The sequence below is a fragment of the Lathyrus oleraceus genome, chromosome 4 (genome assembly GCF_024323335.1).
Source record: "Lathyrus oleraceus cultivar Zhongwan6 chromosome 4, CAAS_Psat_ZW6_1.0, whole genome shotgun sequence".
NCBI classification, from domain to species: Eukaryota; Viridiplantae; Streptophyta; class Magnoliopsida; order Fabales; family Fabaceae; genus Lathyrus; species Lathyrus oleraceus.
This window is the reverse complement of record NC_066582.1, coordinates 60,622,998-60,695,086: the sequence shown is the minus strand read 5'-3', so window position 1 is coordinate 60,695,086 and position 72,089 is coordinate 60,622,998. Positions and strand designations below refer to the sequence as shown.

General features: G+C 37.2%; 1 protein-coding gene, 1 non-coding gene and 1 pseudogene across 2 annotated transcripts; 2 read left to right on the top strand and 1 right to left on the bottom strand.

Annotated features, from left to right (window-relative positions):
* The first annotated feature begins 15,465 nt into the window (after window positions 1–15,465).
* LOC127077721 (uncharacterized) lies at window positions 15,466–15,566 on the top strand (annotated as a pseudogene).
* Window positions 15,567–31,154: 15,588 nt separating this feature from the next.
* On the top strand, window positions 31,155–31,261 carry LOC127077099 (small nucleolar RNA R71). The gene has a single exon (XR_007787083.1). It is a non-coding gene; the product is annotated as a small nucleolar RNA R71 (small nucleolar RNA).
* A 36,914-nt stretch (window positions 31,262–68,175) lies between these two features.
* On the bottom strand, window positions 68,176–72,059 carry LOC127073332 (zinc finger CCCH domain-containing protein 34). The gene is made up of 7 exons (XM_051014486.1): window positions 71,716–72,059; window positions 71,468–71,598; window positions 71,112–71,174; window positions 70,484–70,603; window positions 70,051–70,368; window positions 69,651–69,965; window positions 68,176–69,315 (listed from the first exon to the last, which is right to left on the bottom strand). Exons 1-7 carry the CDS (start codon window positions 71,801–71,803, stop codon window positions 68,914–68,916), a joined length of 1,437 nt encoding a protein of 478 aa, XP_050870443.1. The 5' UTR covers window positions 71,804–72,059; the 3' UTR covers window positions 68,176–68,913.
* Window positions 72,060–72,089: the final 30 nt, after the last annotated feature.

The window sequence follows — 72,089 nt, the reverse complement described above, 5'->3', positions numbered from 1 at the left end:
CAATATGACTGTCCCGCACTACTCCTTTGCAAGAAACCACCGTTCTTCAAAGTGTTCACTCGATCGGATCCAAATTGAGTAATCTTGTCCAAATCCTTTAAATCCCTAACCCATCTTGAAGGAAAACCCCAACTCAAATTTCTTATTTGAAACCATCAAAGTTCTCAACCCAATTTACAATACAATCAACCTAAATTGGACTTTATCAATACTAATCTAGATGACACTCAATCAAAAAATGATTATGTGTAGTTTTATTGTGTGTATGCATAGAATGGGGGTGAAGATGATGAGAATGCTTTGGAATCCTAGTTTCGTATAGGTTTTACTCTCTAAAAACCTTACTGTAAAATGATTCATGTATGATTGATGCGTGTTTTTCGCAAGTATATGAACGCGTCAAAGTAATATAAAAGATTGTCGAATCCACAGAGACCATATTTCAATCTATCGTTATCTATTGTTACGGTGTTTATCTAAGGTGATCGAAACAGGGTTTTTAAGAGTGCACAATGAAAAAAATAAAGTATTAAATTAAATTCAAATAATAAAGACATGTTCGAATGTAATTCACATAATCAATTAATAATCCAAGTACTTGCTAATAGAATTACTTATGGGCAGTGTTTCCTACTTTGAAAAGAACCAATTTAACGGGAACTGTCGCTTTCGCGTATTCAGAACCGAGTTATACTCCCTAATCAAACCCTCTTATTGTCACTTATAATAAGGCGCGCATTGCGTTAGAGTAGTAAACCTATTTTTAAGAAATATAGTGTCTTGACTAAGTTGAAAATTATTTTGACCTGGGTTTCTTAACCAAAAGAGGTTCTCACGAACCAGACTCTAAACTTATAAACGCGTCCGAAAATAGTTTTAAAATCACTTTTCTTTTTAAGTTAAAAACTCCTAATGAACTAAACAAAGTGCTTTCGCTGTATTTGAAATATTAAAAACAACTAAGTTTAAATAGACGTCGGACGGCTTTCGATCTTACCCAACGGAAACTAAGTGCGGGAAAACTTAGGTTGAAAGTCAAAATAGCCCTTAAGTGTTTCTACGAACAATTGTACGAATTATCGGTTCAATTACGATCCTTACATTCTCGCCTTTATAGGTTTAGCCAGACATGACAAAGTAAAAATGCATTTTAATTTTTATCATAAAAACGGATAAATAAAAGACTTTAAAGGTAATAAGTGCGAGTGCATGAAAGTAAATAAAAGTAGTGCGAGTGCGGAAAATAAGTTAAAGTAGTGCGGGTGCAGGAAAGTAAATAAAAGTAGTGTGGTGCAAGAAATAAAGGAAAGTAGTGCAGTGCAAGAAATAAACAAAGTAAAGTGCGAGTGTGGGAAAGTAAACAAAATAAAGGCAGTGCGGGAAAGTAAACAAAATAAAGGCAGTGCGGGAAAGTAAAGTAGACAAAGGTAAAGCAATAAAACCTGCTCACATCGGATGGTCGAATAAAGTGCGTAACAGAAGTGAAAATGGCGGCAGGATTAAACTTCCTTCAAAAGTGCTCCAAACTCGATTACAGACTCGATTACACAGTGTGGCAAAACTCCGATGTGAAGCGATTACCACTTTTACACAATACTGATATATGCCTAGTTGTAACTAAGTTTGGATGATCAAACAAATGAAATCAAGGTTCTATTTATAGGCAAGAAAAGAACATGGAGATTACAAGGATGCCCTTAAGTTTGAAAATGGGCGGGAACCATTTTGTTCTTGTGGAGCCCGCCACAACATCATGGCGCCCGCCACAGGAGGAAATTTCAGCGCCCAAGTGGAGATCGTGGGAGGCGTGGCAGTTGAGGAGAGGTTGAGACTGGGACACGTCATGGCTGGATCCATGGCGTCCGCCACAGTGGGAGCCATATGTGTAAAATGCTGATTTTATGGCTTTTTAGCTCACTTTCGCTCCTTTTCTCGATCGGGGCTCCGATTAGATTGAAAACCTGAAAACAAAGAAAAACATAGTAATAACATAACAAAATAACAATAAAACAACTAAAATGCATGCGAAATCGGGTTCGAAAATATGGTGAATTTCAGTGTCATCAAATTCTCCCACACTTAAACCCTTGCTTGTCCTCAAGCAAAACACTTAAAAGCTCAAAGAAGAAAAACCGGTGTCGACGAGTGATTCGGGCTAAAAAGGCTTCTAAGTTCAAGTCGGGATACAGTGATAGGTACTAATTGAGTGAACCAAGGATATCGTGATGACACTTATCCGCAGACACAGACATAAACTCCATTCATATATTAACCAACCCATATCATCCCACAATACCTAGACCTACCTCTTCATCTCTTTTTGGGTCCTTTCCAATCAGGCGCAATCACATTAAGCCCGTTATTCATACATGTTTCAAAGTAGAGTGACCGATTAGTGATTTTGATCCTAAACATGGGGTTTCTGGCACATAAATCTGTGTAAACCTTTTTATTTGACCCAAATGCAGTTGTGGGGGATCGGACGTAATCCGCCCTACCGAGTTCAGCGCCAGATACCTCTGAACCAACTAACAGTGGGTGAGTTTTTTTTCTTTTTCTTTTACAGCAAATTTTTACAACTTTTTGGTTTAAATGACCTTGTGAGGGTCACCTATCCCGGAGTTACCTTTTCTTTATTTATTGCACTGGATCATTCACTTATGTTCATCGGTCCCCTACGTAGAGCATGCTTAGGTCGGAGCTGACTGCTAGAATAAACTACTGAGGACTATATGTAAGACCCTAATTTTGACCCTAAGATCCCTCATGGCATCATATCATTGCTCATTGCATTGCCTCAAGGATCATAGAATCTTTGCTCATTTCCCCTAGGGGTTGGGACTTGTGTAAGTGGTTTGAGACCACCAAGCATACTTGAATTGTATATTATTGCTTTTCCTATTTTGTTTACTAACCAAAAGCATAAAAATATGTCACTAACTTGTTTTGTTTTGAAGGTTAAGCAGTCATGTGATCCAAGGCTCCTAGGAGGCTCCTATGCTCATTGATGTGGCTAGATGAAGATGAAAGCAAGCATGACAATGGTTCCCAAAGCTCTCAATCATCATATATGCCTCCCAAGTATCTCAATCTGCCAATTTGATCAAGATAAACCAAAGGGCTTGAGGATTGTTTCCCAAGGAAACCCTAATTCAACTGTGCATTAATTGTGCCTTGCTCATGAAGCAACCTCAACCTATGATCAAATACAATCAAAGGAAGTTCTATAATTCATCATTTTATTCATATATGATCCTATGTGAGTATCCTCAATCATTCATTCATCAATATTTAAAGTTTGGACTTGAGAAGTTGATCAGTCAATTCATCTAACTATTTTGAAATCCACAGAGACCTAACTTTTGATGTGTTTGTCAAATGATGATGACCCCAAGAGAAACATTGTTCTTAAGAACAGTATGAACAACTTTCATGTTCATGAAAAATTCATTTGAAACTTTGAAGGTCATCATTCATTTCAAAACATTATAGGTCATTTTGACTGAAACCCTAATTTTAGGTCAACTTCCCAAGGACCTAACTCCTTCATTTTTATGATTTTGAGGTGAGACAAATTGCATTGGAAAGTTTAAGATGTATACTTAAATTTTTATGTTGGACAAAATTTCATAATCCTAAAATAAGTACATGTGATAATACAAAACATTATAGGTCACTTTGGACCAAAGCCATTGAATCTTGAAAAAGTTCAACTTCAAGTGCCCATAACTTTCTCATTAAAAATCCAAATGATGCAAAATTTAAGGTCCAAATTGATTTTCTTGAAAATATCTACAACTTTGATGTTGAAGGTTTTTCCATTTGAGGCTTGCATCATTGAAATAGAAGGGCTTGAAGTAGGTCATTTTTGGCAAAATTTTCAAATGCATGTTTTGTACCTTGAACTTCATGGCCAGTTTTCAATATTTTCCAAACTCCAAATGAATTTTTGTTCAACATAACATTTGTTCCTTATCTCAAGACCTTTCCAACCATTTCCCACATGCCTATGTTTTAATTTTCCAATTGGGATTTTCGAAGAGGTGAATATTTGTGGTCATTTATGGAAACCAAGTAAAAATTTCATGCACAAGCTAATGCCTTGCAATCTGCATGTCCATTTCATTTTGGTTGATGTTTAGCACTCATTTGCAATGGATTTTGGGCCTCACATGCGCCTGTACAGGCCCATGCATGGAGGACCCAACTTCATGCACACGAGTTTGATCACCCTTGCCTTGCATTTCCATCTATAAATAGAAGCACCATTTCATTCAATTGGCAATCTGAAGGCGCCTGAACCTCTGCTGAATTGCTTCCCTAACCTCTTACCAAAGGAATTTGCATTTTCACTTTTCATTTTCAAGTGTGATTTTCAACAATATCAGTTGATTATCATCACTAATTCCTAAGCCTAGCTCTCATACCAAGCATCCAAATCAAGCTGCAAGCAAAGGATTGGTTGAATTGTGCTCTTGAAAGCTGCCCTACAAAGGTTTATTCTCCAACTGTTTTCCTTCGAATCTCCTTATATATTGTGCATTGCTTGTGTTGGTTTGCATTTCTAAAGTCCTCATTTGAGAGGCAAGCCAATGGTGGCTTTGATTTTGTGAATTGGTTAACTTCATATTGGACACCTTGTTTTTCAACCTCAGATTTCTTCTTCCATAAGAGTCTTGAGCAAAAACTAAGGTCACAAGGGTGATGTACATCACCCCAGCTTTCAAATGGTATATGGATCGCGTGTTTTAGTTGAGGTTTCAAAACCTGCAACTGGTGGCCGGAATGGGCCTTCTCACCGGAGAAGACGGTGGTTTCCACCACCGTCCCCACGCGTCCAAACCCTGGCCATTGGATGATGAGTCTCAGATCTAATCCTGGCCTTGGAATGTTATCACTTTATTTAATACATGGTGCCACAATGTTGACTAATGTGTACCATACACGCGCGCTTCCTAGCCATGTGATCAGCCACGTCAATTAATGAGGTTGGATCTGATGCCTCTGGATTTTTCTAATTTCTAAATTTCTGATTTAATTTCTTCTATTCCATTTATTTTCAAAAATTCATAACTTCTTTATTTGGAATCACAAAAATATGGGATCAATTGCAAAAAAATTCTCTTAAATTCTAGTTTCATAAAATGATTTTTAATTATTTTTGTGATTCCATTTAATATTTTTTGTAAATTATTTCATTTCTGATTGTTTTTAATTCATTTAAAATACCATTTGATATTCAAAAATGCCAAAAATATTTTCTTAACATCTTTGGATGATGATGAATCTATGAAAAATATTCTCATCAATTTCTTAATTGATTTGAGATTTATTTGAGATTTTAGTCCAATTATGTTATTTTTCTTCATTTTTAATTGTTTAAAATTAGTTTCTGTTTTCAAAAAATGTTGAGAAATTTTGTCAAACCTTGTTTGACCATGTTAGACTTATGATGATCCAATTGGACTTATCCAAGTTGATTTGAATTGGATTTGAAGTTTGACCTTTATTTGTTCATTTTATTTTATGCATTATTTTAATTCCAAAAAATACCAAAAATATGCTTGACCTTTCTTGACATTTAAGCTTCATTTCACTTCTGTTTACCATTGATTGATGTTGATTCCATTCATGTTTGATCAATGTATTTTGGGTATGTCATTTGAACTTTCATTTTGTACATTCCATTTCTATCTTCATCTCCTTTCTTCTTCTTTTTCTTTTGACCAATGAGTTAATGATTTATGGTTAGCCTTGACATATGAGAGGCTTAACCTTCTTTGATCCAAATCAAATTCATCTTGATCAAAGATCAAGTGAATTGCTTTGTGTCCAAGATAGGTTGCTTCTTGGTCAAGCAAAGAACCTGAAATCCATACAAGGTCATTCTTCTTTTCTTTTGGCATGGCAAGTTGTAGAAGCTGGGCTTACTAGTCATGGTCTCTAACTTGTTTTTAATTGCCTATAGTTTTATTGACCGGCCTCAGATAGGTGTGACTACTACATTAGTCCACTTACGATTGCTTAACATGGCGCTAAATTGCCTTATGGAACCCTAACACTAACTACTAATTACTAACTTTTAATTCAAGCATTTAATTCTTGCAATTTAATTTCTTGCTCATTTATTCATATTGTCTTTGCCTTTTGCTCACTTGAGCTTATATTTATGTTTATGCCATTTGCCTTTTGCTCACTTGAGCACATTATTGTGTATATACTATTGCCTTGTGTTTGTTTTGTATTGTTTGTGTGAATCCAATGCAAAAAGGAGAAAGGACTTAGAATTAGAACCTTACCTATGCTTAATGGAGTTTCAAGAGCAACTAGGCCTCATGCCTTTAGAATGCTAAATATGTTGAAGAGCAACTAGGCCTCATGCCTTTAGAATGCTTAATCCTGAAGTTGAATTGAAAGGACCCCTAATCTAAACTCTCTCTTTGTCCATTCCTCTTATTGCATTGTGAATTTTTTGATTGTTTGTTCTTGTGTGGTATGGATCCCAAACTTGAGCTAATTAGAAGGACCATTGTCATGAACATCCAAGATAAGAAAGACAAATCCAAATTGGAAGATCCCAGGAGCTTGATTGAATATTTGCTTGATTGCTTGAGTTAATTGCTTATTATTTGCTAAGTCCAAAGGAAAGGAGCGACTTGGATCATCTTTATGATCTCAAGAAGGGAACTCCGAGGGTTTTATTTCTCTTCTCTCATCTTTGCATGTTTAAGACCTAGCCCTTCTCTTCTTCTCTCCACTCTAACCCAAGCCAAACTTATTTTGTGCAAACATTGACATTGCTTTCAAAAATTAGAAACCTAGGCATTATGCTTTTGATTTTTCAAACTCTTTTCATAACACTTATTTTGAATTAAACCTTAAGTCAACTTTGACTTCCTTTTGTGAATACTTCTAATTGGTAAATCCAACTCACTTCAAATTCTTTTGTGGTTCCAATGGCCACCTTTGCCAAAGCTTTTCATAAACATTAGCTATTAGGTTTGAGTTATCATAGTGGTTGATGTAAACCTCATCTTATCCTTAGTGATTGGACTATAAGTCTTCCATACTTATTATAGGGTGGATCCCTCACTAGTATGTTGAAGCTCTCCTCACATGGTAGATTATAGGTTTAGGTTGAGTTTTCTCCCTTTGATAACAAAAGACCTTAAGGCTTTTGTCAAATAAATTCACCAACTTATTTTGAGATTTTTTACCCCGAACTACGAGGTTTTGATCCTACCTTTGTGATGGTACGTAGGCAATGGGTTTATCCATTCAAACAACAAAATTGTAAATAATTTGTATATTCTTTTCTCATCTCCCCAATCATGCTTGCACAAATATTTTCACAAATACCAACCTACCATACAACTTTGCAAAAAGGGCTCCCTTAGAGTACTAAGGATGTTTTGGGTGCTCAAAACCTTCCCATTGCATAACCAAGCCTCTTACCCAGATCTCTGACATTTTTATTAGTTTTTGATTTGATAAAACTTCTCGGTTTTTGTTCGCTTTCTAACATTTCCTTTGGATAAACAGAAGTGCGGTGGCGACTCGAATTGTATGATTTACTTTTGATTTAGTCAATAAATCTAAAGGTAATGAATACCCCGCTACACTATACTGAAATGATAATTAAGGCCATGGTATATGGGGTTTCGGGAGTGATTCCTATATTCATGAAGTTTATGGTGCTAAAACGATACTGATGTTTCAAAAAGTTCTCCCAAGTCACCACATCCTAACTCAAACCTGTCTTAAAGCCCAAAAACTTTCAGAACAACACCGTTTTCTTTTGCAAAAAAAAATTGGTAGGCCTAAAGGAATAGGGAGATGAGGATGTACTAAAGATACACTATACTGGTGACTCGTCAGACACATGTATTTTCTAAAACACACTAACTAAAAATAAAACAAAGTAAACAACTAAAAAGCAATAAAAATAAACAATCTAACTAAAAACAGCAAAGGGAAATAGAAAGCGACAAAATCTCCTCCAACACTTAAATCGAACATTGTCCCCGATGTTTCGAAATAAGATAAAGGGAGAGTAACCTGTCACACTACTGCTGACCACTGGTCCCTTCGCGATCCTGAGGTGGACGACGGGATCTACTATGACGACGGTCTCTCTGGTCCAGCCTGGCCGATAAGGCAGCTTGAGTAGTCCTCACCTCTCGAAGGTTGCCTAAAATGGAACCCTGAGTGGCCTTTATCAACGCAAAATGCTCACGGTGGTAGTTCCGCTGACGGGATTGCTCATTTGTGATCGCAAGCAGGGTCTATGAAACAGTCGCATAGGATCGATCTGCCCTCCGCTGCGATTCTTGCATGAAGCTCATGTTTTCCGCCAATTATTGTTGAATGGTAGAGAGTAGGCCATCACGCCTTTGTTCTCTAGCCATGTGGTCGCGCCACATCTCCTCAGTAATATAGAATCCAGGAGCAGAACCTGCAAAAGAAGAAGATGGCGTGGTGTGTGATGGTGAAGGGTGATGGGGAACACATGAGGTACGGGAGATTTCTCTCTCCGATCAAACTCTTCATCAGTGTCGTGTCCCTCCTCATCAGGAACATTAGGAGGAAGTAGACCTAAAATAGGTGGAGCATCTAAAACATAGGTCTAGTTCCTTTTAATACGTACATCGGTACGTCTAGTGCACGGTAAGGCAACAGATGGGATAGCTACACCATAAATCATAAGCTCATAACCTCCCTCTCTTCTCACTCGGCACAATTTCATATCTTTTAAAAATGTAAGGTTGATTGTGCGAGAAGCTAAGGGAACTAAGGTAGCTATCTCATTGTTTAGGTTAAGAGCCTGATCAATAGACGTGATGAGTCCTCCAAAAACAATAGGTCCCGCTTTATTAAGAGTTAAAGCCATATAAGCAATCATAAATGGGACCGAATTAATCCTTCTATTTGTGAGGCTTCCTTGTAAAAGTAGAAGCTCCCGAGCATTAACCTTATTTGGATTCTCCTGGCCAAAAATAGTACATGCCAACAGATATCTAAAAACTCTGATGGTCGGGTTATAGATGGTTGAGGCAAGAATTCCTTCAAAAGAATTTATTGAAGTATTAGACAATCTCTGCCAAAAGGAAAACACCTCAACCGACCAGTTTGATCCAAATGGGCCTCACAAATAGCACATTCCCCGTGAGGAATTCCTAACAGACCTGCTAGTTCGTTGGTACTAAACCCATACGCAACAGCAAACATTCGAAATTTAACAGTACCAACTGTACTAGCAGTGTTAAGACTGACAGTATAAATTAAAGAACTTAAAAACTCGATTGTCAGTCGCTCAAAGGTAGGCTCTTTGTTTACAAAAATAGTGTGCAAGCCTAAAAAATCTAACAAATGAAAAATATTGTGGTAGATACCCAAAGTATACAGACAGTTACCGTCACGTACCTCGTCGGGAGAATTTCCCGATTTTGCAACCTTTCAATAATCTTTCTCTGCCTATCCCCAGGTTTCCCTTCGCGAAGAATATATCCGTTGAACTCCATTGTTTTGCTCTTTGAATATGTTGAAGAAGATGAAAATGGGTTTATATATATAGGGTGGTAAAGGTGGGATTTTTATGGATATTGATGGATGAAAATTAAAATGGAAGTTGGAAAGGTAAACTGTATGGTGGGAAGATGATAAATGTATGAGCTTTTATGGGGTTCGAGGGAGTTTTTGGAAGAGGAAAAAATGGGTTTTTGAAGTTTGAAGGACCAAAAATGGTGAATTATGTGAATCTGCCCCGCATATACCAGACGCCGTGGCGGGCGCCACAGGGTCTATGGCGGACGCCACAAGAGCAAAACTGAGTTGGGCCAAAATTTGGAGATTTTGGTATGGGCTTCTCCATGCTCTTTTTGGTCTGGGGGTCCGGATAGCATTTTCATTGTTTTTCCTGATAGAATAAAGCTTGCACAATTTATGAAAATAAAATTTAAACATTAAAAAAATAAATAAATACTATTAGATTATAATATGAATATAAAGGAAATAAACACATACACAAAATATATATATATATATATATATATATATATATATATATATATATATATATATATATATATATATATATATATATATATATATATATATATATATATATATATATGGAAATATCAAAGTGCTAACATAATTTGAAAATGTACCAAATGCGATAATATAAAATAAGTCTGGGAAATGCGAAAAATAATATAAGCATAAATAAGAAAAGGTAAACGAGATTGTAAGCTCAAACAGCAGGGGGCTCTTCTGCTTGACTGGATCCTCGAAGTACGGCTATCTCCTGACGAAGCTCTGCTATCTCTTGGTACAAAAATCAGCCTCAGTAGCATGTGTAAGATCGGATACCCCAATCTGTAAAGTAAGGTCAGCCACCTCCTGCCTAAACTTGGCAGTCTCTCTGCGACACTCGGCAATCTGCGTGCGGACATCTGGGGGCTGCAAAGATAAATTATTAGAGAGCACAGTAATCCTGGGTGAAAGCGGCGTAGGAGTATAACCAGCAACAAGAGGGGATCTAGGCTCCTCAACAGTCTCTCCATGACCTTCCAAAGCATAACTCCAATTAGTTGGGTCATGAACACTGGTCATCATCGGGTCTGGCAGTGTAAAGTAGTGTATCGTCTCGCTATCAATCAACAATCTGAACTGTCTGGGATTGAAAGAGACTCTCCTCATCAATCCTTTGTCCAAGCAGAAATTAACATCCATAGTAGTGTAGCCATAGAAAGTCCCGAGATGGAGCAGCTTGCTGGACAGACCTAAGGCAGTGGCAATCTGCGTGACAATCCCTCCTACATGAATAATTCCCTCGGATGATCCGGTAAAACTGCTAAGACCATACAGCAGAAAGTTCCCACATGCCACAGGGCGTGACTGAGATGCACAGAATAACAAAAATATATCCTCTTCACTCAGCAGAGTCTCAGCATCTGGTCTTCCAAGAAAAGAGTGTGCCAGTATCATCTGGAAATACCTCATAGCAAGGTTGTGGATAACCTGGGACAACTGAGTGGAAGGATCCTGACTCCCTCCACCAGAGATATCGCTCCAAAATTTCTCCACTTCTCTACTCAGAAAGTATCCCATCAGCATCTCAGGGATAGCGTCAGGGGTTGTCTGAAAACCTAACAAGTCATCGAACTCCTTCTAGCTAAAAGAGTAATCAGTCTCGAATAACCTGAAAACAGCATGTCCATCTGGTCCGAAGTAAGGATCATAAGCAAGCGAGCTAAGGAACTCCAAAGTCAGGTTCCTGTAGGTGTTGTTCAAGTTATCAGCGAATTCATCCCATTGGAGTTGGTGGCACAGGAATCTGATGCTCGACTCAATGCCTAGGGCGTCCATGCAATCCTGGTTCGGATAGCGTGTAGGTCCCATAAGGCGCTGGTAGAGAACTATGTAACGCTCCCTCTGGGCGTCATCTCTGATAACCACGTGCATGTCATCAAAGTTCTGCATCCTACAAAGGTTAGAGAAAAGGATCCTGAAAACACAAACATTGCAAATGATATTTAGTCCTGACGAGAATAGGATTAAAAATAAAATAAAGTAAATAAATGCAGAAAAAGTAAAATAAGATAAGAGTTCTACTTCTTGAATGTTTCTTAGAGGCATTTCGTCATGTCTTGAAATATTTCCCGTGCATTGGCATCTATCACATTTGACAATGCAAGCATGGACATCGCCTCACATGGTAGGCCAGAACAGGCCAGCTTGAAGAATCTTGGCGTATGTCTTAGAGGTGCTCGCATGTCCACCATAGGGTGCAGAGTGACAATGCTCAATTATACTTTTAACCTCCTCATCTGGAACGCAACGGCGAAAAATGTCGTCTTTACCCCTTTTGAAAATGAGCGGTTCGTCCCAATAAAAGTTTCTTACATTGTTAAAGAACTTCTTCTTTCGGTGGTAGTCAAGATCAGGGGGTATGATATCAGCAGCTAGATAATTAACAAAGTCTGCATACCATGGCACGTTACTTACAGCTAAGGATTTTTGGAAGTGCTCATGAGGGCCTAGGCTATCGTCTTCAATGGCTTCTAGTTTAGCTACCAGACTATCATAGGCAAAGTCATCATTTATGGGTACGAAGTCTGGTTTCAGGTGTTCTAGCCTAGAAAGGTGATCAGCTACTACATTTTTAGTGCCTTTTTTATCTCGGATATCTAAATCAAACTCTTGTAGTAACAGAATCCATCTGAGTAACTTGGGCTTGGCATCTTTTTTACTTAATAGGTAACGAATGGCAGCAAGATCGGTGTAAACTATAAATTTGGCACCTAATAGATAAGATCTGAATTTGTCTATAGCAAAAACTACAGCTAGTAGTTCCTTTTCAGTTGTTGCATAGTTAAGTTGGGCGGCGTCTAGGGTTCTACTGGAATAATAAATCACATGTAATTTTTTATCTTTCCTTTGTCCTAGAATGGCTCCAACGGCATAATCTTTAGCGTCACACATTATCTCAAAAGGTTCTGACCAATCAGGGGGTTGCATAATGGGTGCTGAAATCAACGCTTGCTTTAAAAGATTAAATGCTTCATTACATTTTTCATCGAAAATGAATTCAGCATCTTTCATTAAAAGGTCAGTTAAAGGTTTAGTTATTTTAGAGAAGTCTTTGATAAAGCGCTGGCAAAATCCAGCATGTCCAAGGAAACTTCGGACTTCTCTGATAGTTTTGGGTGGTTTTAAATTCTCTATGACTTCTATCTTAGCTCTATCTACCTCAATACCTTTTTCAGAAACTATATGTCCTAAAACAATCCCTTTGGTGACCATGAAATGACACTTTTCCCAGTTTAGCACAAGGTTCACCTCCACGCATCTCTCCAGGATTTTCTCAAGGTTAGCAAGACAATTTTGGAAATCAAACCCGCAAACCGAGAAATCATCCATAAATACTTCCATGATACTATCTAGGTAATCTGCAAAGATTGACATCATGCAGCGTTGGAAAGTAGCTAGGGCATTACAGAGTCCGAATGGCATTCGTCTGTAGGCGAAAGTTCCATAAGGGCATGTAAAGGTAGTTTTCTCTTGATCTTCGGGGTGGATAGGTATTTGGAAGAATCCAGAGTATCCATCTAGATAGCAAAAGTAACAGTGTCTGGCTAGACGCTCCAACATCTGGTCTATAAATGGTAAAGGGAAATGATCCTTCCTGGTTGCTTTATTTAACTTTCTGTAGTCTATGCACATCCGTCATCCTCCTTCTATCCGTTTTGCTATATGTTCGCCTTTATTATTTCGCACTACTGTGATGCCTCCCTTTTAGGTACTACATGCATAGGGCTCACCCACTTACTATCCGAGATTTGATAGATTATACCTGCCTCAAGTAACTTAAGAACTTATCTTTTAACAACATCACTCATTATAGGGTTTATTCTTCTCTGATGTTCTCTGGAGGGCTTTGAATCTTCTTCGAGCAAAATCCGATGCATGCATACGGATGGGCTTATACCTTTTAGATCAGAGATATTATATCCTAAGGCTGAGGGATATCTTCGTAAAACATCTAAGAGTTTGTTTGTTTCCTCTTGGCTCAAGGTAGCACTGACTATAACTGGGCGGTTCATCTCTTCATCAAGAAACTCATATCTCAGGTTCTTAGGTAGTTCCTTAAGTTCTAAGGTTGGTTTCTTAGGGCATGGCATAGGATCTGGGGTAAGGGATAAACATTCGTAAAGGTTATCATCGATGTAGGGCTTCCTAAAGTTGTCGTCTTCCAGTATGAGAGTTGATGGCAACTTAATTGTTTTTATGATTTCTTCTTGTTCTATTTCCCTAACGCATTCATCAATGATATCTATGGCATAACATGCGTCTCCCATCACAGGTGCCATAAGAAATTTTGAAAGTATAAATTCTATCTTCTCGTCACCTACCTCAAAGGTCAACTTTCCTCTCTTGACATATATTATGGCTCCTGCAATTGATAAGAATGGTCTACCTAGAAGGATTGGTATATCATCATCCTCTTTAATGTCCATGACAACAAAATCAGTAGGGATAAATAACTGACCTATCCTAACAGGGACATCTTCTAATATGCCTATCGGATACTTAACAGATCTATCGGCTAATTGAAGTGACATCTTAGTAGGTTGTAATTCTCCTAAGTTTAACCTCTCATAAACTGCTAAAGGCATTAAGCTCACACTAGCTTCTAAGTCTAGAAAATCTTTTTCAATGACATGACTTCCCAAAACACAAGGAATGGAGAAATTTCCAGGATCTTTATCTTTTTTGGCTAACTTATTCTCGGAAATAGAATTGCATTCCAAGGGCTTCGGATCGTCGAGTCTACGTTTGTTGGTAAGGATGTCTTTGAGAAACTTGGCATAAGAAGGTATTTGGGTGATGGCTTCTATGAAAGGGATTTCTACGTGAAGCTTTTCTATAACCTTAATGAATTTCTGATACTGGTTATTGATCTGGGCCTGTTTGAGTCTTTGCGGATATGGTATCGGTGGTTTGTATGGCGGGGGTGGTACATAAGTTTTGTCTTTAGGTTCTTTTCCCTTTTCTTGACTTTCATGTTTTTCATATTCCTCTGGTTCCTTCACTTCGTCCGTGGGTTCGGTATATTCCTTAGAAGTTTTGGGTTCACTCAATCTTGGGTTAAATGGCTCATCATAAGCGGTCCCACTTCGTAGGGTAATGGCATTGGCTTATCCTCTCGGATTCTGTTGAGGTTGTCCAGGGAACTATCCTCCAGGTGTAGTCTGGGTTTCAAGCATCTTATTGTGAGTAACTATTTGGTCAACCTTGGTTCCTAACTGGGTAATCAGTTCGTTAACGTGAATGTTTTGGTTCATGAACTCTTTGTTTTGTTGGGTTTGAGCAGTGATAAAAATTTCCACAATTTTCTCAAGGCTCGACTTTGGTGGCACAGGTTGCATAGGTTGATTTGGTCTTGGGGCTTGGTAACCTGGTTGTCTCGGAGGTGCAGTATTTTGGATAGGGTTATTGTTCTTATAGGAGAAGTTCGGGTGATTCCTCCATCCAGGGTTGTAGGTATTCGAATATGGGTTCCCTTGGGCGTAGTTCACTTGCTCAGAGTTGGTTTCGTTTAAGAGACTGCATTCTACAAATTGGTGTCCTTTGGTTCCACATATCTCACAATCCAACGAAACTGCAGCTACAGTATTTGAGTTTATACACATATGCTCAACCTTGAGGGCCAGCGCGTCCATTTTAGCTTGCATCATGTCTATAGAGCTTAACTCATGTACTCCTCCTTGGGTTTCCTTCTTCTCAACTGTCGCTCGTTCAACTCCCCATGATTGATAATTTTGAGCCATATCTTCGATGAGGGCATTAGCTTCAGGATAAGGTTTGTTCATCAGTGCGCCGCCTGCGGCAGCATCGATGGTCATCTTAGTATTATAGTGAAGTCCATTATAGAAGGTCTGAATGATTAACCAATTTTCTAAACCATGATGTGGGCATGCTCTTAACAACTCTTTATATCTCTCCCAAGCTTCGAATAGCGATTCTCCTTGATTCTGGGTAAATCTGGTTATTTTTGGTTTCAAAGAACGGCGGTCTTACTTGGGGGAAAGTATCTAGCAAGAAATACTTTTCTAAGGTTTTCCCAAGTTGTTATAGAATTGGGTGGAAGGGAAACTAACCATGATAGGGCTTTATCTCTGAGGGAGAAAGGGAATAATCTTAAACGGATCGCCTCAGGAGAGGCTCCATTGGTTTTAAAAGTTTCTGCTAATTGGAGAAAGATTTTTAAATGTTGGTTTGGGTTCTCAGTAGCAAGACCTGTGAATTGTCTCTGTTGCACTAATTGCAACAGGGAGGGTTTAAGTTCGAAATTATTAGCTGGGATGGTTGGGTTTACTATACTAGAGCTAGGTTCTTCGTTGGATGATTGGGCGAAATCCTTAAGAGGTCTTTGATTTTGATCTTCGGCCATAGCTCTCCTAATTCTATGGAAAAATAAACATGCGCGAGCGTAACATTCAGGTTCCGCCAGAGGATCTACTAAGCTTCCGGTGTTGCGAGTCCTTCGCATTGACCGGCAGGTAACAACCTAAGTCTAAACGATATAACAACAGGGTATGAAATTTGACGAAATTGGTCCCCGGCAACGGCGCCAAAAACTTGATGCGTGTTTTTCGCAAGTATACAAACGCGTCAGAGTAATATAAAAGATTGTCGAATCCACAGAGACCAAATGTCAATCTATCGTTATTTATTGTTACGGTGTTTATCTAAGGTGATCGAAACAGGTTTTTTAAGAGTGCACAATGAAAAAAATAAAGTATTAAATTAAATTCAATTAATAAAGACAGGTTCGAATGTAATTCACATAATCAATTAATAATCCAAGTACTTGCTAATAGAATTACTTATGGGCAGTGTTTCCTACTTTGAAAAGAACCAATTTAACGGGAACTGTCGCTTTCGCGTATTCAGAACCGAGTTGTACTCCCTAATCAAACCCTCTTATTGTCACTTATAAAAAGGCGTGCATTACGTTAGAGTAGTAAACCTATTTTTAAGAAATATAGTGTCTTGACTAAGTTGAAAATTATTTTGACCTGGGTTTCTTAACCAAAAGAGGTTCTCACGAACCAGACTCTAAAGTTATAAACGCGTCCGAAAATAGTTTTAAAATCACTTTTCTTTTTAAGTTAAAAAACTCCTAATGAACTAAACAAAGTGCTTTCGCTGTATTTGAAATAGTTAAAAACAACTAAGTTTAAACAGACGTCAGACGGCTTTCGATCTTACCCAACAGAAATTAAGTGCGGGAAAACTTAGGTTGAAAGTCAAAATAGCCCTTAAGTGTTTCTACGAACAATTGTACGGATTATCGGTTCAATTACGATCCTTACATTCTAACCTTTATAGGTTTAGTCAGACATGATAAAGTAAAAATGCATTTTAATTTTTATCATAAAAACAGATAAATAAAAGACTTTAAAGGTAATAAGTGCGAGTGCAGGAAAGTAAATAAAAGTAGTGCGAGTGCGAAAAATAAGTTAAAGTAGTGCGGGTGCAGGAAAGTAAATAAAAGTAGTGTGGTGCCAGAAATAAAGGAAAGTAGTGCAGTGCAAGAAATAAACAAAGTAAAGTGCGAGTACGGGAAAGTAAACAAAATAAAGGCAGTGCGGGAAAGTAATGTAGACAAAGGTAAAGCAATAAAACCTGCTCCAATCGAAGGGTCGAATAAAGTGCGTAACATAAATGAAAATGGCGGCAGGATTAAACTTCCTTCCAAAGTGCTCCAAACTCGATTACAGACTCGATTACACAGTGTGGCAACACTCCGATGTGAAGCGATTACCACTTTTACACAATACTGATATATGCCTAGTTGTAACTAAGTTTGGATGATCAAACAAATGAAATCAAGGTTCTATTTATAGGCAAGAAAAGAACATGGAGATTACAAGGATGCCCTTAAGTTTGAAAATGGGCGGGAACCATTTTGTTCTTGTGGCGCCCACCACAACATCATGGCGCCCGCCACAGGAGGAAATTTCAGCGCCCAAGTGGAGATCGTGGGAGGCGTGGCAGTTGAGGAGAGGTTGAGACTGGGACACGTCATGGTTGGATCCATGGCTCCCGCCACAGTGGGAGCCACGAGTGTAAAATGCTAATTTTATGGCTTTTTAGCTCATTTTCGCTCCTTTTCTCGATCGGGGCTCCAATCAGATTGAAAACCTGAAAACAAAGACAAACATAGTAATAACATAACAAAATAACAATAAAACAACTAAAATGCATGCGAAATCGGGGTCGAAAATACGGTGAATTTCAGTGTCATCAATGATGTTTTTATATGCATGCATGTATGGAGGAAAAAGGATTGCAAAAGATTTGAAATAATTGTGAATTTTGGAAAAATTTGTTGCATAGGTCGACCTATGAAAGCCATGTGTCGACATGTTCGATGCATGTGCAGACCTATACAGGTCATGCATCGACCTATAAAGGTCATGTGATGCATATGTGCCAACCTGTAAATGTGGCACATCTAACAGAGCCTACAAGCTTAAATAATGAAGTAAATGAGTCGACCTATGAAGTGGAAGTGTCGACACATAGAAAAAAATTGCTTCTATGTGTCGACCTGAAATAAGCATGTGTCGACCTATAGGTTGAATTTTCACAAAAGTTGTTTTTGATGCATTTTTTATGCATGCAACCTTTTCAAACTTGTTTCAAAATGCTTTTATGATTCCTAATTCTAAGATACATATTAATAATTAGATGATACATTCCAATATACATAAAAACTAAAGTATCCTAGTTTTGACATCGTGCAAAATACATCTAACGAAAAGTTGCACTCAGAATCTTGTGGACGATTAACATATTCAAATGAAATAAACTATCAGAAGAATCATTGCATAAAGGAAAAATTTTCATTAATCAAATTAGAAGAAGTACAATATTTATGGGATTACATAAGTTTGTCTAGTTCAGAACAATAACCCCTAGCTGCTACAGAATCCTCCTAGTCAGGCACAAACTCCTCACTCCCTTCATCGGATTCATAGAAGAACATCCTTCTTGGAAATTTTTTCTTATTATTATTATTCCTCTTCTTATTCTTCTTATTATTGGGCTTCCTTACTCTCAGGACATCACTAATAGCAACTGACCCAGATGGTTGGGCCTCCTCAGTGGAATGTTGAAGGTGTTGTTCCTAAGTAACGGGTTTTTCCTCAGCATCGAGCTATGTTGGGATAATGCTCTTAGATTTCTATGGTGGAGAACTCATGTTGATATGAAGATGAGAATGGGTTGGGTGAAAAGATGCGAAGCATGTCCATGAAGGTATGCTTTTATAGAGGAGGTTGAGTGACTTGTACATTGTAATTGTAAGATGGAACCTTTATTGATTTAACACATGCAATGATTACTTTTGATGGTTGATATTCTTGAATAACATGTGGTTGTCTTGAGAAACGCAGAAATATTTCAACCATTATAGTTGTTTCTATTTATTGGGAATATCAAAGGTTGTTAGAATTCAATTTTTCCCAAATATTTTTTTATTCCTTCATTTTTCTCACTTTTTATTGATGACAAAAGGGGGAGAAATTTATGGGAATATTTAAGAATATTAAAATTATTTTCTAAATGCTTTTAATTTACCTGAACCCTAATTATTTTGATATTGTTTTGATATGAACATGGGGCTTACAAACCTCAGGCTCTGATGTTATCAAGTTAGTTAAACTGACAAACCATTATTCTTAATTACATTTGTTTATCATTATCAAAAAGGGGGAGATTGTTGGAACAAGATTTTTCAGATCCCTTGGGCTTTGATGATAACAAAGTATTTAGAGAACAAATGGGTATTCTAACATATGTTCAAGTGTGTAAGATCACAAGCATATAATTAATCCTAATTGAAAGCACATGTGGAGAAGCAATATAACTCTGATTTTGATTGATCATAATTTGATGACTCTAAATGTGTTCATCAGCCTCTGAAGTTTTAGACTCTGGTCACATGTCTCAGCTTCTAGTGACAGCTCATGCTCTGAATGTGTGAAGAGCTTCTAATCTGTACATTATGCTAAAGCATGCTAGTCTTGTCAAATCCCCAAAAATTTACATAAAGTCAACTAGGGTTTCATTTTGCAAGGCTCAACGAATGGTGATGTGACCTCTTTAGTATGTTCTACCTTTTGGTAGATACCTAGTACTTCAAAAGGTGTTGTGAACAATGTCATTATTCAGCGAAAAATGCTTTTAACCATATACATTCTCGAACGTCTCTCTTGGCATGCTTCTTCACTAAGTTTGCTCTTGTGTTCAAACCCTCAAACGACTCTTTCTCTACCTCTATAAAAGGAAGATGAAAATTTGAAGGAAGGTGTACAATAACACAATACAATATCTTGAGCATAACTCTAAGCTTTCATTTGTAATTGTTATTTCATAAGATCTTAATATTTCTTATCTTTGCATATCTTAGAAATATTAGAGGTTAAGAACCTTTGTGCTTGTTGCATAATTGTTATACTTATGATTGTATATCTAAGTGATCGCGACTTTATGAGTCGAATTGGGGTACTAACTGCAAGTGCACAGTTCTATCGCGTAGTTTTAAAAGATATCGATCCCACAGGGACTTATGAATCGATATACCGTTTTCTAAGGTTACTTCGTAAAGCTAAGGCGGATGATACTTTGATTGTTTGGGGGAAAAGTAAAACTAAAACTAGATCTAAATTAAATATCAATTAAGCGGATATCGGTATGTAGTTCGTCGTAATTAGGGAATCAAATCTTCGTTGGTTTCTTGGTTTTAAAATAAATCTTTTCAGTAGACACTATTGATTAAAAGTCTTTTCTCAAACTCTCGCTCTGTTGAATAGACCATGACTTTATATTAACGTAGCTGTCACTTATTAGTTAAGTCCAAAATCACTTTTTGAAAGCAATAGAATCTATAGAAACTCTTTTTATTAAAATAATAACCGTTTAAACACCCTCGTCTCAAACTCTCGCTCTGTTGACTTAGATTATATAATTAAACTTAAATGCTTAACTCTCGTCCTCACATTTAACCTTTAAAAATACTTTTTGAAAAAGATTAGAATTTAATTAACTCTAAAAATTGCTTTCGCCCTGATTTAGAATTAATGTCCAATTTACACTGTCCAGTTAAAAACTCAAACTTTCGCTCTATTGCTTTTAACTTCTTTATGTCTTTTACTCTCGTACAAAAACTTTGGGATTAACCCTGTAAATTGAGGCCATAAAAAGAGTGACTTTATTTTTAAATGAAATTAAACCAACTTAGTTTCGATTCCTTCATTCCGCTTACTTTACATACCGATATCTAAATTAATTAGCCGGACATGCTAAACAGGTCTAAACAATCATCATGCTTAAATAAAACCATATCAGGCAAACAATATAAATAAACAGTAATGCAGGGCATATATAAATTAAAACAATAAATTAAAGAACCTGAATAATTAATAGCAATCTTGAACACTCCACCACAGACCGGTTGGATTTGTTCTTGAATTCTTCAATCGGACAGGAAAATAAAAACGAAGGAATAAAATTCTAGGATCTAACGTAAGGTTAGATCCAGTAAAAGATACACAATAGTTTCCGGTGTAGAAACTATTGTGTGAAAAATTAATTTAGTGCTTAAAAGATTGACTGGAAAAGAAAATAAAAATTGCAAATAAAGTAGAAAGCTGTAGAAAAGTAATGCTGTAAAATATGCTTGCACGGTGGAAAGAGACGGGGAGCTTCAGGGTTGGCTAAAAGCAACTATTTATATTAGTCTACTTTGTAACGGTTTCCAAAAGTCCTTTCCGTAAAATGGTCTTCACGTTCCAAGGGTCAAGCGTAAGAATAGGCTTCAACGTGCCTCTGTTGCGCTTCTAGAGCCTAAAATATAGGAGAGGGGTGTTACGGGCGTCAGACCATGTGTTACGCTCGTAACACAAGGTAGTAAGGTGTGACGCTCGTCACAGCTTGTGTGGCGATCGTCACAACTTCAGCGCTCCTGGCTTGTAATTGTGGGTTGGGCTTTTGCTTTCCTCATTTTTGCACCCCTTTTCTTCTTTTTTTCACTTTTGCTTCAAATAAATTACCTGAGATAAATAGAAGGAAAAATACCAAGTAATCTCGAATAAAATGAAATAAATCCAAACAAATAATAATATAATTTAATTAAATCGAGTCCAAAAATGTGATATTATTTCATGTTATCAAACTCCCCCATACTTAGACCTTTGCTTGTCCTCAAGCAAGATACAGTATAGAAATCGTTTAAAAATTTAGCCAGATGAAATTTCAAAACACACATCAATTCGTACTAGGTTGCAAGTAAACCTTGTTTAGAAGTAACATGGGTTTAATCTTGACATCAACAACTACCGTTACAACCTCAAATAACCTCACCTTATGAAAACCAGTTCGAGTCATGCTATTATAACTAGCCTAGTTCCTTTACTCTTATTTCACCCGTTTTCATTCTAGCGAAATCACATTAAGCCCTTTATCGTTTCGCGCACATAGTGGAGTGACCGGTTGGATTCTGATCCCCTTTTTAGCTTGAAGCTCTGGTACATAAGTTGGATAACTTCGTTATTTATTCCATTGCAAATTGCGGGGGATCGGACCATAGTCCGCCCTACCAAGTTCAGCACCAGATACCTGCTGAACCAACTCATAATGGATCTTTCGTATTATGCTTTTGTATGATCTGCAACCTTTAGATTAAATGATCTAGTAAGGATCACCTAACTTAATTAGTGCATTTCCTGATATATATATTTTTTTGTAATTTTGGGAATCATTCACTTATATTCATCGGCCCTCCACGTAGTTTGCTATTAAGATGGTGCTGACTTCTTGTATAAACTATCCGGGGTTACTATAAAACTAAAAGTTCAAGGGATTGGTATAATAGGTACTTTTTCCTGATCTAACATGTTGAGGTTTGTTTAGAGCGTTGGTATGGTAATAATTTTGTCTTGATTTTACTCAAGTTTTGTAAAATAAGCAACCTTTATATTTATTGATTGTGTTAAATTTTTGTTATGGCTCAAGAAAATTGAGGGGAATAGATAATGGAAATTTTTCACACTAGGGACTTAACTTAAAATAAATATATATTATAATAATTTTAATTTTTTTTATAATAATAATAAGAAAAGGAAATAACAATGAAAGGGAAAATAACATACTTGAAAAGGGAAGGTTGAAAGAACAAGGTTTTTCCCCCCCACACTAAAATGAAACATTGTCCCCAATGTTTCAAAGAAAACAAAAGAAATAGAAAGAAAAAGAAATTAAAGTCAATATTGTCTGCCGCCTCTTGTTCTTGGACCTGGTGATCGCTGACGTACTTCTAAGTCGTCAAACCTGTTGAACAACTCAGTGAACCGCTGGCCGGTTATGGCATTTCTTGCTTCCTGTTGTTGTTGCATCTGGCGCATCATTTGTATCACTTCGAGATTCTGCGCTTGCATACCATCGATAGCATCCATGATGTCATCGTTGGTTGCTGGCCTTCTTTGTCGACGACGTCGTGAGGATGGACCAGCTGCGTTATCGGAAGGGTTGAGCGGGACTGATTGTTGTGCAGGAACCTGATCGCCTTGCTCCATTTCTTCAAACTCGTTTGTAGGCGGGTTTGCGTGTGAAGGCTCGGTAGCTTCGGGAGCATTAAGGTCGTAGATGAAGCGGTTGGGGTTGGTGACATCTGTGAGGGCAATGTTGGGTAAAACAATGCTTGGGACTTCGTGGTTACTTACCATAAGATAATACCTTCTGCCTACCCTGTTTTTGATTAGGCGGCTGGATCGACAATAACTTATATCCATAAATAGGGGTGGGAGAGCTTGTAAATTTTGAAGTCGGTCCCCTAGATTTAAGCCAAGTGCTATTGTGGTTATTAATCCTCCAATCACGAAAGGTTGGCGGCCTCTAGCACATAGGGTGCGGATATGATGAAATAAGAAAGAAGCAGCGTTTACCTTTGTAGCCATTTCAAAGACGCAGTGGAGGAAGAATAATTCCTTGGCGTTGACTTTGTTGTTGTTCGGTCTTCCAAAAACTGTGTTTTGCAGGATGCGGATAAAGTACCGGATGGTTGGGTTATGTATATGGGAAGCAAGTAGTGCATCCCAATTATCGGTTTCCACACCGGATATTTTCCTAAAGAGGTCGAAGGCGTTTATTTGCCACTGGGAGTTCGGAGGGATTCTTGGGTGGACTCGGTCTCCTACAGGAAACTGTAGCATGGCACTCAGCTGATCCTGGGATAGTGAGTATTCGGTGTTGAACATGCGGAAGGTTGCGGTACCGGTTAAGTACTCGTCTTCACCGGTAGGAGTGTTGTAAGAATAAGAACTTAAAAATTCTAAGGTGAGAGATGGATAGGTAGGTTGATTATGAGTGAATATAAAGGTTAAATCAGCAAGGCGGAGCATCCATTGGATACCTTGAAGTAATCCTAATTCTTGTAAACAATTTAAATCAGGATACCTGATAGATAGGACACCTCGATGTTGGAAACGCTCGAACTGCTCCCTTTGATAATTATCATCTTCGGATCGGAAGATGATATTTCTGAATTCTTGGTTTCCCGCCATACTGATAAGTGGGTTGAAAGAAGTAGAAGGTAAGAAAATGAAATGTATTTTATAGAATGGTTTGTGGTGTATGAAGAAAGGTATGGTGGGTATTTATAGGAAAAAATTTGGAAGTTGGAAAGGGAGTGGGTGAAAAATAAATAAATATGGGTAAATGTGAGTAAATGGGTGAATGAATGGGGAAGGTAAAAAGGTGGGGTGGTGTAACGGTCGTGTCTCCAAAGGTTACTAACGTTCACCTAGTCTGAAGGTGTTACGCTCGTGACAGGGGCGTTACGGGCGTCACAGGCACTTGGTGTGACGACCGTGAAGGAGTGTGTGACGCTCGTCACACAGTAAGTTTGCAACGGTCACTTGGTTGCGTTCTTCCTAATTTTTTTTATTTTTTTTTTACTATTATATTTTATTTTATTTTATTTTTTATTTTGTTTTGCTTATGCTTATTTTATTTTGCTATTGTAATGCTTTTAAATTTCTTTGCATGCTATTCTACTACCATAATATATGTATTTCTTTAACATGCATAGCATATAGTGGATATCATTATTTGTAATAGAAATTGCATAGATCAAAATAAAATAAACCAATAATGCAATAGCTTCATAAAATAATCATAATGTAACATTGGAAAAATTGGAAAACAAAAGCAAACATGCGAAAGAAAAACAAATACTAATATTAAGAATAATGCGAAACAAAATTAATAAATAGCCTAAACTAAAACTAAGTAACTAAGAAAAACAGCTTCTAGCCACTTGCATGATCTCTGGCTGGAGGAGCAAAGGAGTTAACACGGTTTAGCAACTCGTGGAATTGGTTTGTCATACTGCTCATGTATCCCAGAAATTCTTGTCCCATGTTAGCTAACTCTTCTCTGAGGGCGTCTTGTTCTGACATCAAGGATTGAATGATGGTGTTATAATTATCTCCGGGCATATGATGTCTAGGATCAGGTATTGCCGACTCTTCGGTCGGGATAGGTTCAGGAGGGGGGTCAATATCATAATAACCAGATGGTGTCTGAGGGTCAGACTCAGCATACAGCATCTGGTCGTCACAAATCTCATAGTCCTGGATGGATTCAGTAGATCTAGCGGGAGATGGTATTCCGTTCAGGTTGTAGAGCCAGTTATTGCGGTTATGAACACTAGTCCTCGGACTAGGCAAGGTGAATAGGCAAAGAACTTGGTTGTTAATTATAAGCTCAAACTCTTCAGGCCCGAGGTTTTCTATAAACATAATGTTGAAGAGGAAAGGTATACTCATAGTCGCAATGTCACAAAAAGGGCTTAGGTCAAGCATAGGTTGACGTAATCCGATAGCATTACCAATCATGGTTATCAATCCGCCTATTTGAATTGGTGCTCGTTCATCTTGGATAAGGCGGTCAAAGTTCGCCAACATAAAAGTGGCACCATTCACATGACGGTTCTGGGAAGCACAAAACATGATGAAGAGTTCATCACGTGATACTGTAGTAATATTTGACTTCTTCCCAAAAAGGGTGTGGGCCAGGATCTTATGGAAATAACGAAAGGTCGGGTTATGTATGTTTCCAGAAAGAAACTCATGTTCCTCGGGGTCGTCATTTCCAGTCAAATTTCCCCAAAAATGTTCAAGTGCTCTATATTCAAAAAGGTTTTCTTGGCTCACTGTGAATGTATCAAAAGAGGTAGGGAAACCTAAAAGGTTGGTAAAATCTTGAATGTTAAATTGATACTCCATGTTGAACATTCTGAACTGAATGAAACCTCTGCTTATTCCTTTTCCATGGCTGGGTAGATAGATCAGAGAACTAAGGAATTCTAGAGTCAGTCTCCGGTAAGTGACGAATTGTCTTCGGATAGGAGTGGTTTCCCACCCTATTTGACTCAGCAAATACAAGACACTCTCTCTTAGTCCAAGGGCAGTCATTGCCCAATCATCAGCATACAAACTAGGTAGCATCTCTCTCTCTGCTAGTTCCTCAAACTTTTGTTTCTGAGCTTTCCCTCTGAATTTGATACCCATACGATCAATTTGTCCCATCAGGTTAGTGTTAGCTAGAGAGAAAAAAAACAAGAGTTTTAGTCAGGATTTGGCCAAATGCCGAAAGAAGAAAAGAAGAAAAATAATTTATAAGTTAAAATAAATTAAGAATGAATACTAAATAAAATTTAAAAGAATAATTAAAGAAGAAATAAAAATAAAATAAAGAATATTTGTGGGTTGTCTCCCACGAAGCGCTTTGTTTAATGTCGCAAGCTCGACACAAAAACTATCAAATATAATCTGTAACTTCTGGAGGCATTTCGTCTAAGTGCAGGACTTGTAAATCTTCATTGTTCTCTGCATAATGATAATGTTTTAGACGCTGCCCGTTTACGATAAATGGTTCCATAGATTTGCCTTTAATTTCCACAACTCCACTTGGAAAGACATTGGTGATTTGGAAAGGGCCTGACCATCTAGAACGTAGTTTTCCTGGGAATAACTTAAGTCTAGAGTTGAACAAAAGGACTATATCGCCTTGTTTGAAGATTTTTCTGGATATACGTTTGTCATGCCATTTTTTCGTTCTTTCTTTGTAGATTATGGCATTTTCGTAGGCGTCTTGTCGAAGTTCCTCTAATTCGTTTATGTCAAGAATTCGCTTTTCACCAGCGGCCTTATAGTTTAAATTTAGATTTTTAATAGCCCAGTAGGCCTTATGTTCTAATTTTACCGGGAGGTGGCAAGATTTTCCATAAATAAGCTTAAATAGGGTTCTCCCTATGGGAGTTTTGTAAGCGGTTCGATATGCCCATAAAGCTTCTGGTAGTTTCGATGACCAGTCTTTCCTTGAGGTGGCGACTGTTTTTTCTAATATTTGTTTAATTTCTCTGTTAGACACCTCCACTTGTCCACTGGTTTGAGGATGTTAAGGTGTCGCTACTCTATGTCTTACACCATACTTAAATAGTAGTTTTTCGAGTATCTTAGATATGAAATGTGATCCACCATCACTGACTACTATTCTTGGGACCCCAAATCTTGGAAATATTATATTCTTAAAGAGTCTAGTTACTACTCGTGTGTCGTTTGTTGGAGAAGCTATAGCTTCAATCCATTTTGATACGTAGTCAACCGCTACGAGTATGTACTTGTTACCGAAAGAAGGTGGAAAAGGTCCCATGAAATCTATTCCCCACACGTCGAAAATCTCTACTTCCAAAATGCCCTTTTGTGGTATCTCGTCACGTCTAGATATGTTTCCCGTGCGTTGACATCTATCACATTTCTTGATAGCCGCATGCACATCATTCCATATGTTTGGCCAATAAAGACCGGCTTGTAGGATTTTGGAGCAGGTCTTGGATGTACTTGCATGTCCACCATAAGGAGCGGAGTGACAGTGTTGGATTATATTTTCTATCTCTTCTACAGGTATACACCGACGGAAAATACCATCGGGGCCTCTTTTGAAAAGTAAAGGGTCATCCCAGTAATAATGTTTTATGTCATGGAAGAATCATTTCTTTTGTTGGTAAGATAAATTAGGTGGAACTATTCCGGCAGCTAAATAATTGACGAAGTCAGCGTACCATGGTGTAACACATATAGCTAAGATGGTATCTACCTGTTTATCAGCTTTATTTTCTTCCAAAGTAGCTATAAGTTTATCGTACGAGAAATCATTGTTGATCGATGTTCTTTCCGGTTCCAGGTTTTCGAGTCTAGAGAGGTGATCTGCTACTACGTTTTCAGTTCCTTTTTTATCTTTGATTTCCAGATCGAATTCTTGTAGCAACAAGATCCACCTTAGGAGTCTAGGTTTAGCATCCTTTTTTGTTAAGAGGTACTTAATGGCGGCGTGGTCAGTGTAAATGATTATTTTAGCTCCGACCAAGTAAGAACGAAATTTATCTAGTGCAAATACTACTGCTAAAAGTTCTTTCTCGTCGTGGCGTAATTCATTTGTGCTTCATCTAGAGTTCTACTTGCGTAATATATGACGTGAAGTTTTTTATCCTTTCGTTGTCCTAAAACAGCGCCTACGGCGTAATCACTTGCGTCACACATTATTTCGAATGGTTCATTCCAATCCGGGGTCTGCATTATTGGTGCGGAGATCAATGCTTGTTTAAGCGTTTGAAATGCTTCTAAACATTTATTGTCAAAGATGAATTCAGCATCTTTCATTAATAATCCGGTCAAAGGTTTAGTTATTTTAGAGAAATCTTTAATGAATCGTCGGTAGAAACCGGCGTGTCCTAAGAAGCTTCGTACTTCTCTCACAGTTTTCGGAGGTTGGAGGTTTTCGATTACTTCTATTTTGGCTTTGTCTACTTCAATTCCTCTATTTGATATGATGTGTCCTAAAACAATTCCTTCTTGTACCATAAAGTGACATTTTTCCCAATTAAGTACTAGGTTTACTTTTACGCATCGCTCTAGAACTCTTTCTAGGTTTTCAAGACATTCTTCAAAGCTTTGTCCGCATACGGAAAAATCGTCCATAAATACTTCCATGATATTTTCGAGAAAATCGGCGAACATTACCATCATGCACCTTTGAAAGGTTGCGGGAGCATTGCACAAGCCGAACGGCATTCGTCGATAAGCGAAGGTACCAAAAGGACATGTGAATGTTGTCTTTTCTTGGTCATCAGGGTGAATTGGTATTTGAAAGAAGCCTGAATAACCGTCTAGATAGCAGAAATGAGAATGTTTTGCTAATCGTTCTAACATCTGGTCTATGAATGGTAAAGGGAAATGATCTTTTCGGGTTGCTTTGTTTAGTTTCCTATAGTCAATGCACATTCTCCATCCCGATTCGATTCGTTTGGTTATAGTTTCTCCTTTTTCATTTTCAATAACTGTTATACCTCCTTTCTTTTGTACTGCGTGTACAGGACTAACCCATTTGCTATCAGATATAGGATATATGATACCTGCTTCTAATAACTTTGTTACTTCCTTCTTCACTACCTCACTCAGGATCGGGTTTAGTCTCCTCTGATGTTCCCTAGAGGTTTTACAGTCTTCTTCTAGCATGATGCGATGCATACAAATCGAAGGACTTATCCCTTTAAGATCGGCGATGTTGTATCCTAGTGCGGTTGGATATTTTCTTAAGATATGTAGGAGTTTTTCGGTTTCGAGTTTTCCTAGGTCTGCATTAACTATTACTGGTCGTTCAAGTTCTAAGTCTAGGAATTCATATCTCAGATTTTTGGGAAGTGTTTTCAGGTCGAGGGTTGGTTTCTTAAGGCATTGTGTAGGGTCTGGTGTTATTGCTAAACATTGGTTAAGTTTGTCTTCTACACGATAGTCAGACAATTTGTCATTTTCTAACTCTGTTTCTTTTATGCATTCATCGATGATATCCATGAAGTAACATGTGTCTTCTATTGCAGGTGCTTTCAAAAATTGGGAGAGAATGAACTCAATTTTCTCTTCTCCTACTTCGAAAGTGAGTCGTCCTCGTTTTACGTCTATGATAGCACCGGCGGTTGCTAAGAATGGTCTTCCCAATATAATGGGTGTAACCTCATCTTCTCTAATGTCCATAATTATAAAATCGGTTGGGATGTAGAATTGTCCTATGCGCACGGGAACGTTTTTAAGAATTCCTACAGGATATCTAACGGAACGATCTGCTAATTGCACAGACATTTTAGTTGGTCTTAATTCTCCCATTTCCAGTTTCTTGCATATGGATAAAGGCATAACACTGATACCGGCTCCTAAATCGCATAAAGCCTTATCTATGACAAATTTTCCTATGTGACAGGATATAGAGAAACTACCAGGATCCTTAAGTTTTGGAGGCATATTCTGGATTATGGCGCTACATTCAGTAGTGAGTGTAACGGTTTCGCTATCTTCAAGTTTCCTTTTATTAGAAAGAATTTCTTTTAAGAACTTAGCATACGAGGGCATCTACGTAATAGCTTCTGTAAACGGAATTGTGACGTTTAATTGTTTCAGTAGGTCAACAAATTTTTTAAATTGGCCCGCATCTTTGGTTTTAATAAGCCTTTAAGGGTAAGGGATAGGTGGTTTATAAGGTGGTGGAGGTACATAAGGTTCTTTCTTTTCTACGGTTTCCTTATTACTCTCTTCCTTTTCCTTAGGTTTACTTTCTTCCTCAGTTGACTTTTTAGAGTTTTGGTTTTCCATCCTTGGATCAGACGGTCCTTCTACTTCCGTTCCACTTCTTAATATGATTGCATGAGCGTGGCTTTTCGGGTTAGGTTGGGGATGTCCAGGAAATGTACCAGTTGGGGCAGCAGTAGGCGCTTGTTGTTGAGCTACTTGTGAGATTTGTGTTTCCAGCATTTTGTTATGGGTAGCCAGGGCATCTACTTTACTTGCTAGTTGTTTGATTTGTTCGCTAGTGTGTACATTCTCGTTTAAGAAATCTTTATTGGTTTGCTGTTGAGAAGCTATGAAGTTCTCCATCATGATTTCCAAGTTGGATTTCCTAGGAATGTTATTGTTGGGTGTAGATGGGATCGGCATTGGATATCCCGGAGGTATAGCTGGGGCTTGATTGGGAGCTTGTCCTGGTGCGTATAAAGCATTATTACTCTTATATGAAAAATTAGGATGGTTCTTCCAGTTAGAGTTATAGGTATGCGAGTAGGGATTTCCTTGAGCATAATTCACTTGTTCTGCTTGGATTCCTGTAGGAGTTGACAATCTGCAGGAGTGTGACCTTGGATTCCACAGACTTCGCAATTTTGAGTTGCGGCAACCACGGTGACTGGAGGTGATACATTCAAACTTTCAATTTTCTGGGCAAGAGCTTCCACTTTTGCATTCACATGATCAAGGCTACTTATCTCGTACATGCCACTTTTCGTTTGAGGTTTTTCTACCATTGTTCGGTCGCTTCCCCACTGATAATGGTTTTGGGCCATGCTTTCGATAAGTTGATAAGCATCGGCATAAGGTTTATCCATAAGCGCACCACCTGCGGCGGCGTCTATTGTTAATCTTGTGTTGTACAAGAGACCATTATAGAAGGTATGAATTACTAACCAGTCCTCTAGACCATGGTGTGGACAAAGTCTCATCATGTCTTTGTATCTTTCCTATGCTTCGAAAAGAGACTCGTTATCTTTCTGTTTAAATCCATTTATCTGGGCTCTCAACATAGCTGTTTTGCTTGGAGGAAAATATCGAGCAAGAAAGACTTTCTTCAACTCATTCCATGTTGTGACTGAGTTGGAAGGAAGAGACTGAAGCCATCTTCTAGCTTTATCTCTTAACGAGAAAGGAAAAAGACGAAGTCGAATTGCCTCTGAAGTGACACCATTAGCTTTAACAGTATCAGCGTATTGGACAAATACGGATAAATGAAGGTTTGGATCCTCGGTAGGATTTCCAGAGAATTGGTTCTGTTGCACTGCCTATAGCAGCGAAGGCTTAAGTTCGAAGTTGTTTGCTTCGATTGCGTGTGGAGCAATACTCGAATGCGGCTCATCTTGCGATGGAGCGGCGTAATCTCGAAGAGCACGAGTTGGTTCTTCCATCTCGGGTATCGGTGAAGGAAGAAGATTTTTGAGGTCGGGCACTTCGATAGGAGGGAGATTGTTTGCAGCACGATATTCCCGAATTCGTCGTAAGACTCGGAGATATAGTTCAATGTCGTTGATTCGTAAGTAAAACGGATCGCCTTGTGAGCGAGTGTGTGGCATACAAATCAACGAAAGAAGAAGAAATAAAAATTGCCTTAGTCTCTACAGCGTAACAGAAGAGTTACGATATCGACTAAATAAAAGTCCCTGGCAACGGCGCCAAAAACTTGATCGCGACTTTATGAGTCGAATTGGGGTACTAACTGCAAATGCACAGTTCTATCACGTAGTTTTAAAAGATATCGATCCCACAGGGACTTATGAATCGATATACCGTTTTCTAAGGTTACTTCGTAAAGCTAAGGCGGATGATACTTTGATTGTTTGGGGGAAAAGTAAAACTAAAACTATATCTAAATTAAATATCAATTAAGCGGATATCGGTATGTAGTTCGTCGTAATTAGGGAATCAAATCTTCGTTGGTTTCTTGGTTTTAAAATAAATCTTTTCAGTAGACACTATTGATTAAAAGCCTTTTCTCAAACTCTCGCTCTGTTGAATAGACCATGACTTTATATTAACGTAGCTGTCACTTATTAGTTAAGTCCAAAATCACTTTTTGAAAGCAATAGAATCTATAGAAACTCTTTTTATTAAAATAATAACCGTTTAAACACCCTCGTCTCAAACTCTCGCTCTGTTGACTTAGATTATATAATTAAACTTAAATGCTTAACTCTCGTCCTCACATTTAACCTTTAAAAATACTTTTTGAAAAAGATTAGAATTTAATTAACTCTAAAAATTGCTTTCGCCCTGATTTAGAATTAATGTCCAATTTACACTGTCCAGTTAAAAACTCAAACTTTCGCTCTATTGCTTTTAACTTCTTTATGTCTTTTACTCTCGTACAAAAACTTTGGGATTAACCCTGTAAATTGAGGCCATAAAAAGAGTGACTTTATTTTTAAATGAAATTAAACCAACTTAGTTTCGATTCCTTCATTCCGCTTACTTTACATACCGATATCTAAATTAATTAGCCGGACATGCTAAACAGGTCTAAACAATCATCATGCTTAAATAAAACCATATCAGGCAAACAATATAAATAAACAGTAATGCAGGGCATATATAAATTAAAACAATAAATTAAAGAACCTGAATAATTAATAGCAATCTTGAACACTCCACCACAGACCGGTTGGATTTGTTCTTGAATTCTTCAATCGGACAGGAAAATAAAAACGAAGGAATAAAATTCTAGGATCTAACGTAAGGTTAGATCCAGTAAAAGATACACAATAGTTTCCGGTGTAGAAACTATTGTGTGAAAAATTAATTTAGTGCTTAAAAGATTGACTGGAAAAGAAAATAAAAATTGCAAATAAAGTAGAAAGCTGTAGAAAAGTAATGCTGTAAAATATGCTTGCACGGCGGAAAGAGACGGGGAGCTTCAGGGTTGGCTAAAAGCAACTATTTATATTAGTCTACTTTGTAACGGTTTCCAAAAGTCCTTTCCGTAAAATGGTATTCACGTTCCAAGGGTCAAGCGTAAGAATAGGCTTCAACGTGCCTCTGTTGCGCTTCTGGAGCCTGAAATATAGGATAGGGGTGTTACGGGCGTCACACCATGTGTTACGCTCGTAACACAAGGTAGTAAGGCGTGACGCTCGTCACAGCTTGTGTGGTGATCATCACAACTTCAGCGCTCCTGGCTTGTAATTGTGGGTTGGGCTTTTGCTTTCCTCATTTTTGCACCCCTTTTCTTCTTTTTTTCACTTTTGCTTCAAATAAATTACCTGAGATAAATAGAAGGAAAAATACCAAGTAATCTCGAATAAAATGAAATAAATCCAAACAAATAATAATATAATTTAATTAAATCGAGTCCAAAAATGTGATATTATTTCATGTTATCACTAAGTATAGTGGTTACCATTTCTACTAAACTATTTGTTTGAAGTAAAGTAAGTATATTCCATGCATGCTTGAGCAAGGAAGTCTCTTGTATGTGTACTTGAGCAGTGAAAGTTGATTGAGTAGAAGTCTCTTACAAGGTTGCTTGAGCAGAAGTATCTTTCAAGGTTGATTGAGCAAGTGAAATCTCTTACAAGTATGCTTGAGCAAAGTGTAATTTACTGATTGTAGTGAAAATCTCTTGTTGAGGCAACCAGGATAATCTTTGTGTGTTGCTTGCATTTACTTCTGATACTTATTATTTCGTTGCTGCTACTAAGATCTGATATCAGACTCTGAACGTAGTTCAGATTCTGAAGTTGCTTATCAGAAGAAAAAAGAGTTTTGGAATACACAATTCAATCCCCCCCCCTTTCTTTTGTATTTTTCTCACCTTCACTTCTTCCAAGTGTTCGACTTGTCTAATGATAAGTGGTTATATCATTTTTATTAGTCTTCTTTCCTTCTTATTTTACCGTTTTCGTTTGCTTTCCTTTCATTTTACCATGTTTTACGCTTTAATATTGTTTTTCCTTTGTTTTCAGGTCATAATATGAATTTTAAGAGAAAGAGGGACGAAAAGTGGACAAAACACGGAAAAAGCAGAAGAACTGGAAAGTCTCCATACAAAAACCATAGGCTTGTTACAGGCACCCGTAATGGCTATTACGGGCTGTAAAAGGGCTTGCTCCTGCAACCCTACTTTGAGGAACCCTAATACTAAAACCAGAGGTCTGTTACGGGCACCCGTAATGGCTATTAAGGCCCCTAAAAGGAAGGCGAGCTTTCTCCTGATTTGTTTCCTTTTCCAGTCTGATTCCTTCCATTTTAAGGCTTTTGATTACTTGAATATATGATCTTTATTGTGTGTAATTGGCATTGAATATTAGAAAACTCTTACCATGTTTAGAATTTAATATAAAACCTTATAGGTAATCTTGAGTGTTTATTCCAATTTTTGGTTTTATGCTTCTTTTTACCCCATTTTGTAAAAGTCTCCATTGGAGCAGCTCGATCAAGTTATCAATTCAAGTTCTTCTTTTTCATTATTTAGGTTCTTATTTGTCGCTTTATTTATCTGTTTATCGAGTATGTTTTCATTTGTCATAATCCTTTTGTTTGGATCACTCCTCACCATTAGTGAGTATTCCTCTAGGGACTAAGGGTTATGAACTCTATCATATGATTATGTCCATGACTTAAGCTAGTCCCGGGAATTCCACACTTCTTATTTTAGGAGTCTGATTTTTATTCAAAACTCGCTACGAGAGTAAGAGTGTTGTCTTTAGGTGTTTTCCTTACACTGAAAGGGTAGAGGCAGCACCGGAAAGTAGGTTTTTAAATGGTCAAGTCCGAAGTCACGAAAGTGATCGGATGAAATTGAGAAAAGTTCCAATTTTTAATAGTTGCACAAATGTAAAGATAACTAATAAACGTTTCTGTGTGAGTGAAAGCCGACAAGCGTCTTGTTCGTTAGAGGTAGGGCAATAGGTTGGCGAAAGTAGGTGTTGCCATAATAATCTATTTTTCTATAAACTGAGTCAAGATTCTCATATAGAATTGCTTAAGTCATGTGGAGAAGTCTAAGATAGGATTCATAATCCTAGGTCTTGTTTGCTTTATATTTGTTTACAAATTTAAGTTATTTTTCCAAAAGTGCTTTTCATTTAAGTTGTTTTAACTTAAGTACTTTTCACTTAGTTTTTTCTTTAAAACCCATTTTCGATCACTCTAGATTTACACCGACGGGATAGAAATCGGTACTTAACCATTGGTCTCTGAGGTTCGATACTTTTTTACTACTCTGACATTTGTCGTACGCTTGTGGTGTGTCATCTAACTCTATCTTCTAATTGGGTTGTATCCCTTAGGTATTAGGTATATAAATTCTTACTAAAGGAATAATCTAAGCCACTTGCATCCATTTCGACTAACTCATGTTCAGGAACTTGAGTAAAATAATCTGACTTCATTAGTCTAAACTTATTGAGATAATAATTTATGGGTTTAGACTATTTTCATTTCACACTAGCTAACTCTTTCAGGCTAATTTTTTACTAGCCTATGTAAAATTGCTCATTGAACACTCTCTAGTTGATTCAAATCATGTATAAAACTTGGGGTGTAATTTGATATTGTGCTTGTTTATTAGGAAATGGTTGAATTGGTATTGGAGGAGTACCAAAGAAGTCAGCAATTTGACTCATTTGGTATGCTAATTGTTGGTAACTATCATTGGTATTTTGGGTCAAAGGATTGAATACCGTACCAATTTTTTGGTTAAGCATATTAACCATGTCATGGTTACTATCATCCTTTTGTTGTATCACAGCCAACAAAGATGATCGGTCACCATTTCCATTGAATTCCCGACGGTAATCCGACATATTTTCATCACCTTGGTAAGATTTATGTTTGTTTTTAGTTGCATTTGAGTCAAGTATCAAGTTTTGTTGGTTTGGTATTACATTACATGCGATTACGAGTTTAAGTCAAAAAGACCTTGTTTATGCTTCGTTTGGGTAGTGTCATTGTTCCAGGTTCAAAAGCAAGAATGGTGAAGTTCGGGACACTCTGAAGGACGAAAATATGACAGAACAGCAGGTCAACACGGCCACCCGTGTGCCACCACACGGCCGTGTTGCTGGCCAAACAGAGAAAAAGATGAAGCAGACAGCAGAAATCAACACGGCCACCCGTGTGCCACCACACGGCCGTGTTGATTAAAACAGTGCATTCACACGGGTGCCCGTGTGCAGGAACACGGCCCGTGTTGTTGCTACTGTAACTGATGCGAAAATAAATAAATCATGAGGATCCACACGGGCGCCCGTGTTCCACCACACGGCCGTGTGTTTTGCACGCAGTTGGAAAACCTAATTTTTGCTATTTGAATGGGTTCTGCTCAGCAAGGGTAGTTTGGACTTTTAGCTTTGGAAAAGGTCATCTGAAGCTATAATAAGACTTGGAAGAGAAAGAGAAAGGCACCTTTTGACAGACGAACGAAAGCATTACAGTGGAGAAGATAGCGAATACAACGGATTCGAAGACGGCGAGATTCAACGGTAGCCACCATTGAAGATCAAATTCTCCTAATTCTTTGTAATGTCTAATCTTTACTTTATGAATTCTTTAAGTACTATGAGAGGCTAAACCCCCTGATGCTAGGGGGTGGTCCTGATGTTATCGTATGTTATGAATGTGAACCAATGATTCCTTGATTACTATGTTATGTCTTTCAATTTAATTGTGTGATGTTATTATGCTTTTGTATCGGACAAATACAAATTAATCTATGACTTCCAATAACAGGACTGTGATTGGTAGGGTTTTCACACAATTGGGTTTATGAATGCATCATCTAGGACTAGTAACTTTCATAAATTACCGTAAACCTTGATATATTGTATGATTAAAACCAATGATTAATTGAATGGACATTTGAGTAAGAATTGGTAGTTTAATAGTTTCTCACTTAAGGACTTAAGTAAGAACATTCTGAGGTTAGGTGATTGAATGTATCATAGGCATTAAGGAAATCGGGATAAATTCATAACGGGCTAACTCAACCACTTACCCTAGCATCTTTTATCTTAATCAGTTATTTTTACTATCTTCGTGTCACTATTCGCAATTCCAAAACAACCAAACCATTACTTTTTGTTCTGATAGAATCAAATTAGAATAAGTAATTCCTACGCAATCCTCGAGATCGATACTTGGAAATAAAACTCCTTATTACTACATCGGTGAAAATAGTACACTTGCTATTTTTCCGATCAAGTTTTTGGCGCCGTTGCCGGGGATTGCCAAACTACATATTTTAATTTTTATTCTATCGAAATTTTGTTGTTTACCAACTAAAATTTATCTGTGACAATTTTGTGATTCAATTCTAATCGTTGTCTAACTTGTTTATGCGAGGTAAGGCCTCAGCTGATTTTCATTTTGACGCAGAACCAGAGAGAACATTGCGGGCAAAGCTCAGAGAAGCTAGAAGAAAGAAACTGGCAAACTCTGACAGCGAAGAACAGGCCACACCGAGAACACCAGCTTCTGTTCACTCCGAAAAATCTGAGTCAAACACAGATTCCCATCCAGACACTGTTAATATGGCTGCAGACCCACCTCCACCAGAAAGACTTTTAGGTGACTATGGCAGACAGAATAATCCAGCTGTGCGGTTGACCATTGTGAATCAACCTGTTAATGTTGCTCACTTCCAGTTGCAGCCGTCTACTATCCGCCAGTTAGAAAGCAAACCTTTTGCGGGAAAGATCAATGAGGATGCAAACAAGCATCTGCAGAGGTTTCTGACTATGACTACATCATTGAAAATTGATGGGCATTCTGAGGAAGCAAAGAGATTGGTCATGTTTCCATTCACGTTATCTGAGGACGCTGAGGAATGGTTTTATTCCCTACCTGCAGGAAGCATTACTACATGGCAACAAATGGAAACAGCATTCTTGAATGAGTATTTTCCTGCTTCTGTGTATATCCGTAAGAGGTATGACATTGTGAACTTTAAACAGAAAGAAGGAGAGACACTTGGAGATGCCTACAAGAGATTCAAAAGATGTTTAGTTGCATGTCCTACACATAATCTGGATGAAACTGAACAAATGCAGAATTTTGTGAATGGGCTGAAGATGAGAACTAAGCAACTCATTGATACAGCTGCTGGTGGCTCGTCTAATTTTTCTACAGCAACCGGTATCAAAAAAATCATCGAAGCTATTGCAGCAAATGAGCATTTGGAATTGTATGACCGTACTGTAAATCAGCCGGAGGGAAAAATTGACTTGAAATTAGCAAATCAGGTAGTGAAAATGGAAGACCAGATTGCTGCTGAGGTTGAAAGGAGATTGAAAGCTATGAACTTAGGTACCCAGACTGTTGCTTAAATTCAGCCGGTTCCGACCATGATTTGTGAAATTTGTAGTGGACCACACTTTGCCATGCATTGTGTTGCAACCGCAGAACAAGTGCAAGCTATAAATTACCTGAGGCAGAATAATCCCTATTCAAATACATATAATCCGGGGTGGAAAAATCATCCTAATTTCTCTTGGAAAGATCAGCAAGGTAATGTTCAGAAGCAAGAACCTCCACAACAACAATATCAGCCGCAACAACAACAGTATCAGCAACAAGTACCAAAGAAAGCGGATTGGGAGATTGCTATAGAAAAAATGGCAGCTCACAACATCCAATTCCAGGAAGAAACTCGAAATAATCAGAAGAACACCACAGCATCAATAAAAAATCTGGAGATTCAGATGGGTCAAATTGCCCAACAGTTAGCGTCAAATTCCCATGCACCTGGCACGCTTCCTAGTGGGACAATTGTTAACCCCCGTGATCAAAGTCACATTAAAGCTGTGGTCACCAGAAAAGGAAAGGCTAAGGAACCACAAGTTGACGAGCAGGTTGAAGAAGAGGGATTGTTGGAAGTTGACTTAGAGATTAGAGAAGAGCCAAAACAGACTGAAGAAGTGTTAGGCGAGTCGACAAGCCAGCAAGAGAAACAAAAACCAAAAATCATTCTCCCTTTTCCGACAAGAACAAAGAAGAAAGATCTCCATGAAAAAAACTTTGAAAAATTCTTAGAATTATTCAAGAAGCTTGAGATCAACATACCTTTTGCCGAAGCTCTGGAACAGATGCCGATCTACGCCAAATTCATGAAAGACATCATATCAAAGAAAAGATCGATCAACAGCGAACCAGTCATGCTAACTGAAACTTGTAGTGCTATTTTGCAGGGCCTAAAAATTCCAATGAAGAAAAAAGATAGAGGTGCAGTCACTATTCCATGTAGCATTGGAGATAGATCCTTCAAGAAAGCACTGATCGATTTAGGGGCAAGTGTGAGTCTGATGCCCCTCTCAATTTACAAAAAACTTGGGTTAGGAGAGGTGCAGGATACTCGCATGACATTGCAGTTTGCGGATCATTCTATGAAGAGACCATATGGTATAGCAACAGATGTTCTGGTGAAGATTGATAAATTTGTATTTCCGGTGGATTTTGTGATACTTGAGATGCCGGAAGATGAGGAGATTCCTCTCATATTGGGAAGACCATTCCTAGAAACTGGAAGATGCATGATAGATATTGAAGAAGGAACGATGACCCTCAAAGTTTACGATGAAAAGCTCAAAATTGATGTGAGGGATGCTATGAAATTCAAAGAGGACGAAGGGGCGAGTAAAAGTATCGAAGTGTTAGATACGGTTTTTGCTCAATCTATGCAGATTACAACACCCAGGCTTCCGTTGGAGAGAGTTTTAAGTTTATCTATTGTAGAAGATACTGAAGGAATTGATGAGGAAGAATCTGAAGTGGTAGAAATGTTAAAGGAACAACCGCCTTGGGCTCGTTCCCGACAGCAACGTTGGGAGGAGCTTCGACCCAAAATATCTTCAGAATCAACACAGGATGTAAAAAAGGGGATAGAGTTGAAACAATTACCGGAACATCTCAAATATGTTTTTCTTGACAATGAGGAAAAATGTCCAGCAATCATTAATTCAGGTTTGAGAGAAACACAAGAAGGAGAGCTAATCAAAGTCTTAAAAAAGTACAAAGGTGCTATTGGGTGGGCGATGGACGATTTGAAAGGAATCAGCCCGACAATGTGTATGCACAAGATTTTAATGGAGGATGATCAAAAACCGGTCGTCCAACCTCAAAGAAGACTGAATCCGGCCATGAAAGAAGTTGTTCGCAAGGAGGTCGTGAAACTGTTAGATGCAGGGTTAATTTACCCCATATCTGATAGTTCATGGGTAAGCCCAGTTCATGTGGTACCAAAGAAGGGTGGGACAACTGTGATAAAAAATGAAAAAAATGAGTTGATCCCCACCCGTACTGTTACAGGATGGAGAGTTTGCATAGACTATAGAAGACTGAACACTGCTACAAGGAAGGACCACTTTCCTTTACCTTTTATCGATCAGATGTTGGAAAGATTAGCAGGTCATGATTTCTACTGTTTTCTGGATGGATACTCAGGGTACAACCAAATTGCGGTGGCACCGGAGGATCAAGAAAAAACAGCATTCACATGCCCATACGGAATCTTTGCTTATAGAAGAATGCCCTTTGGGTTATGCAACGCACCTGCAACATTCCAGAGGTGCATGACGTCCATATTTTCCGATATGCTTGAAAAGCACATGGAAGTATTTATGGATGATTTTTCTGTTTTTGGATCTTCTTTCGAAAATTGCTTATATAATCTATCACTTGTGCTGGAAAGGTGTCAACAAACCAATCTAATTCTGAATTGGGAAAAATGTCACTTCATGGTGAGAGAAGGGATAGTACTTGGTCATAAAATTTCCCATCAAGGGATCGAGGTTGATAAGGCAAAAGTGGAAGTGATCGCAAATCTCCCACATCCGGTGAATGAGAAAGGTATACGGAGTTTCTTGGGACATGCAGGGTTCTATCGGCGGTTCATTAAAGACTTCTCCAAGATTGCAAAACCTTTGACTAGCCTGCTTGTGAAGGATACTCCGTTTCTGTTTGACAAGAAGTGTAATGAAGCCTTCGAGACTCTGAAAAATAAATTGGTGTCTGCTCCTATAGTGATCTCGCCTGATTGGTCGCTACCCTTTGAGATAATGTGCGATGCGAGCGATATAGCTGTAGGGGCTGTCTTGGGGCAAAGAAAAGAAAAACGCCTTCACGTCATCTACTATGCTAGCCATGTATTGAATCCAGCCCAGATGAATTACGCAACCACAGAGAAGGAGTTACTGGCTGTGGTGTATGCCTTTGACAAATTTAGGCAATACTTGCTGGGAACGAAGGTAATTGTTTATACTGACCATGCTGCGTTGAAATATCTTTTTTCTAAACAGGACTCAAAGCCAAGGCTACTCAGATGGATCTTGCTATTGCAAGAATTTGACCTTGAAATTCGAGATAAAAAGGGGTGTGAAAACACCGTCGCTGACCATTTGTCTCGAATGTCCCCGATTGAAGAGACGGAAGAGGACTATCCCATAAAGGATGAGTTTATAGATGAAAGGATCCTCGCGGTGGTGGATGTTCCTTGGTTTGCGGACTATGCAAACTACCTGGTAGGTGGTGTAATTCCTGACGACTTTGATTATAACAAAAAGAAAAAGTTTCTTCATGATTGCAGGTTTTATCTGTGGGACGAACCATTCTTGTATAAGAAAGGAGTAGACGGACTAATTCGTCGATGTGTCCCGGAGGAAGAACAAAACGAAGTGTTAAAGGCTTGTCATGACTCCGACTATGGGGGACATTTTAGTGGAGATAGGACAGCCGCAAAAGTTCTCCAATCCGGGTTGTACTGGCCCACGTTGTTTAAGGATGCCCAAGTAGTGGTGAAAGAGTGCGACAGATGTCAACAGACAGGAAATATCTCCCGCATGAATCAAATGCCTCAAAAAGGAATGCTTGAGGTGGAATTGTTTGATGTCTGGGGAATAGACTTTATGGGACCATTTCCAACATCATATGGGAAGAATTATATTCTGGTGGCTGTGGACTACGTCTCAAAATGGGTGGAAGTCGTAGCTCTCCCCTCGAATGATGCTAGAGCAGTGGTAAGCTTCCTTAAACAAAATATCTTCTCCAGGTTTGGTGTACCTCGTGCACTTATCAGTGATGAAGGAACACATTTCTTGAATAAGCTCATGGAGAACTTGTTAAAGAAATACAATGTGAAGCATAAAATTGCCACACCGTATCATCCCCAAACGAGTGGGCAAGTTGAAGTATCTAATCGGCAAATTAAAATGATTTTGGAAAAAACAGTTAGTGCTTCACGGAAGGATTGGGCAATCAAACTGGATGACGCACTATGGGCGTACCGAACCGCGTTTAAAACGCCAATTGGCATGTCTCCGTATCAGCTAATTTATGGTAAGGCTTGTCATCTTCCTTTGGAATTGGAGCACAAAGCCTTTTGGGCATCCAAATTCTTAAATTGTGATCTTGCAAAAGCCGGTGAAGCCCGAATTCTTCAACTTCATGAGTTAGAAGAATTTCGTAATCAGGCATATGAGAATGCAAAGATGTATAAGGAGCAAACTCGAAAGTGGCATGATCAGAGAATTATCAGGAAAGATTTCTGGGAAGGCCAATTGGTGTTGTTGTTCAATTCGCGGCTCAAGTTGTTTCCTGGGAAATTAAAGTCCCGATGGTCCGGACCATTTGTCGTGCATAAAGTTTTTCCACACGGGGCAATAGAGATCAGGAACCAAGACAATGGAGATATCTTCAAGGTAAATGGCCAGAGGCTGAAGCCATATTACAGTGGCCAACAACCAGGTTTGATTGACCAGATGCGCCTCACCTAAGGAAGCGGTGAACCGTCGAGCCATGCGACGTTAAACGAAGCGCTTCGTGGGAGGCAACCCACGTGTTCGATTTCTAACTTATTTTGTTTTGTTTTTGTTTCGTTATTTTCTTTTCTGTCTAGGTACGAAACACTGTTGTAGGTAAGGAGTGGACTTGGAGAAGGTGATCATAATCCCTTCCTAGCGAAAGGAGGCAGACAAAAGAAGCCGTCCCGAATTAAAAAAAAAATCAGACAACAGGGGCATCCACACGGCCGCCCGTGTGCCTACACACGGCCGTGTTGATTACTCCAGTGAGTTTACACGGGAACCCGTGTTTCTACACACGGCCGTGTTAAATTTTCCAGTAAGTTTACACGGGCACCCGTGTTTCCACACACGGCCGTGTTGTTTGTAACGGAAAATTTTTTCAAATTTTGACATTTTGGGTATTTTAAATAGTGGGCCCAACTTGCTTTTATATCTCTTCTCCACCACTCATAAGCACTTTTTCTGATTTTGGTAACTTCTCTCTCCCTCTTCCTCCATTGTTAACCTAGCCTCCATCAAAGTAACCTCCATATTTCTCATACTTCCATTCACTTAAACCCTATCTCACCTTCACAAAAAGTGTTCCCCTCGCTGTCCTCTACACAGTGACGGTTCCGCTTTTCACTAACCCCTTCTTTTGAATGTTGAGAATTTTTCTGTCAGGTACACTATGCCTCCAAAACGTGCAACCAAGGAAAAGGAGGTAGCTTCGTCGTCTCGACCTAAGCAACGGGTTCGACGCGCTTCCAACAATCATGGCATTTTGTTTGACAAACAGGAGCATCAAGAGAGGTATGCCATTCTTGCCAAACGCAAACTTATCCCGACTAGATATATGTGTGATGCCACCTTGGATGAGTTAGGTTTGAAAGAAGAAGTGCATCGCATGTTCCACACCATTGGTATGTTGGAGTACATGCAATTTGAGGCACCGACTTTCGCTCGGATAACACTTGAGTTTTTGAGTACTGTTGAATTTAAGATGCGGCGGAGGTGGACAGGGTCGGAGTTGGAGTTTTATGGACAAATTACCTTCCGCATGTTTGACGAAGATCATGAGCTATCGGTTGCGGAACTAGGGAGTATTCTGAAACTCCCGGTATCTGGACCCGGAACCCCTCCGGACACTTTCTCTGCGGTTGAATTCTGGCAAGCGATTACAGGAAAAACGGGGTATAATCCCAGCTCAGGAAAGGCTTCTGGAATTCACAACCCGTGCTTTCGGTATGCACAAAAAGGGTTAGCATACACCCTGTTCGGACGGGGCGATAGTACGGGGGTTGCGGCAAAGAGAGAATTATATTTTTTGTATTGCATGGCTCACAATGAGCGACTCAATGCAGCGGCTTTCGCCGCCAATCATCTGAAACAGGTAGCCAATGCAACTACTGGAGATATTTCTGTCGGTGGAATGATAACGCAGATAGCGGGTCACTTCGGCTATGATCAACTGCTGATGGAAGAACCTGCAATCACGGGCAAGACCAGGATTGACATGCACACGCTAGTCAATCAACAAATGATTGTCATCCGGTCAACCCATTATGCGCTGATGATTCACAATGCGGAAGTGCTCGCACTTCCGGCACCTGGGTCCATTGGCATTGCCAATGCTGCTAATTGGTTGTATACAGGTGCAGCTCAGGCAGGAGGGGAAGATGCACAGTTTGACCAGGATGTTGGAGGTGAGTACATGGAAGAAGATGAGACACACACTATGCAGCCCCCACATGATTCGAGCATACCGGGTGAAGGCTCCTCCTTTATGTCGCAGGATCAGTGGGGTTGGATCCAAACGGAGATGGGAACTCTCCGCACTGAGCAGACCAGGCAAGGTGCGGAACTTGATAGACAGGGTGTAGAACTGTTCCGGCAAGGGACAGTCATGGATGATATGCAGGCCATGATGCAACGTTTGATGTTGCATTTCCCACAAGATCCTCCGCCTCCTCCTCAACAGTGAACACTGTAAGTCCCCGTCATGCGTGAATTTAAACATTGAGTTCAATGTTTAGTTCAAGTGTGGGGGGGTTTTTTCTCCTTTCATGGTTTATTTTATTGTTTTATCGCTATTATGTTATCTTTGTTTATCGTTATTATGTTATCTTTGTTTTGTTTGTTTTTGTTTTCTATTTTTGGTTGTTGGATTTACTGTGTGTACAGGGTGATGAGAAACAGTGGACGAGTCCGGGGTCAATGGTAGTGGATGAATGACACCCCTCAAACTGAGGCTGATAAGGCGCCCCGGAAGTTGATGCAACCTTGAGAAAGGAAAGTCGGACACATTCTGGGAACACCGGACCAAGAAAGCGGTAGGGAAAGACCAAGTCAGGAAAGAACCACATAACACGAAGAGACTTCAGAGCTTGCAAGCTAACCAACATGGTGAGGTCACAAAAAGCCAAACACGAAACATCAACATGAGAGGTCAGCCAGGTATAACTTTATCACTCTGATTTTGCGTATGTTCTGTTGACACGTCACAGCATGATAACACACACTGAGGCAAGTTGTTTGTGTAGCCAGGGCCTTTCTAGCCATCCCTATATGCATGTTTCCCTTCGTAAAACCCCGTTGAGCCTTAGCCATTTGTTCATTGTAAACCCCATGCTAACGTCAAGCATTATTCCTCATAAATCCATGTTAACTTTTTATTATCCATTCCCTTTTGTGTCATAACTCGGTATGATTGTGTGAACTGCAAGATGTGCAATGAAAATAAGTTTGGGGTGGAAATTTTGAAAGGGAAGGCAAGTGCATAAAATGAGATCATACAAAAAGAAAAACAGTATGTATGTCATTTATAAAAAAAAATAAATAAATAAAATAAGGAAAGAAAAATGCACTTGCCGAGACCTTAGAGATATGAAAGGCTCGGAAAAAAAAAAGAAAAAAAAAAAGAAAAGAAAAAATGCACTTGCCGAGACCTTAGAGTCCAACAGATATGAAATGCTCGGAAAGTTGAGTAGAAAAAGAGGCAAAAGATTTTTACCCCAAAAATATATGTGATGCACAGGAAAAGAAGAAAAAGTGCACAATATGATTACCGAGTTCAAAACCCTTTGTTACCCAATTTTTTTTGTTTATCCCACCGTACCCAAGCCCCGTTGCAACCTAAAAAGACCTCAAAAAGTGTGTGAAATCTGCTGTGGTAATGACATTAGAATGTGTTCAAAGTTAAGAGTCTGATACTGTATACTGTGCTGTGAGTGTACACACCTAACCCCGAGAGATATTGTGAGTGTGTGAAAAGCTTGCAGGTGAAGAGGTTTCGGATATGGAATGTGGTAAACTGCCTGAATCGGAGAGACCTGAAACTCGATTGGAAAAGTGGAACACGAATGGTGAAAGACTAGGTTGCATTGTGGAAAGCAAATTCGAGGGTGACCTTTGTTTGGACTCAATACATCACTTGAGGACAAGCAATGAGACAAGTTTGGGGTTGTGATTGGTCACCATTTCCATTGAATTCCCGACGGTAATCCGACATATTTTCATCACCTTGGTAAGATTTATGTTTGTTTTTAGTTGCATTTGAGTCAAGTATCAAGTTTTGTTGGTTTGGTATTACATTACATGCGATTACGAGTTTAAGTCAAAAAGACCTTGTTTATGCTTCGTTTGGGTAGTGTCATTGTTCCAGGTTCAAAAGCAAGAATGGTGAAGTTCGGGACACTCTGAAGGACGAAAATATGACAGAACAGCAGGTCAACACGGCCACCCGTGTGCCACCACACGGCCGTGTTGCTGGCCAAACAGAGAAAAAGATGAAGCAGACAGCAGAAATCAACACGGCCACCCGTGTGCCACCACACGGCCGTGTTGATTAAAACAGTGCATTCACACGGGTGCCCGTGTGCAGGAACACGGCCCGTGTTGTTGCTACTGTAACTGATGCGAAAATAAATAAATCATGAGGATCCACACGGGCGCCCGTGTTCCACCACACGGCCGTGTGTTTTGCACGCAGTTGGAAAACCTAATTTTTGCTATTTGAATGGGTTCTGCTCAGCAAGGGTAGTTTGGACTTTTAGCTTTGGAAAAGGTCATCTGAAGCTATAAGAAGACTTGGAAGAGAAAGAGAAAGGCACCTTTTGACAGACGAACGAAAGCATTACAGTGGAGAAGATAGCGAATACAACGGATTCGAAGACGGCGAGATTCAACGGTAGCCACCATTGAAGATCAAATTCTCCTAATTCTTTGTAATGTCTAATCTTTACTTTATGAATTCTTTAAGTACTATGAGAGGCTAAACCCCCTGATGCTAGGGGGTGGTCCTGATGTTATCGTATGTTATGAATGTGAACCAATGATTCCTTGATTACTATGTTATGTCTTTCAATTTAATTGTGTGATGTTATTATGCTTTTGTATCGGACAAATACAAATTAATCTATGACTTCCAATAACAGGACTGTGATTGGTAGGGTTTTCACACAATTGGGTTTATGAATGCATCATCTAGGACTAGTAACTTTCATAAATTACCGTAAACCTTGATATATTGTATGATTAAAACCAATGATTAATTGAATGGACATTTGAGTAAGAATTGGTAGTTTAATAGTTTCTCACTTAAGGACTTAAGTAAGAACATTCTGAGGTTAGGTGATTGAATGTATCATAGGCATTAAGGAAATCGGGATAAATTCATAACGGGCTAACTCAACCACTTACCCTAGCATCTTTTATCTTAATCAGTTATTTTTACTATCTTCGTGTCACTATTCGCAATTCCAAAACAACCAAACCATTACTTTTTGTTCTGATAGAATCAAATTAGAATAAGTAATTCCTACGCAATCCTCGAGATCGATACTTGGAAATAAAACTCCTTATTACTACATCGGTGAAAATAGTACACTTGCTATTTTTCCGATCAAAAGACTTATTAGTTAAAGGCGACATAACCTAAGGGATATATCATAATCCTCCATGGGGTTGACCCATTCGACCAAGACTGTTTATAGCAGATCATGTCGCCATGTATAGATGGAAAGGAAATGCAGCAGTCATTGCATTATATGCATACATCAAAGCGTTAGTCTATAGGTCTGCCACCATTGTAGTTGGTGTAAGAACAAAAATTGTTCTACAACAGATTCCTTGATTTTGATGATAACAAAGGATGAAACCAAAAATGGCACCCTAACGAAAAGTTTCTAAGTGTGCAGGGTTCTAAAGATAGAAGAAATAAATCTGATGATGTCATCAGATGCACAACAAGATCAGATACAAATTATCAAGTATCAGAAGCATCTAAAGTGGAATCTCGTTTCAAGAAGCTCTGACTCTGGACAAAACTGCAAAGTATCAGAAGCATCTGAACATGAAGTAAAGTCTAGAAGCTCTGATTCTGAACAAATGCCTTCTGTAAACTCTGGAATTTATCAGCGCTATCTGAACTCTCAAGAAATATCATCAGAAGCCAGATCCCAAGTTTCTCCAGATACACGAAGACTCTAATCAGAATTGTTAATCATGATGAAGTAACGTTTAAGCCAAGTTAAAGTTCTGCAAATGGATTTCCTCAATTAGAAAGAGACGTTAATCTCCTCTTCCAAGAGAGAAGATACTACTTGTGGTAAGTAGTCACTTCTAAAAGAAAAAGTCTCCTGCAGAAGCTATTTATGGAATGGCGTAATTACATCTCATTATCCAGCAGATTTAACTCTACTTCAACTCTATTTCAACACTACTTCAACTCCTATATAAAGAGAAGAAATCAACCTTCAGTAAGCAAGAAATCACTAGCCAAAACTATACTGAAATTACATCACACTCAAGAAAAACATCTTTGTTCTTCAAAGATTTTCACTAAGCTTTTGCTTATCAAGTGAAAAATTTGTTCTTAAGTTTGTAATATTTGCTTTCTTAGAAGCACTCTAGATTACACATCTTGTATCTAATTTTTATTTGATTTCCTCAAGTGACTCTTTGTAGTCTGTAGACTTGAGAGGACTAAGAGATTTTCTTCTCTCTTAGGGGTTGTTTGTAATCTTTCAAGATTAGTGGATTAAGTCCTTGTTGAAGGCGAAATCACCTTGGCCGGGTGGACTGGAGTAGCTTTGTGTTATAAGCGAACCAGTATAAAATCATTGTGTGATTTCATTTTGCAAAAGCGCTTATTTTTCAAACAATTCAAACCCCCCCTTTCTTGTTTTTCTCACCTTCAATTGGTATCAGAGCTCCGGCTCTGTTATTGATTTTCAAATCAAACACTTAACCGTGTAGAGAGATCCAGTGCGAGAAAAACAAATGGCCCACTCAAATGAGAAAGATTCTTACAATGCCAAGCCTCCTGTTTTTGATGGAGAAAAGTTTGATTACTGGAAAGATAGAATCGAAAGTTTCTTTCTGGGTTATGATGCTGACCTCTGGGACATTGTCACAGATGGATACAAACCTCCAACCTTAAATGGAGCTGAAGTTCCCAGAAGCAAAATGTCAGAAGATCAGAAACGTGTTTTCAAGAATCACCACAAGGCCAGAACAATACTTCTAAATGCTATATCATACAACGAATACGAAAAGATCACCAACAGAGAGACGGCTAAAGATATACTTGACTCTCTGAGGATGACCCATGAAGGAAACTCCCAAGTCAAGGAGACGAAGGCTCTGGCGTTGATCCAGAAATATGAAGCCTTCAAGATGGAAGATGACGAAGCTATAGAAGCTATGTTTTCCAGATTCCAAACTCTTATTGCAGGTCTTAAAGTGCTAGACAAAGGATACACGACTGCAGATCACGTTAAGAAGATAGTCAGAAGTCTGCCAAAGAAATGGAGACCAATGGTTACTGCTCTGAAGTTATCAAAGGATCTGAACAATATCAGCCTTGAAGAACTTGTTAGTTCTCTCAGAAGCCATGAGATAGAACTAGAGGAGGATGAGCCTCAGAAAAGGAACAAGTCAGTGGCGCTGAAGTCCAGACCTGAAAGACGGAAGTCAGACAGAACCAAAGCTCTCCAGGCAGAAACTGCAGATACTGACGACTCTGAACCTGAAGACTCTGATGATGAAGAAGAACTGTCCTTACTAACCAGAAGAGTTAAGCAACTCTGGAAAAGAAGGAACAACAACAACTTCAGAAGATCAAGACCCAGAGGGGATAGATCAGAGTCAACTTCAAAAGGTAAACCTAATAAAGATATTACCTGTTTTGAATGTAAAGAAACAGGTCATTATAGAAATGAATGCCCCAAGCTGAAGAAAGATAACTCTAAGAAAGAAAGCTTCAAGAAAAATGCCTTCAGAACAAAGAAGGGATTAATGGCCACCTGGGACGATAGTGAATCCGAATCATCAGAATCTGACTCTGATGAACAGGCCAACGTAGCTCTTATGGCTACCACATCCAGCAGCTCAGATGAAGAATCTGAAGAGGTATTTTCTGAACTTTCTAGATCTGACTTAGAATCATGTTTATCAGAAACTCTTACCTCTCTTCAGAAATTAAAACAAAAAGTTAAAAACATTAAAGGTCTTCTTAAAGCAAAATCTGAAGAGTGTAGTAAACTTGAGACAACAATTCTAACAAGAGATGATACAATCATATCTTTAACGTTAGAAAGAGATGAAGCTAAAACGAAAAGCTTAGAATTAGAAGAAGTGTTGTCTCAAGCACCACAAACTTCAAATGAAATTATTTATAAATATGAAGAAGCCTTTCAACAATTTCTGAAGAATGGGATAAATAGGAGTATTATGGCATCCATGATTTATGGAGTAGGTCAGAATAATAAAAGGGGAATTGGGTATGATTCTGAGGAAAATAAAACCTCTACCAGTAACCAAATTAAATCGCCTTTTTCATACCACTACACACACACACAAGAACACAAATTTAAAAATGCTAGAAGACCCAAAGTTGTAAGAAACTCTGGGAAAACTAATCTGAAAGGACCCAAGAGATTCTGGGTACCGAAAGATAAGATTATCTATGTTGCAGATATCCTATGCAGCAAAGTTTAGACACCAGTCATGGTACCTGGACTCTGGATGCTCGCGACATATGACGGGAAGAAAGTCTATGTTCCCAAGCCTGGAACTTAAAGACGCTGGATTTGTAGGCTTCGGAGGAGATCAGAAAGGAAGGATCAGAGGCTCCGGAACTATTGGTAATGGTACTCTTCCCTCTATATCTGATGTTCTTTATGTAGAAGGATTAATGCATAACTTGTTATCCATAAGTCAATTAAGTGACAACGGTTATGATGTAATCTTTAATCAAAAAACGTGTAAAGCCATTAGTCAGAACGATGGCTCTGTCCTTTTCACAGGCAAGAGGAAAAACAACATTTATAAAATAAATCTTTCTGATTTAAAAGATCAAAATGTTAAATGTTTAATGTCAGTTCACAAAGAGCAATGGGTATGGCATAGACGCTTAGGCCACATTAGCATGAGAAAACTTTCTCAGCTAACTAAACTTGAGTTAGTCAGAGGCCTAAACTGAAGTTTTCTTCAGATGCTCTGTGTGAAGCTTGTCAGAAAGGAAAGTTTTCAAAAACATCTTTTAAAAAGAAAAATGTTGTTTCTACCTCTAAGCCTCTGGAGCTTCTTCACATTGACTTATTTGGTCCTGTGAAAACAGCATCAGTCAATGGAAAGAAGTATGGACTAGTAATCGTTGATGATTACAGCCGCTGGACATGGGTAAAATTCCTAAAGCACAAGAGTGAGTCTCACTCTGTATTCACCAGTTTCTGTTCTAAAGTGCAAAAAGAATTTGACTCTAAAATTGTTAGAGTCAGAAGTGATCATGGTGGAGAATTTGAAAATAAAGATTTTGAAGAACTATTTGATTCTAATGGAATATCCCATGATTTCTCCTGCCCTAGAACTCCACAACAAAATGGAGTTGTAGAGAGGAAGAATAGGACACTCCAGGAGATGGCCAGAACCATGATCAATGAAACAAATGTAGCAAAGCACTTTTGGGCAGAAGCTGTAAATACAGCGTGTTATATTCAGAATAGAATCTCTATTAGACCTATTCTGGAAAAGACTCCCTATGAACTGTGTAAGGGAAGAAAACCCAACATTTCATATTTTCATCCTTTTGGATGCATTTGTTTTATATTAAATACTAAAGAACATCTGAACAAGTTTGATTCCAAAGCACAGAAAGGTATTATGTTAGGATACTCAGAACGCTCTAGAGGCTACAGAGTATACAACACAGAAACCAAAATTGTGGAGGAATCAATTCATGTTAGATTTGATGATAAGCTTGACTCTGAAAAGTCAAAGCTAGTTGAAAAGTTTGCAGATTTAGAGATCACTCTGGTAGAATCTGAGAAAACTCCAGAAGCAACTGTCACTCCAGACTCTGAAGAAATTAAATCTCCAGAAATTCCAAGGAAAGTCAAGAGTCGTAGCAACGTATCTGAAGATTTGATTTTGGGAAACAAAGATGAACCTGTTAGAACCAGATCTACCTTCAGAACTTCTGAAGATATTCCTCTGGGACTAGTGTCTCTGATTGAGCCTACGTCCTGTGATGAAGCTCTTCAAGATAATGATTGGGTGGCAGCTATGCAAGAAGAGTTAGATCAATTCTCCAAGAATGATGTCTGGGATCTCGTTCCTAAACCCAGAGGCACTCATGTCATTGGAACCAGATGGGTTTTCAGAAACAAACTGAACGAGAAAGGAGAAGTTGTCAGAAACAAAGCACGACTGGTAGCTCAAGGTTATAGTCAACAAGAAGGTATTGATTATAATGAAACCTTTGCTCCAGTCGCGAGGTTAGAATCTATTCGTCTTCTTGTATCTTTTGCTATTAATCATTCTATCAAATTATACCAAATGGATGTCAAGAGTGCATTTCTAAATGGTTATATTTCAGAAGAAGTGTATGTAAATCAACCTCCAGGTTTTGAAAATTCAAACTTTCCAGAACATGTTTTCAAACTTAAAAAATCTTTATATGGACTAAAACAAGCCCCCAGAGCTTGGTATGAACGTCTAAGCAATTTTCTTCTGGAACAAAATTTTATCAGAGGGAAAGTTGATTCTACACTCTTCTGTAAAAATCATGAAAATGATCTCATGATATGCCAAATTTATGTTGATGACATTATTTTTGGTTCTGCTAATATCTCTGTTTGCCAAGAATTTTCTAAGTTAATGCAGGCAGAATTTGAAATGAGTTTAATGCAAGAATTAAAGTTCTTTCTGGGAATTCAAATCAATCAAACTCCAGAAGTCACGTACATTCATCAAAGCAAGTACATTAAAGACGTTCTGAAGAAGTTTGACATGACTGAATGCAACTCTGCAAAGACTCCTATGCACCCAACTTGCATTCTGGAAAAGGAAGAGGTAAGCAACAAGGTTTGTCAGAAGCTCTATCGAGGTATGATAGGCTCTCTTCTCTATCTGACTGCTACTCGTCCTGATATTCTCTTTAGCGTCTGTCTTTGTGCCAGATTCCAATCAGATCCTAGAGAATCTCATTTAACAGCTGTTAAGAGAATTCTTAAGTATCTGAAAGGAACTCCTAACCTGGGCCTGATGTATGAGAAAACATCAGAGTATAGGCTTTCTGGTTATTGTGATGCAGATTACGCAGGAGATAGAATAGAACGAAAAAGCACATCTGGAAATTGCCAGCTTCTGGGAAACAACTTGATCTCCTGGGCTAGCAAAAGACAGTCAACAATCGCTCTATCAACTGCAGAAGCAGAATATATCTCAGCATCACTGTGCACAACTCAGATGCTCTGGATGAAACATCAGCTAGAAGATCTACAAATCTTTGAGAGTAACATTCCTATCTTTTGTGATAATACTGCTGCTATTTGTTTGAGTAAGAATCCTATTTTACATTCCAGAGCCAAACACATAGAAATTAAACATCATTTTATTAGAGACTATGTTCAGAAAGGAATAGTAACGCTGAAGTTCATTGATACAGAACATCAATGGGCAGATATCTTTACTAAGCCTCTAGCTGAAGATAGATTCCTTTTTATCTTAGAACATCTGAACATTAAAAATTGCCCTGAGTAAAATATGGCTCTGAACATGTAAAATGAGACTCTGATAAAAACAAATATGATTCTGCCTCTGACTCTGATACTTCTACATTGTTAAGAAGATATATGAGTTAGAAATCTTCAGAACCAATCTCTTGGTATTCCTGAAGATCAGATACATCAACACGTGGAACTCTGAAGCGTCAAACCTTAGAACTTCTAGACAGCTGTCAAGAAATTCAAAAGGCAGACGTTTGAGTTTTCCTCGAGCAGTGTGCAAACTGTGGGATTAGACATTCATTTATGAGCTGTAATCATTTTTTCCCCCCAAGCGTGCCATTTTGAGTTTTGTGTCTAACGCTGGTATGTGTGTCGTTTTGCATGCGTTTTTACTTAGGTATATAAACACTTTTCTCACATTTCACACACTTATCACTCTCACTCACTCTTAAACCCTAAACCCTCTCTCGAAGTTTTCTCTGCAACTTCTTCAGTTCTTCATCTTCTTCTTCAACCTTCTTCATGAATGCTCAAGAGCAAGAAGTTTTTAACTTCTCCCAACAAATGGAATCCGCTTCTAATCCCCAAACCACAAACACTCAAACACCCACTGTTACAGGCGTTACCACAACCCCTGTTTATCAAGAACCTCACATTTTGGAACGTGAACGCCACATTCATCTTGCAACCTCCTTTGAAAATTTGGATGTACTGTGTGAATCGCTGGTTGATTTTGAGAATTTAAGAAGAAACGATGTTGATCTTACTGAAGATCTTTACAAGCAAGGTTGGGAAAACTACTTCGACAGGCTCTATGGTCCAATCTACCCTCTTCTGGTCAAAGAATTTTGGAGACATGCTGATGCAGATGACCAGTTCATCGTTTCCTTTGTTCTGGGAGTGAAGATTGTCATCACTGAAGCATCAATTACTTCCTTGCTGAACATGGAGACTACTGGAGGTAAAAGGATTTACAACATTCCTCCAAGGTCTAAGCGCATCACTGAGGTTATCAACCCAACTATCTTCAAAGCAAACGCTGAGGGAAATCCCTCTAAGAACAAGGAGCTTCATCAGAACCTCCGAGTTTGGCTGAAAATAATTCTGGGAACCATTCATCATCGTCCAGCCTCCAACTCCTCTAATTATATTAATGCTGATCAGAAACTCATTTTATATTGCATTCAGAAAGGTATCAAGATAAATCTCCCTGTTCTTCTTTTCAAATATCTAAGGGATTCTGTCAAAGACTCCAGAAACAGCTTGAAGCCAAGATCTTACATCCCTCTGGGAAGACTGCTTTCTGATGTCTTCATTGAGCATGGATTAGTTGACCAGCTGGAAAAGGCCAGGCTAATGGATGATCTGGCTATAGAAACTGGAAGGCCTCTGAATGCCAAAAACCTGAAAAGCATGGGAATCATCAAGGAGATCAGAGTCAAGCCCACTATGGATGTGTCCTGGGAAGCTCTGAAAGATCAGAGGAAGATGCCTCATGGCCTTGAAAGGTTCTTCAAGAATGAACCTAGAGATGCCATTGCTATCTACCTTCAGCGTCTGCTGGATGAAGGTATTGATATTTCTGATTTCAGAATTGAGGACCTTTTGGATTCAGAAGAAGATTTGGTCAGATACAAAAGAGGTCTTTCTGAGAAGAAGATAGCTGAGGAAGCAAGGAAGGCAAAGAAACCCAGACTTGGAGAATCTTCTGGAACCAAAGCTCCTCTGAAAATCTCTTCTTCTGGTAAGTCTATTCCTCCTGTTACTTCTGTAATACCTATGATGGCCTCTTCTATTCCTCTCCCAACACCTCCATTATTTACAACCTCTGAAATCCCTCCTTCAACCATCAGAACCTCTCAACCTCCACCTGTTCTAAAAGTTGCTCGTAATTTCACAACAACCTCTGACCCTAATCAACTATATCACCACAGCTCTTCCTCATCCTCTGAACCAGAAACACCCCCATACTTTAGTGTTTCTTCATCATCATCCACAGAACACTCTGACCCTAACTCCCCAACAATAGCTGAAATTTATGCTAAAAATTTCGCTCCACAACCCACAAGACAATCTGAAGTAACCTCACCCCTCCAAACTTCACTTCCACCACAACAAACAACAACCTTACCCTCTGAAACTCAACCATCTGATCCCTTCACCTCTAATATCACTCCACCATTTATTCCCGCTGTACCTGGACCAGACTCTGACCCATTAGACCTAAATCCACTATATGCTTCATCCCCTAGTCTTCAACCAGACGCAGATTCTGAACTTCAAGCAGAATCTGAACCTCAACAAACTGAACCTCAACCTCTAAATCTCAGCCCTCAAAACTCTCCACCTCATTCACCTGAACCTGAACCTGAACTTACCATACCTACCCTTGAGGAGGCCATTTTACAGGTTGCAGAAGCTTCAGTCCAGAAGATCAAGTCTCTGGCTAAAAACTCTGAAGTTAGTGATGATCCTAAATCTGTTAGGACACACTGGAACAGAGTCATTAGTTGGATGACCTCTGAGTCTTATAGGCTGAAGAGTATCTCTGAACAAGTCAGAAATGGCTACATCAGAGACTCTGAGGAAAGACTCCAAGAGAGACTGGCTAGAGAAGCTGAGGCCAGAAGATTAGAGGAGGAAAGATTGGCTAAAGAAGCTGAAGAAGAAGCTAAGAGGTTAGAAGAAGAACGACTGGCAAAGGAAGCAGAACTTCTAAGGATTCAGGAAGCTGAAGCCAAGGCTCAGGCAGATGCAGAAGCCCAAGCTGCTGCTGAAGCTGAAGCTCAGCAGGCTCTGACTCAGGGGGAGTCCTCTTCTGCGATCCCGTTGATTCTTAACACTCTGAAAGAGATCAAGCAAGATCAGCAAGAGATCAAGAAAGATCAGAATGAGCTCCGGGCCAGGCTGGACAAGCAAGATGCTTTGAATGAAAACATCCAGAACATGTTTGCCATGTTGCTTCAGAGACTTCCTCAACCTCCAAACCCTTAGGCACTTAGGATTTATTTTATTTGCTTGCCTAATGTTTTTGCTTCTGTCTTCTTTTTAGCTCTGTTATTCTTCTTTGAATCTGATGTTTTTGACTGTTGTTTGCCTTTGTGCTTTTTAATGAAGTGTTTTTCTCTTTATTATTCTTTTTATTTTTATTTTTTATACCTTTTTGATTCTGACAAAAAGGGGGAGAAATCATTAAATAGCTCTGATGAAAATCTGTCTAAAACCTTAAGCACTCTGCAACATTTGTAGAAATAGCTCTGATAAAAATAGCTCTGATTAAATAGCTCTAACATTAAATTTAAGAAATTGCAGAAAGTTTTCAGAAATCTTATTACTTGGAAAGCTCTGGTAAGAACTTCTGAACTCCCTAGCACTAACTCAGGGGGAGCTTCTGTCTATCTGATCTTATTTTATTCATGTTTCATCTGCTATTTTAAGTTGTTTTGTCATCATCAAAAAGGGGGAGATTGTAAGAACAAAAATTGTTCTACAACAGATTCCTTGATTTTGATGATAACAAAGGATGAAACCAAAAATGGCACCCTAACGAAAAGTTTCTAAGTGTGCAGGGTTCTAAAGATAGAAGAAATAAATCTGATGATGTCATCAGATGCACAACAAGATCAGATACAAATTATCAAGTATCAGAAGCATCTAAAGTGGAATCTCGTTTCAAGAAGCTCTGACTCTGGACAAAACTGCAAAGTATCAGAAGCATCTGAACATGAAGTAAAGTCTAGAAGCTCTGATTCTGAACAAATGCCTTCTGTAAACTCTGGAATTTATCAGCGCTATCTGAACTCTCAAGAAATATCATCAGAAGCCAGATCCCAAGTTTCTCCAGATACACGAAGACTCTAATCAGAATTGTTAATCATGATGAAGTAACGTTTAAGCCAAGTTAAAGTTCTGCAAATGGATTTCCTCAATTAGAAAGAGACGTTAATCTCCTCTTCCAAGAGAGAAGATACTACTTGTGGTAAGTAGTCACTTCTAAAAGAAAAAGTCTCCTGCAGAAGCTATTTATGGAATGGCGTAATTACATCTCATTATCCAGCAGATTTAACTCTACTTCAACTCTATTTCAACACTACTTCAACTCCTATATAAAGAGAAGAAATCAACCTTCAGTAAGCAAGAAATCACTAGCCAAAACTATACTGAAATTACATCACACTCAAGAAAAACATCTTTGTTCTTCAAAGATTTTCACTAAGCTTTTGCTTATCAAGTGAAAAATTTGTTCTTAAGTTTGTAATATTTGCTTTCTTAGAAGCACTCTAGATTACACATCTTGTATCTAATTTTTATTTGATTTCCTCAAGTGACTCTTTGTAGTCTGTAGACTTGAGAGGACTAAGAGATTTTCTTCTCTCTTAGGGGTTGTTTGTAATCTTTCAAGATTAGTGGATTAAGTCCTTGTTGAAGGCGAAATCACCTTGGCCGGGTGGACTGGAGTAGCTTTGTGTTATAAGCGAACCAGTATAAAATCATTGTGTGATTTCATTTTGCAAAAGCGCTTATTTTTCAAACAATTCAAACCCCCCCTTTCTTGTTTTTCTCACCTTCAGTTGGCATGCTACAAGGATACTCCCTACCACCAGGGAAAGTGTAAAACTTAGAAGGTAATGAAGCTTAATTCCTCATGCAGTGGTTTATGTAACCACTAGATTAACGGGAAAATTAATTTGTGGTGGTATCACCATTTATGGTGTTGTAGTCTAAACTAACGTTTAACTCACAATTTGAGCAATTACTTCATCAGTTGTTGAAGTGTTAGTACCATAAATTATTCTGATTGGTTGTTCTTCTAGATTTAAAGCGTTATTCTGGGGAGGAAGAACTCCTTAAGGAGGTGAATTTCTTGATGGTCTAGACATACTAACAAATTTTCCACTCCTCTGACGCATAAACACTCAACAATTGACAACATATATATGTGAAGAACATAAACAAATATAAAAGCACGTATACTCTCTGCACACACACAAAAATACGTACAAAAGAGTCTAAGTGGGCATGCCAATTTGTTTACTAGTGTTTTTAGTAAATAAATCACGAATTTTAATTCACATAAAGGATTAAACTCAAAAAAATCCTAAGGAAATTTTGTATGAAATGTTTGAGAAAGTGTAATAGTGTTGTGATGTTTTATATTTGAACTTAAAAGTATTAGATGCAAGTTGATACAAATAAGTGCATAAGTACTTAAAAAGGATAAAGTAAATGAAAAAAATGGAGAACAAATGCAATTGGCTAAGAATTCTTGAATTTAAAAGTGAGATGCAAGTTCATACATTTTTCAGAATTTATATATCTCTATGACTCGGATGTATGAATTCTACAGGAAATAAAATGAAATGTGAACCCTTGTCCTAGAGACCAAATCTACTTATATACTATGTACATCAATAACTGTCGAAAAACGACCACTCCTCCAGGACTCGACGTGTATCTTGTTACGTGGGTTTTTGTTTTCTGAAGTGTTTCCACGTGTATTTGATTTTTGAACAGCCTCAAACTACCATCATACTCGAAATTGTCTTCAAATTCTCTAATTGCCCAGTCAAAAAATTCCCCTATCAAATCTTATGAGTTAGTGTTAAAAGACATATCGTGTTAAAAGACATATCTTACCTACCTATATTTAACACTTGCGATTGAGCAGTGGAGGAGCTTGATGGAAGCCCAAAGAAACCACGAAAAAAAACACATATACACACCCCAACAAAACATTTTTTTTCTAATATGCACTAACTAGTCCTTTTATAGTTTCCGCAAGTTAAATGTAGTATAGCAAGTGACAAAACTGTTGGAATATTTTATAATTTAAATATTATTTAATTATTATATTCCAATAACTATTATTGGGCGTATCTATTTTAATTATATAGTTATTTATCAAATTAAGAGCCTTAATTGTTAAGTGGTCAAATAAATTTAAAAGGTTATTTAGATTTTTATTTAGTAATTAATTGGATATGGGTTTAAATATAGTGGATGTCAACATGGCCCATTTCGGAATAATGGGAACCCTAATTGGCCATCACGTCATATATAGGCTATGGTCCCCAATATATCGTACACAAGAATTTTATCTCTTCTCCCCATTTGAAGAGTATTCAAGGCATTAGGAGTACCGGTTGAGGAAAAACCATACAAGCGACAGGTGTTCGTTGTTTGTCTTCTAGCTTTCAGGATTACTGCAAACGAAAAATCTTTCTCAATAGATCCAGGTATTCCTGGAATTTCTTCTCTCATATACTAACATGTCGTAGATCCTCTAATTATATACATGTTTGTATTATATATTCTATTTCGTACTAAAGTATATGACATAGTATGTAGAACATGTATATGTGATTAATTCTCATTGATTTAATTCCAACAAGTGGTATCAGAGCAGGTCTACATGTTAAGTTTATTGAGATTTGTCCACTAAACTTCAATTTTTTTTGTGGATATGCATTTGTGAAACATATATTTGAAATTCATGATTGTGTGAATTTTGTTTTCCAAGACTTGAACTTTTTATGATAATATTTGGAGATGTTTTATTTTATTTGTTAAATCATTGTGATAGTACGAAATTTATGATCGTGTGTATATATTGTTTTGAAACGATTTGTATGATTTTTCTTCCATATAAATTAATATGTATGTATGTTCTTTTATGTTCTTTCAAATAAAGGATTATACATCTTCTATATATAAATATTTCTTCATGGATGATTGCAATTTTGTGGTCCTTAATTGCATTATAATGTTAAGTATTTATTTTGATCGTGATTTTATATAAAATAAAAACCAAATAAATATATTAGAAATAAAGTTTTTTTATTTGAAATTAAATATTTTATTATGATATATATCACAAATTTTAGATTTGATTCAAATATAGTTTGTTACCATCCAATAAAATTTTGAATTTGACTTGTAAATTATATGATAAAGTTTTGATTCAAAATAATATATTTATATTTATTTTTTTGGAAGAAAAGTATTTGTGAAAATTTTGGTTTTCTTTGAGAGAAAGAATAATAATATTTGTATGAGAGTCCAAATTTGCTATATAAATAGCAACTATATGAATTGAGTTAGAATTAATTTTTCCCCATTCAATTTTGTTCTTTGACCATATCTCTCCCCCAAACTCAATATTTTCAAGACATATTACAATATTTGTCTCATCTCAAAACACATTACAATATTTGTCTCAAAATATTCTTTAACTTTGGACTAAAGTTTATATTTCTCATATTTATTTTCAATTATCAAACACTGATAATTAATATTTATAAACAATACATTCTTACAATTGTCACATGTTTGCATTATATGTGTGAGTGTAATCAAATAAACACTTGAAAGATTTACTCTCACACAATGATCAAACATTAGTAATAAATCCGGTCAGATAAGGGACGTCTTTGACATAAATCATTACTCACATAGATAAAATTAACAATTACTACATATTTACCATCACAGGTATGCAATTGTTTCGGTCAAACTGTGTCTTCCTTTTGGCCAACCATAACAGTTTGCATGAACAATTGCACAGTACATCTTTTGTAATTTCGATTGAATCAAATTTACATAACAGAGGTTATTTTTGTAACATGTTGCTTCAATCAACTCAATTAAAATTACAAGAAATTTTAATAAATTCAATGGAAAGAGTCTTAAATTTACAAGACATTACCCACAAATGTAGGTCGTATTCATTTAGGATTGAAGGAGAAGGGCGATCCAAAACGCAACGGAATTTAAAATTTCTCCTTTAGTGATCCTTACGAATGGGCATGATCAATGATAAAATTGTTACCTCTTGTGGCGATTGTAACCTTTGATGCAGATCTACGGAGCGATCATGAACGTTGAACGATGACAACGCCTCTACTCAGTCCACACGAACGGATTCCTTCAATCTCAGTGCTAGCTACTACGAATGAAGGCTTTCAGTGAGAGAGAGAGAGAAACGAAATTGCAACTGCATAAAGGCTTCTACACAAGGGTTTTATTTATAGAACCACTTGTGTGGGCTGCAAGCTAAAAAGCTCACTCAAGTGTATGTAGCCCATATCTTATAATATGTCAAAATCACTTAAGCGCGTGGTACCTTACCATATTTCGTATTCTACTTAAGTAGACCGTACCTTACGATGTTCTACAATTCACTTAAGGGCACCGTACATTACGGTATTCCTTAGTTACTTTATCTCTCATCAATTCGTCCTTTTGTGTGTGACCCTGTAGGTTTTCGCTGCATTGGCAATTATATTAAATCACGTATTTAACACAATAAACAGTGAGCGGTATCTAGCAACACATCACTGCTATCCAAGACACGAAAATGGCATGTGATCTGAAAAATCCTTTTGTGATAATACTTATATGTACAATTACCCTTTTGCCCTTATGTCTATATTGAACACAAGGCATAGACCGTGTCATCCTTGTCCAGTTCAATATTGGACCCATAGACATTTATCCTATTATGCATGATGGGCAAATTCCACCTAGGTCACTCATGTCCCTTAGCACGCTTCGTGGAGTACCCATCAACTGTCTTTATGGTCATCCATTATGGACAATTTTTTATCAGCAATAAGGCACTCGACTTTACATCTAGGATCCATAGGGTTTCAGGTCGAAGGGTGGTATACACCATTATCACCATGAGAATAACTTATGACACTTTGCATAACATTCTATATAGTATTCTCATAGCGGGTCAATCCAGTATAAATATTACTCTTAATATTCATACATATGTTTAAGACTTGATAACTCCTTATCCATGATTCATGAGATGTGATCATTAGTCTATATACATAATAGTCTTAATGCTTTAATGTTATCCCACTTCACAATAAAGCTCGACTATGCATACTTTAAGAATAATGTTCTTATGTTTAATGTGATCTCATGATTAAGTCACACTTGATACATTAAACGGACTATCTATTCTAGAGACTTTATTAGACAAACATAATAAAGAAAAAGCCTTTTATTATTAATAAATAATTCGATACAAGTACCAAAAGTATTGGCCTCTAGGGCTTACACCAACAAGGATGTTGTTTAATAATAATAATATTTTTTTAAAGTCCTTAGTGTGAGAATAAATTCACAATAAACCATAAGTTTTATGAGTTTATATTAATTGAATGATTAAAAAAATATTATTGTATAAAAATTAATAACAATAAACTCAAATAACATAATCATGTTAAATGTATAACTTAAAATTAGATAAATATTAAATATTTATATATCTAAAATAAGTGTCAAATAAATTCACATATACCCCAAATAATTCTTTAAATAAATCATTTTAGAATCAACAAAACCAATTCTAAAATTCAAAGTATTCAAACTTTACATAATCAAATATTTAGTTTTACCTTATAATTTTGAGAGACATTAAAAATATTCAAAAAAAAATCATAATTATGTCTTATTTCTCAAAATCTTAATTATGTGCAGATTTTATATGAATCAAATTGAAAGATAAACAATAATTTAATAATAAATATGAGTGTATGTCAGGATGACCCATTTCATAATAATGGCAACCCTAATTGACGATCATTTTATATATAGACTATGGTCCCTAATATACCGTACACAAGTAATTTATATATTCTTCTCCCCATCTGAAGAGTATTCAAGGCATTAGGAGTATCGGCTGAGAAAGTATCATACAAGTCACAGGTGTTCGTTGTTTGTCTTCTAGCCTTCAAAGATTACCGCCAACGAAAAAAACATTCTCAATAAATTCACGTATTTTTGCAATATCTTCTCTCATATACTAATATGTCGTAGATCCTGTAATTATATACATGTTCGTAGATCCTGTAATTATATATTAATATGTCATCAAGTACATTGATGTAGTGTTCGTCAGAGTTCTATCACGTTAAAAATATAATATATTGGTCAAGTAGGAGATTGTTGGAATATTTTATAATTTAAATATTATTTAATTATTATATTCTAATAATTATTATTGAGCATGTATATTTAATTATATTAGCTATTTATCAAATTAAGATATATGTCAGAATGATCCATTTCGGAATAATGGGAACCCTAATTGACCATCACTTTATGTCCCAAAATACTGTACACAAGTAATTTATCTATTCTTCTCATCTAAAGAGTATTTATGGTATTAGGAGTACCGGTTGAGAAAGTATCATACAAGCCACAGGTGTTCGTTGTTTGACTTCTAGTCTTCAAGATTACCGCCAACGAAAAAAAAATCTCAATAAGTTCAGGTATTTTTGCAATCTCTTCTCTCATATACTAACATGTCGTAGATCCTGAAGTTATATACATGTTCGTAGATTTTGTAATTATATACTAATATGTCATCAAGTACATTGATGTAGTGTTCGTTGGAGTTCTATCACGTTATATGCATGGATCATGAATCAAACCAAATTGAACCATATATATGGTTCGGTTCTTAAAATCATTTTCATAAAACCAATTTATTTTTTAGAAATCGGTTTATAAGTGGATCTGTTCGATTTTAAATCGGTTTTTCAAAAAAAAAAAGTTTAAAAAAAAACAGTTTTAAATCAATTTCTTTAAAACCAATTTTTTATTTTCTTAAAAAAATCAATTTCAAAACCAATTTTATAAAAAAAATAGTTTTTAAAACTATATTTTTAAAAAATCAATTTTATATCAAAAATAATTTTATTTTCTTTTAACTAACTTTTTTATTTTCACTAATTATAAAACTATTTTATATAAAAAAAATATTTATTTTAAAAAATTATTTTAAATTTGACTTTTATAATCACCACAAATAATATCTCGATTAAAAACAATCCCAAAGTATGATGTGTTACATAAAAACGGTTATAAGATAAAATAATTATCAATCATATCTCTATAAATAATAATTGTTCATAAAATAAATAATTCATTAAAAAAATTGTTCAAATTTCTAAAATCTCTCATAATTGTTCATAAACAAATTTTATGAGGTTTTAAATTATTTTTTATTTAAAATTTAAAAAACATAAAAAAAAACAATTTAAAAAAAAATATATTCAGAAAAAAGAAAAAAAATATATATAAAAAAATTGAAAATAATAAAATTATATTCTGAAAATAAAAAATAAAAAATCTAATTTTTTTTAAAAACATTTTTTTTTACTGAAAAAAATACAAAATATTTTTGATAAAAAATATTTTTTTTATTTAAAAAAATAATAATAATTTTATTTGAAAAAAAATATCAAATATAATTTTTTCGAAAAAAAATCCGAATATAATATTTTTGGTGAAAAGAAAAAAAAAACTGATTTTTATTTTTAAAATAAATTTTTTATAAAATTTTAAAAAAAATAAAATATAAAATTAATTTATAATGTGATAAAACATGAAAACATACAAACATGAAAATTTAACGCATAGTAAAATTTGGATACCAATAACAAAACCAAATTTTTATAATGGGTAACGATTTATATTTGGATAACAAAATGGATACCCAAATTTTTATTTTAGAATTTGGTTTGGTTTTTTTAAAGTGGATCAATTTGGTTATGGATAACCGGTTTTTTTCACACCCATATATATATATATATATATATATATATATATATATATATATATATATATATATATATATATATATATATATATATATATATATATATATATATATATATATATATATATATATATATATATATATATATATATATATATATATATATATATATATATATATATATATATATATATATATATATATATATATATATATATATATATTTATTTATTTATTTATTTATTTATTTATTTTTTATATTTATATATTTATTTTTGTTTACTCATTTATTTTTATAAAATTATATATAATTTTTGAAAATTATAATTATAGTATTTTAATTAATACTTGTGACTCCCCTTAATATTTTAAACATAATCTGCCATTGCAAGAGAGATAGATAACTATTTTTGAACTAATAAACTAAGAAATACATAAATATAAAATAAATAAAAAACATAAAAGAAGATAAATGTGCAGATAACTTATTTGATTGATTGTATGTGTTATTATAGAACAACACTGGTCATCATAACCATCACAAACATGGCTTATAGAATTTAACCTTATTTGACTATGTGCACGAGTAGTGCATGATTTTATGAGTTTTCTATGTGTTAGTAAATGGTGCTTCACATTTTGTCTCATCTTCTTTTTTGCGGTAATTTTTGTTTCCTATACTCAGATGTATATTCCCGTCGACCAGTCGCTTCTGTCATAGAACAAAGGTAAAATGTCAAATTATCAAACTAATGTTTTGATTGAGACTAACGCTCCTACTTCCAACATAAAACTATGTGGAGTTTGAGAGAATTTTGATTGAACCATATTCCCTTGTTTTACATTTGTCTAACCATCGTTGATCCTAGCTATGTAGATAATTGTAAGCACCTTTTTTAACAATAAAAAGCCCACAAGTTTGATTCAACTTACGAGACAAAAAGTCATTTTCCATATCTAGAACAAGAAATAATTGGATGGTAGATTATTTCTTCTCAGAGACTCACCACCCCTTCTACCAATATCCTATTTGGATTGTGTTGTTTCCAGCCAAAATTAAAGTTTAAAACTTCAAGTTAGTTTAGTGGTGATTGGTGATTGACATTGTATTTAATAAGAAAAATTACGATCCGATATTCTGCAATTGCGATCGGGATTGTTAGTTAATTTAGTGGTGATTGATGCTGGATTTGGTAGAAATGACTATGATTCGATCTTCTGCAACTGCGATTGAGAGGGGACTGAAACCACTTTATGTCAGAATTAACCCCGAACCGGATTAGTCGGTCAAGTGAAACGAATACGGGTGGTGAAAGCCAAAAAAAATTAAAACTTCCAAATTTTAATTTGATTTTGTTAAATCCATACATACAAAGCTCTGATACGCCATGCACACGGCGTGTCGCCGTGTTCGACACGGATCCGCGTACAACACGTATCTGACATGTTTTTAAAGGTCCAACGAAAATGATTAAATCGCAGCGGACATGGATACGATATCTTATTTTAAATAAAATACTCAATCCAATTCAAAAAAATTCTGAATTAAAAAAAAATCAATTCAAATATTTTTAGAACTTAAAAATAAAGGTTGCGCTTAAGCTACTTACACAACCTTTCATCATTTTGTGAAAGAAATTGGAACACATATTAATTTATTTATTCTTTTAAGAGAATCAAGATGACACCATATCAAGAAGATCAAGGAGCACTCCCCAATATCATCAAGAGAAAATTTAAATGTGGGATGTCGTTTAAAATGAGTTTGAATCATTAGATGACAGTGGATTTCTTAAAGTTGTTGACTTGTCTTTGGATGAATAAGGTTTAGAGGTTGATTTTCTCAATATAGAGTGACTATGATATGATTTGTATCATTTTGTTTTGATGAATTTCTGTCTTTTTTTTAGTTAATTGAAAGTACTAAATTTAAACTAACATTTGTGTAAAAAAAGTTTTATAAACATAAATTTTGTGTAAAAAAAGTTTTATAGACATAAATTTTATATATTTTTTTACATTAGTAGAATCCTTATGTCCATATCTTTGTCGTGTTCCGTGTCCGAATTTAGGTTTTATAGATCCATACTAACACAAAGCATGCAAAATCATCATGATCATCCAATTTCTTGGCAAAACAATGGCCTGAGTTTGGGTGGAAGTTACATAAGCATGAATTCAAAGTAGAGAAATTTATGTTTCAACATGTTTTTTTCAAAAAGAAAGATTGATGCAAAACCTAGTAAGAATTTGTTAATTCAATGCAAAAACCATATTTTTTCGTGTCATAACCAAGCACGCATATTTATACTAGAACATAAAGGCAATGAAAATGAATGGTTTCCACTGTGAAACCAAACATAATGGTGAGCAGTAGTGACTGTTAATTCCCAGACTCTGAAAATTGTGTTTTTTCTTGCTACAGTCAAACTCTTAAAGTCGTTTCATATGTCATTTTCAAAGTTAACCTGCGAAGATTTATATTTATTGGCATCACGTTAGTTTGGGTTTGTCAAGTGACACTTGGTGAACATAACATAGGAATTGACTGCATGCTGCATTGTTGCATGACATGATGCAAAGGATGAGTAAAGTCTATTCTACTTGTAATAACAATAACAATAGTCTTACAACAAACATCACCAAATAGTACGAGCAGAAAAGGTAATAAGAGAAACAACAACATTGACGACGACGACAACGACAACAACAACAAAAATCCCTCCAAAGATCATCTGATCTTACACAAAAGTTTGGCAAGTAGACTGATAAAATGGGAGAGAAAATTATTACACATTCAAATGTGTTATTCAAATGTGCTTCTTGATATATGTATTTCTGTAATAAATTTAAGTACTTGTCACAACTCCATCGAAAATAATAAAACATAGCAATGTGAAACCTCATTGTAGTCATCTCCTGATAACTTCTCTTCACGGTGTTGGGAACAATAGCAAACAGGGTCTTCGGAGCAGAAAAGAGTATTATTCCCAAATGCAAAAAAGGATTCTGGTTCTGACACGAAAAAAAGTTTGACGCATAAATAAGCACGAGAAATAGACATGTGGACGGGCATGTGCATAATGGACTTGCAGATTCTCTTCAAGTTATTCAAAGAGCAAGGTGCGTGTATGTTGGCCATGGTTTTATTCAAGATCAAAGAGATGGCCACGAAAAGACTATATGGACACAAAGACAATTGATTGGTGCAATGAGTGTTGGGTCTGAACTGGGATAACTTAAAAATAAAGACTAATTTTGAGACTGGCCGATTGAAAAATTGAGATAAAATGGAGAGATAATGAGGAGTACATTCACATTGCTTAGCTTGAGGTGTGAGAGACAGTGCTACTTGTGGTGGCACTGGGAGTTGCTAAAGAACTGGAACTCGGAGCAGATGGCTGGCTACTTGATTGAGAAACCGGTACGACAGTTGACAGAGTTAACCCAGCTGATGCAGTCGACGTGCTCATGGATGATGACATTCTGGATGAAGCAGACTCTTTGCTGGATCCCGAGGCAAGTTCAGGCCTAAACTCGGATGATGAGGATGATGGAGCAAGGGTGCCAATGGAGGAACCAACCGGATAGGGTGCAACTGGCATATCAGCTAGAGAAGAAGCAGATGGACTGTAACTCAGGGATCCCATAGGATGATCAAATCTGCATGCAGATCCAAACTTACAAATTCCACGCTGCGTATAATGAGTGCATGGTTGTGCCCCCTGATTATAAAACAAAACTATATAAGATGCTTGATAAATAAGAATTTGTGAATGTAATCAACAATCATTAACAATACGGAATAAAATTTCAACCCAGTAAATCGTGCACAGTTAATTCAATTCGTAAAAACCAGACTGCGTGTATAACCCAACATAGCAAGCAACAAAGTTAAGAAGTCAATTTCGTTATACCTTACAGTTATCTATTATAATGACTGGTTAACCGAAAAATATAGCAGAAGAAGGAAATCATACAACATTTATTAAAAATGTTATTCATAAGTCATAACAAATTTGAGTAGCAGAGTGAAAATGAGTAGAAAGGTAATCATTACCGGGCGCAAAGGAAGACCGGCAGGACTAAAGATCACTTTCGGTGCACCAGTGTCTCGCGGATGATGATATCTACACGAAGAACCAAATTTACACTCCCCCGTTTTCATGTAATGATGACAATCCTGCTGATCAGGCCTTTCGGGTAATGAGGGTTCCTTCTGACTACTGCCTGAAGGACCAGTTGAGGAACCAGAAGGTTGAAAATGTCCAGTAAAGGCAGTTGACGGTGAAGGGAGCTGGGTTATCCCGTAAATCTGAGGTGTGGCAATGCTCAACGGAGTACTCGTAGGAAGTACAGGACTTGCTGCTGGAGCCTGCACCAAACACTTAACAGTTTCAAAGAAAGCACACATATAGTATAACTCGAGTAAGCAACCAAAACAAAAATCCTGGACAAACCTGTTGATAAGGGCTCCAGCCTTGAAAAGGTACCATAGTGGGGGACACGACCATAGGCCCGTAGGGACCCTGGACAAACGAGCCATGCAGCAGAGGTGGCCTCGCGACCAGTACACCATATTGTTGCTGTGAAGGACCGGATGGAGCCTGCACAGTTTGATAAATCGGTGAAGGTACTGGCATAGGCAGAGGTGAAACTTGGGGAGCTGGTGACGGTGCTAGCATTTGGACACCGGTGGGCTGTGGATGATGGTATTTACAAGTTGCGCCAAACTTGCATTGACCTGTTTTCACATAGTAGGAACACTCTTTCTCACCCTGTTACAATTATTTATAACAACTCAATATTCAGAACAAACTGGATTCACGATATCGAAATGTGAGCACAAAAGTCACAAATATCATGGTACAAAAAATATAAAGCAAAACAAACCACTCGCAAAGGATATCCATAATAATTTAGCGTCACGGGGACAGTAGCTCCTGCTGATTGTCTAGGATGGTGATACTTGCATGAAGCACCAAATTTGCATGATCCTGTCCTTAGGAAATACTGCAGTTTAACAATAAGCGGATATAATCAATACAAAAGGAAAACAACCGATTTTGAAGACAATCAAAAACAAAATAAAACTCAACTTCACTCCTAAACCTGACATGCATGCATGCAAAACAAAACAAAACTCAATTTCACTCCCAAACTGACATGCATGCAAAACAAAACTACTCAACATCGATTTTTTAAAAATCGAACCAAACGTTCCAACTAATTGAACCATGAACTGACACTGTCTACGGATCGGTTATTTGAGCGGTTCAACTGTGGTTCCGTTCTGGTTCTATCATTTTAAAACATTTGATCTACGACCCAAACGGACCCAAACGGTTCAATGACACGTTTGGTTCTTAAAACAATAAAAACAGATTATTTTCCACAACAGAAATGAATAACCGAGCCAATTGTGAAAACTCAGTCATGAATCAATATGCATGCAGCAGAATTGCGAAACTCGATCATCAATCGATGTGCATGCAGCGCGTAATTTAACAGAACTAACTACCTGGCACACAGGCTGTCCAAGTCGTTCCGGATACTCCCCTGCAATCCTCGCAGCTCCAATAACCTAAGCAGCACAGAAGCGAATCCTCAAATCATCTCAAGTGTGTGGAATGCACAACCTCAATCTCATGCAATCAAGTGAAAATAAACTGATAAAATTCAATTAATAAACCAAAACACAACTCCACTAGTAAAAAGCGTTTTAACTCTAGCAAACTAGAGACAGAAACAAGATCAAACACATTGATAGAACAGAACCAGAGAGGATCACATCGAGAACGAAGAAAGAAACAAAACCCTTGAAACAAAAACCTCAAGAAACAGAAACAAAAACAAAAACAAAAACCAAAACTTTACCGCGCCACGGTCACGTGGATGGTTAAACCGACACCTGGAACCGTAACCGCAAAAACCTGTCCTCAAATAATAGATACAATCAGCTTCATCAGGTCGCTGAGGATACGATTCACCACCAACCAATCCATACCCTGCTACATTCACAAAATCAAACATCAAAATCACTTCCATTACACACTCTCACATTCCTCACAAAACCACAAATCGAACAAAATAAAATTCAAAATTGAGAATGCAGATACAATCACCTTCCTGCGTGGCCTCTCCACCGGCGACAGTCCATTCCGGCGTCGGATCAGACTGCGACCCTTCGTTTACTCGGCCGTACCGTTCCATTGTACGGACCAAACGAGGCTGAAAAGGGTGCAATCTGGAAAAGCTTCTCTCTCTCAAAACAAAGAATGAAAGGTTTCGATGAAAAGCGTGTGAATGAAGAAACTAGAGTGAGAAACAGGTTCGGATTTATGGGGTTTCTCTCTCTTCTCTCTCCTCTCTCGTAAACAACAGCGTCTCTGTTTCTTCTATTCTATGTACACTGTTTTGGTCTCTCTTTCTCTCTCTACTTTCTCTTTCCGTTTTCCAAAGCGTTTTTTTTTTAATTAATATTAATAAATTTTGGTCT

Excerpts from the sequence above, each read along its gene's own strand:
- LOC127073332 (XM_051014486.1), bottom strand. The coding sequence starts at position 71,803 with ATGGAACGGTACGGCCGAGTAAACGAAGGGTCGCAGTCTGATCCGACG. Across the intron at positions 71,175-71,467 it reads ATCCACGTGACCGTGGCGCG|GTTATTGGAGCTGCGAGGAT; the intron begins GTAAAGTTTTGG and ends TGTGCTGCTTAG. Across the intron at positions 69,316-69,650 it reads CCGGTCTTCCTTTGCGCCCG|GGGGCACAACCATGCACTCA; the intron begins GTAATGATTACC and ends TTTTATAATCAG.